At 34.9% G+C, this 72089-nt stretch overlaps 5 protein-coding genes, 3 long non-coding RNA genes and 2 other non-coding genes across 16 annotated transcripts; 5 read left to right on the forward strand and 5 right to left on the reverse strand.

Annotated features, from left to right (window-relative positions):
* Window positions 1-3389: 3389 nt before the first annotated feature.
* LOC122309232 (cytochrome P450 78A5-like) lies at window positions 3390-6955 on the reverse strand. Of its 2 annotated transcripts, XR_006242381.1 has the most exons (3): window positions 5888-6955; window positions 3528-4197; window positions 3390-3472 (listed from the first exon to the last, which is right to left on the reverse strand). XR_006242381.1 is itself a non-coding variant. In XM_043122628.1 (2 exons), exons 1-2 carry the CDS (start codon window positions 6842-6844, stop codon window positions 3586-3588), a joined length of 1569 nt encoding a protein of 522 aa, XP_042978562.1. In that variant the 5' UTR covers window positions 6845-6955; the 3' UTR covers window positions 3390-3585. The 2 variants fall into 2 exon arrangements, 1 of the variants encoding a protein (XP_042978562.1); XM_043122628.1 differs by having other exon boundaries at window positions 3390-4197.
* A 5182-nt stretch (window positions 6956-12137) lies between these two features.
* Window positions 12138-16127, reverse strand: LOC122311954 (mitochondrial import receptor subunit TOM20-like). Its single transcript, XM_043126745.1, has 6 exons — window positions 15945-16127; window positions 15537-15615; window positions 15275-15444; window positions 15135-15182; window positions 13992-14078; window positions 12138-12729 (listed from the first exon to the last, which is right to left on the reverse strand). Exons 1-6 carry the CDS (start codon window positions 16041-16043, stop codon window positions 12604-12606), a joined length of 609 nt encoding a protein of 202 aa, XP_042982679.1. The 5' UTR covers window positions 16044-16127; the 3' UTR covers window positions 12138-12603.
* Window positions 16128-30478: 14351 nt separating this feature from the next.
* Window positions 30479-31244, forward strand: LOC122309145 (DNA polymerase epsilon subunit 4). Its single transcript, XM_043122515.1, has one exon. It carries the CDS (start codon window positions 30620-30622, stop codon window positions 31046-31048), a length of 429 nt encoding a protein of 142 aa, XP_042978449.1. The 5' UTR covers window positions 30479-30619; the 3' UTR covers window positions 31049-31244.
* Window positions 31245-31461: 217 nt separating this feature from the next.
* LOC122309143 (65-kDa microtubule-associated protein 8-like) lies at window positions 31462-36297 on the reverse strand. 2 transcript variants are annotated; one of them, XM_043122513.1, is made up of 11 exons: window positions 35988-36297; window positions 35693-35896; window positions 35136-35393; window positions 34827-35039; window positions 34304-34459; window positions 34064-34223; window positions 33817-33968; window positions 33637-33724; window positions 33204-33277; window positions 32211-32285; window positions 31462-32004 (listed from the first exon to the last, which is right to left on the reverse strand). In XM_043122513.1, the coding sequence occupies exons 1-11, from the start codon at window positions 36081-36083 to the stop codon at window positions 31681-31683; spliced, it is 1800 nt and encodes a 599-aa protein (XP_042978447.1). In that variant the 5' UTR covers window positions 36084-36297; the 3' UTR covers window positions 31462-31680. The 2 variants fall into 2 exon arrangements, with proteins under 2 accessions (XP_042978447.1, XP_042978448.1); XM_043122514.1 differs by having other exon boundaries at window positions 31745-31945.
* Window positions 36298-38585: 2288 nt separating this feature from the next.
* On the forward strand, window positions 38586-41502 carry LOC122309148. Its single transcript, XR_006242364.1, has 2 exons — window positions 38586-40365; window positions 40473-41502. It is a non-coding gene; the product is annotated as an uncharacterized LOC122309148 (long non-coding RNA).
* Window positions 38970-39072, forward strand: LOC122312028. Its single transcript, XR_006242942.1, has one exon. It is a non-coding gene; the product is annotated as a U6 spliceosomal RNA (small nuclear RNA).
* Window positions 41503-41824: 322 nt separating the features above from the next.
* LOC122309147 lies at window positions 41825-44569 on the forward strand. 3 transcript variants are annotated; one of them, XR_006242363.1, is made up of 3 exons: window positions 41825-41991; window positions 42112-42160; window positions 42396-44569. It is a non-coding gene; the product is annotated as an uncharacterized LOC122309147 (long non-coding RNA). The 3 variants fall into 3 exon arrangements; XR_006242362.1 differs by having other exon boundaries at window positions 41825-42160; XR_006242361.1 differs by having other exon boundaries at window positions 41825-42160; window positions 42622-44569.
* LOC122312026 lies at window positions 41901-42003 on the forward strand. Its single transcript, XR_006242939.1, has one exon. It is a non-coding gene; the product is annotated as a U6 spliceosomal RNA (small nuclear RNA).
* On the reverse strand, window positions 44542-48542 carry LOC122309146 (ELMO domain-containing protein A). 3 transcript variants are annotated; one of them, XR_006242360.1, is made up of 10 exons: window positions 48278-48542; window positions 47052-47161; window positions 46562-46630; window positions 46226-46341; window positions 46067-46121; window positions 45829-45949; window positions 45551-45598; window positions 45324-45418; window positions 44885-45068; window positions 44542-44834 (listed from the first exon to the last, which is right to left on the reverse strand). XR_006242360.1 is itself a non-coding variant. In XM_043122516.1 (9 exons), exons 1-9 carry the CDS (start codon window positions 48432-48434, stop codon window positions 44970-44972), a joined length of 870 nt encoding a protein of 289 aa, XP_042978450.1. In that variant the 5' UTR covers window positions 48435-48542; the 3' UTR covers window positions 44542-44969. The 3 variants fall into 3 exon arrangements, 1 of the variants encoding a protein (XP_042978450.1); XR_006242359.1 differs by having other exon boundaries at window positions 44542-44842; XM_043122516.1 differs by having other exon boundaries at window positions 44542-45068.
* Window positions 48543-71297: 22755 nt separating this feature from the next.
* On the reverse strand, window positions 71298-72055 carry LOC122311876. The gene is made up of 2 exons (XR_006242897.1): window positions 71700-72055; window positions 71298-71476 (listed from the first exon to the last, which is right to left on the reverse strand). It is a non-coding gene; the product is annotated as an uncharacterized LOC122311876 (long non-coding RNA).
* Between the last annotated feature and the right edge of the window lie 34 nt (window positions 72056-72089).

The following is a 72089-nucleotide window of genomic DNA, read 5'->3' on the forward strand; positions in this document are numbered from 1 at the left end:
ATAATATTACTTGTAATGCAATATGCATATATGAAACGATAGAAAGAAAGATGCTTATCTTATACCACCTTTATGATTATGGACAGATGAGGACATCACTAAAGTTAGATTTGCATCTAAAAAAGCTAAAACGATGCAACTCTATAACTTTTAGTACATATATAGCCTTAAATATCTTCGCCGACGCCGTTAGGTATGAGTGTAAGCAATAAGATTTGTCCAAAAGATGCCACGGATTGAATATTGTAGAAAGAGGAAGAAATTTGTGAATGTAAATATCTAATTCTCGTAAGGGTCTTTTCACTCATGTACATGAAGAGACATATTTATAAAAAAATAATACAATCACGACAAAATTATATATATAATCAAGGCATAATTTCAAAATATTGTATCTAAAAAATATTACCATAATATTATTATAAAATAAGAATAATGCCAGATAAGATATGTAAATTTCTTACATTTCTTTTAAAAAATAAGACTTGTGACGGATTTTTCTTACGGGAATTTTAAATTTATCTATTTTTTTTAAATAATGTGTAGGGTATGCACACCTTATGATTATACAAAATTATTTTTCATGCAATGATACTATATATATAATTATCTACCGATCAATATAGAAACTCATATTGTTTGAGAGAAACAAATTCTTTTTGTTTATTATAACATTGTTCTCAAACGAATTCAATTATAAGGCCAACTAGTCATTTAATTAGAATAAAAGTCCATATATACATGATATAACTTAATTTGTCTTGAATCGTACGTTTCTCCTATATATTTAAACAATCTTACATCTTGGAATGTTGTCATACTTGGAATCTAATGATTTGCAATCAAATCTTCATGGGGCTCACAATCTTTCTTCGAAAATAAAACATAAAATCACGATGGGTGTATGTTGATTTGTTCGACTACATGAAATGGCTCCAAGATCTAATTGTCACTTTGATTAGCGAAAAATAAACAAGCTTTTTGGTCATAGGACTTAGCGATGGTGGACAATTAACTTTATGAAGAAAGATAGAAAAGACGTGAGGTTATATGTGTTTTGACAGGTCCCATATAAGTATGTAAAAATATAATTGCAAAAGCAGATTGACAACACAAATAATGAAATAGCTTTGGTGTTAAGCTAGGCTCAATCTTGCTTGGAGTTACTTTTAATACAATGACAAAGAAAAACAGTGTATCTTGCGATGCTATATGAAAGCATAAAAGTTGGCGAGTGGTGGGACTTTAGCGGCAAAACTTATTATTGGGTGCCACTTTTGTTTGCTCCTGGCTAAAAGCTCTACTTTGTAGAAACAGAGAAGAAAGAAACAAAAGAGGGAATCCAGGAATTGAAGGTAGGAAATTTGACGTGTATTACCTTCTTTCTTCTGTACAAAAAAACAACTGAACTACAGGACTAATATATATACTTGGTTTATTCACACGTGTCATATTACTAATGACAGTTAATTATAATTAAATTATATCATCTCTAACACTCGAGAGATGGGGAATGAATGTTCATAACACCCATCTTAAAAAGAAGATAGCAGAATTGTCGAGGTGGTGAAACTTTGGTGAAAATGTCAGCTATTTTATGATGAGAAGAAATGTGTAGTGTATGAATGAGGCCTGATTGTAGCTTTTTATAAGATGACAGTCAATCTTTATATGCTTGGTTCTCTTATGGAAAACTGGATTTGCTGCTCTATGCAAAGCTGCTTTACTGTCACAATACAACACAGCTGAAGAAGAATGTGTTACACTATGATCTTTGAGTAAAGAAATCAGCCATGTGACTTCACAAGCATTGAATGCAAGAGCTCGATACTTAGCCTCTGCAAATGATCATGATACAATAGTTTGCTTCTTAGACTTTTCAGTAAATAAGTGAGTCTCCAAGAAACATACAAAACCCAGTAACTGATCTTCTAGTATCTAGACATGTGGCCCAATCTGAATTTGAAAAAACGTTTCAGATGTAATGCAGAATTTGCAGAGATTAACACACTTTGCCCTGTTGTACTCTTCACATAGTGTAACACTTTATTTGCAGCATCTAAATGTACAGCAACAAGTTTGTCCATAAACAGCTCAAACTATTCATAGCAAAAGCTAGGTCCGGTTGAATGATGGTTAAATATAATAGTCTTCCAATGAATCTCCTATAACTTGTAGGATTTGATAGAACATTTCATGTGTCTTCGCTAATCTAAGATTAGGATCCATAGGAATTTGTATTGTTTACAAGCAAGCCTGCATCACTTAGAAGCTCCAAGGCAAAATGTCTTTGACATAAAAATATGCCTTTGTTTGTACGTTGCTACATCCAGACACAAGAAGTATAGGAGACTGCCCAAGTCTTTTATTTTAAACTGGCTGTGAAGATACACTTTGAAATCTTATACTGTTTGTACATCGTTGCTAGCCACAATGATATCATCAATATAAATCGATAATATGATGAAAGAAGAACCTGTTGACCTTGTAAACAACGAGTAATCTCACTTCAATTGAGTGAATCCATGATTGAGTAAAGATGCAGAAAATTTATAAAACCACTTACTAGAGGCCTGTTTAAGTCTATAGATAGACTTAACCAACCGACATACTCAAGTCTCACCCTTGCTTACCACCATGAAGAGCTGTCCTACGATTCTTAACTAGTCTTAGTGACTCTTTTGCTACTATTCGGGATCAGATCCTTCTAATGGATTCTTTGCCCCCTATTTCGCATGTCTTTTCTTTGGTCTTCCAAGTTGCATAGAGGCAACATGATATTTTGGAGGATAATGATTTGGAAAATGAGTTTGATGCGATCTATCCCCACCATACATCAATTTGGAAAATGATTTCGATGTGATCTATCTCCTTCAAAAGGTTCCTGTAGCCTGGATTTTTTAATTAATTTCAACAAAGAAAAAGGAAGAGAAAGCAAAGATTTTGGAGGATAATGATCATGGGCATTGATAATTTTATGTTGCAAACTGTGAAATTATCAGTTGTCTTAAAAGTTTAAACTGATAAAAATAGATAGATTTTATTATTTATATTATATTTTAACATGATAGATTTTGTTATTGATGTTATATTTTAACATGACTCACTCTGGCTAAACTTTCCATCTAATATCATATGAAATTACAATTTATCTCAAAAGTAATTTAAACGAATGAAAAGAGATAGATTTTAGATTTTATATCTTGATACAAACTATTATGTGTTTTGCTTCAAGTTAATTAGAAACTTAATATGGATTAAGTACACTTGTCTCTCTTCGATCCGATTAATCTTATGGAATTGGTTGTATGTAAAACAATATTATGAGACCTGCGTGTTTGGATCAGTTGAACCATAATAAGTACTCAAAGTCAACAAACTCTCATAAGTAATTTAAAAACACTAGTCTTCATAAACTCATGTTACACATACACTCAAAGTCAACGAGCAGTACTACTGGACTTACATCCTTAATCGATCACACCATTTTTTCCAGGAGCAGTACTACTGGACTTACATCCTTAATCGATCACACCATTTTTTCCATCACATATGTACAACATTCTAATTACACCAACTAGCTTTTCATAAGCTCATTATGCCACATCTACGGATCATGCAACATGACAGCGGCGTTTTCATTTCAAGCGAGAGCTTCAAGCATTCAGAAAGATCTACAGATTCTATTGGAAGCCATTTAAATTCATGGAGGAGCCGTCCCAGCCACAAATGCACTGTGGCTAAACCTAGTGCTCTGCCAGGACACACCCTACGACCTGATCCAAATGGTGCAAGTCTTAGATCAGAGCCCATGATGGATACCTCTTCTTCAATGAATCGCTCGGGTCTAAAGACCCATGGATCCTTCCAAATGGATGCGTCGTGGGTTATGGCCCACATGTTCACCATTGTTGTTGTGCCAGCTGGCACAAGAATCTTTCCAACGTGGACATCATGGACAGCAAGACGGGCCCACGAGAGTAATGGGCCTGGAGGGTGCATGCGGAGGACTTCTTTGACTATCGCCTGAAGGTAAGGGAGGTTTGGAATATCGGAGTCCTGAACTTGCCTGTGATTCCCAACGCACGTGTCGAGCTCATCTTGGACTTTCTTTTGAATGTCTTGGTGCATAACCATCCTGGCCATGATCCATTCGAGGAGTACGGCGATATTATCTGTTCCTCGAAATATCATTTCCTGCATGAGGTCATAGGAAAAGAGATATAAAATAATATTATAAATACAAACCAGCTAGCTAGCTTCAAAACTGCTTAGAAATATCGTAGCTTGTTAAAGTACTCCCAAACCCATTTGATATTCACTTTAATGTGGAATTTTCCATGAGGTGTACTTTGTGATCATGATTCCTTGAAGGTATAATTCAGCTAAAAGAACTTTTAAAACCAAGGCTTGTTAACGTACGGACGACTCATTATTATCAATTATTGCTAGATTTGAAGAATCTACTACGGGTGAGAGCACTAAGACTGATTTTTTTTTTTTTTTTTTTTTTTTTTATATAAACCTTTAAAATCACATTTTTTAAAGATTGATTTTATATATAAAAAAAAATTACAGTAAATTATGTATTTTTTAATTAAATAATAATAAAATATTTTTATTTTTTTTTTTAAATTATTATTTTTATATATTTTACAATTGGCACAATATACTCAAATATACAAATTCCATATATTTAGATATTACTAATTTTATATATCAAAACGATCACTTTTATTCATAAATATTAATATATACTAAAACAATACTTTATATAATCAACTTAATATAAATTTAATATATCAAAATCATCTTAATATAAATTTTATTAATGGGTAGGAGAGAGAAAAAATAATAAAATAATATTTAAAAAGTGAATTATGCTTCTTTAAACTTAAAGAAATATTATTTATAGCTATATAAAATTTAAAAATGTATAATTTAATGTAAATCAATTTAGAAAAATATTATGTAAATATAAAAATAAATATGAAGATATTTAAGTCATTACCAAAATGCTCACACATATTGGGGAAAAAAAACGTGCGTCGTGAGTTGATAATACAATTAATTCAAAATCTAACCCAACTTCATAATTAATAGGAACACTTTTGGTCAGCTACCGATCATGCACACAGTCCGTGCTATTGTTGGTGTCATGTCGGCGTAACGATTGTGCCTGAATCTCTCAATAATAGATAGATATATGAGTCGGCAGACAATGGTAATTGGTAGGAAGGATTTGAGGATGAAAACTGGAAAAATATCTGAAATCATGATGATCATGCATTGACCCCTCCGGGGGAAAATATCTGTGTACGTCACGCCAGCTGAAAAGAGATGCCGGACAATATTTACGGGATATATTTATTTATTCGATATCAGTGCGAAATTCTATCTCATATATTTTTGAAAAAGTCTAATTTCAAACATATTTATATATTAATATATATATTAATTTATTGTGATTGATGAAAAAGTAAATTTTATTAAAAATAGTACTAATTTAACTTTTAAATATGAAAGAATCAGTATTGATACGTATATTAATATGCGACTTTATTTATATGTAGCAAAATTCTATATTTTTTTCTTGCACATATATATAATCAGCACAAATTCTTTCTAAATTAATCTTCATGTAAAGTATTATAATCAACATGCAAGCTTAAGAATATTCATATGATAGGGATGATTCAGAAACAACTGATCATAGTATCTGTTGCCTGATATTTCTTTTATCATTTAACTCTTCAGCATGTTGATATTATATATATATATATATATATGTACGTATGTATAAACTATGGGAAATATTGCATGGCCTTGTTAGAGTGCGAGTATTATTGATTGTTATGCATGCATGCTATATCTATAGAGATCTTACCCACAAGACAGCTACCATGTCCGAGTCACTTAGTCGATCCTCCATGGGGAGGGATAGCAAAGCACTAAGAAAATCATTCCCAGTACTGAACTCCCCAGCTCTTTTTCTTTCTTTTACCATCTCACCCACCACGCTATTAACCTTAGCTGCCAATCTGTGGCACTTTCTCTTTACCCCCTGAAAGTCTAAAAACTTCAGAGGCAAATGGTCCTCCCAATTAAATTTTGCAATGAGATCGTACCCTTCTCTGACCATCTCGCCTAAGCACTCTTCTCTTTCTAATTCTAAGCCACTCCCAAACACACTCTCTAGTATGTTACTTAGAGATCCTCTTTGAAATATACCTCTCAATTCCACAAACCCTCTGCCCTCCATCTCCTTCAAAGCTCCCTCCAACATTTCATTAGCCACGCGTTGCCTTAGTGCCTCTAGCCCAGAAACTCTCCTAGGGGAGAACATATAATTTGCAGCACTCCTACGAAGATGACGCCAATAGTCACCGGCGGGAGCGAAGCCAATGGCGCGCTCAAACATGAGTAAACGAGCAGAGATTTTCATGGGCCGATCTGAAAAAGAAGACCCGCATAGGATTTCCTTTGCGGTCTCCGGATGGCTGCTGATGATTGCACGCGTGGTTCCTAGACTGAATGCCATGAGCCGAGTAGCACCATGCCAGGAAGCCATGGCAGCCAACTTACGATGAGCAAGAGGGCTCATTTGGCTGGGTAGGGTACCCAATATTGGCCAACCAGACGGACCTCGAAGTTTGGTAGAGTTTTGATTGTGGTTTCTCCATGCAAAGCCCCCCGGGACAAGCCAATAATTTAGGAGGATTGCTAAGATAAACAAACACGGTAAAAGGATTGTGATAAGAGGCCATGGATCAGTACTTAGGTGTGTGGCTACAATGCAAAGCAATAAAAGAGAGAGGTTGGCTAGCACGACGGAGTCCGCCATGTTTTGTCCAAAGAGCTGAAAGCTGCGAAGGACTAAATATATATTGAGAAAGCAAATGGAATTGTCAAGACGAGATCGATAGACGTGATCTGTTGTTGGAGGAGGATTGCATGTAAACGATTTGAATTTATAGAACGTGGAAAGTGATCCTGGTTGAAGTGGTCAGTCTACTAACCATGGTTAATTAGCACGTATGTGCATGCGAGCCCTCGTGTGGGGGCTCCTCCGAAAAGCTTCTTAACTTATTGAGAACAATTTAGCTTCATGGATTCAAATTATGTAGACTATATATTTTACAAGAGGTTTTGATATATCCTCTCTCTCTCTCTCTCTCTCTCTCTCTCTCTCTCTCTCTCTCTCTCTCTCTCTCTCTCTCTCTCTCTCTCTCTCTCTCTCTCTCTCTCTCTCTCTCTCCTTTTTTATTTTTTATATTATCAATAATTTCCTCGTATATCCTCGTATAATTTACTAGAGTCGGCATTCTTTTTGGTAGGAGAAATGATATTTGCAGTCGTGGTTGTGCAAGCGGCGTGCAGTCGCTTTGAAAAAAATGAATTAATATGGGACTTACATGAAAAAAAAATTAACTTTTTAATCGTAGACTCCACTCTTTTTTAAAGCTATTGCGCGGCGTTTGCAATTCCACAACTGTATGTAGCATTACTCTTTTGATAGTACCGTTTATTCGAATTTCAGTCTGAAAATTTGGATATATCCAAACTGAAACTTGGGTTTTGAAACCCAACCCGCGTTAGTCCAAGTCAAATTCAAACCGAAATTCGGATGAAACTAATTTTAAAAATCTGAAACCCAAATCTCCCAATTATATCCGGATTTTTTTCTTTTTAATCCATCAAAGCAAAAAAGTTCATATCTATAAATCTAAATCAATCAATTTACACCTGCACTCAACTGTAAATAGAAAATCTCCATTCCAAACAAAAGCCGAATTATAGCGAAGGAGCAAACAGAGCCTAACATATAATGTTTTCTTTCAATCCACTGACTTTCTATTCTTTTCCTTTCTTTTTGAGTGCATCCCAAACGTTTACTAAGAATTAAGGAAAAAATTAGATGACCAGTAGAAGGGAGAAAACGTAAAAAATAAATAAAACAGAATGAGTAAATTTCTTGACAGGCCTTCACGAGCGTCATTTCTTGGACCACATTTCCACGGATCACATAAACCAAACACGATAAAATACATTTTTTTGTACATGACAAACACTTGGAAGATCTGGTGGCTATGCCCTGCAATATCAAAACATAAATAAAAAAATTAAAAATTAAAAAAACCTGGTTCTGGATTTTTTAAAACTTGACACCTGGATTGGATATACTCGAATTTATCTATGTGGGAACCAGCTTCGGTTTATTCTATGCCGGAACCTGGTTATTCAAATTTCGGACAAGCTCGAGAGAAAAAAAAAAAAAAAAAAAAAAAAAAAAAAAAAGAAGGGCCTTGGATGAACAGGCCCACTTTTTGGGTACAAGTTTCTCAATGATACGTAGGATAATTGTTCTTTCGAACTAATTTTACCAAACATTTTCAAAATTTTACGTAAATAAATTTATAAAATAATATGATTTTATTGGTAGGTTAAATTAACTTTATAATGAAAAGTATTTAAATATGACATATTAGATCAAATTATGTTAATTTATATATTTATTTTAATGAGATCTCTATTTACACCAAATATTTCTATTTAATTTGGATATAAAAACAGTTTTATCTCATCTCATTTTATAATTACAATTTTCTTAAATTCATATATAATATAAAATAAATAATTTAATTTTTTTTCAAATTTTAAAATAATAATAATATTTTAATAATATTTTATTTAATTTTTAACTTTTATTTAAAATCATTTCATCTCATCTCATCCTCTAAAATATACTTAATTTAATATTCCCTCTAAAGTTGCGGTTCGGAGGATCGGGATCCTATGTCCATGCATTATTTTTCAGGTGAGGTTCATTGAATCATTAAGAAGCCAGTACACTTATCAGTTTCTCCAAAAGAAATGGACAAAATAAATAAATAAATAACTGTACGTGCAACAGTGCAAAGATCTTCCGAACCCTTGATCAGGCCCCTTTCTGTAGAGCTGAACCTCTATGTAGTCTAGCGTGCGAGGATCCACTATAGTTTGCACTAACTCAATAAGAACAAGTCCAATCATCCCCTCTATTTTGTGACACCTTTAGATCTGTTAATGGATCCTCTTCTGGCAACATCCCCATAAAGGTTGGCTCACTCCTAAATTACTATAATGTCCACACATATCATTGAATTACAACAGTTTTTTTTCTTTGTTTCATGCGGTTATATATTTTCACGTATACTAATATAATGACAATAATGTTATCTAGTTTTAGCTATAGAATTTAAAATTAATATGGTAATCATGTAACACCCCCAAAAGCTTAAGTAGAAAGTGAAAATTTTATTATTTAATTTACATCTTAACACTAACTTTTATGTGTGTCAAATTTTTCCTAATAAATTAATAAACCCAACACGTAAAATATTTAAATAAATAGAGTAGAGTGTAAAGACAATATTCAAAATTAACTTTGCTATGATACTACATAAAATCACAATTTATCTACAAAACTTAAGAAAAATTTAGTTACAAGTACAACTGCGCACTAATATATATATCGATCTAATGTGATTGATCAAAAAGTAAATTGTATTAAAAACAGTGCTAAATATTTTAAATATAAATGAATCATATTAGTATACAGATTAATATGCGACTTTACTTGTACGTAATAGAATTTATAAACTTAAACTAATAAGAAGAGATAAATTTTATTATTTATTTTATATTATAACGTCTATATCAGCAATAGAACAGTAATTGGAGTCTGCACTGGCGACTTTATTCTTTTTTATAATTAAAGGAATCCAATAACAAACAATGGTTTATGTACGGACTGTGTGAACTTCAATATAAAGATATATTTCTTGTGTGTTAAATGTTGGACTTGCCCGCACGACCAAGACCAATCCGAACACGCGGATTTGCATACAGCTACGTACCACCTATACCCCAACCGGAACAAAATTAGAGGATTTAAGCACCCAATAGTTCATTTCACGAGTTAAAAGGAGTCCAATATAGTCGGGGTCAATACAGGTCACAGGAAGAGGACCACTGGTCCAGAATGTATAAACTAATCTAAGAGGAATAAAAAAACAAAAGGAAGAGGCGTGGATGCATCTTTACCCACACAATCTCACCAACACAAAATTTAAATCTTGTTTTAGATCACAAAGGACTCAACTTTTTAGAAAAGTAAATATACCAGCTGTAGGGAAAATAATAAAGCATAGCACTAAGTTGCGCAGCCATTAACTATTGGAGGAAAGAAGAAGATAATGGCCTATAGGCGTGGCCAAAAACAAATACATCTACGACAGACCTTGAATAGCTATTCCACCAACAGGAATGAGACCAAAAGACTTTGAATATATATATTTATATGATGGCTCTACAGCCACCGCTTGGGACTCCCGTTAGTGCATTTCAATTGTTTTTTTTTTTTTTAACATGCATTTTTTAGTATTTTTAAATATTGATTTTTAAAAAAAATTCAAAACATAATTAAAAAAACAACTTCCTTAGCTACGAAATACGAAAATAAAAAAATAAAAATCTCAACAGAATGACTAGCATTTTCAATATACATGTTCGTGCGCAGAAAAGTAGGAAGCCTTTGCCAAAAGGAAAAATATAGTTGTAAGTATAATTGTGCACTAATTTGTACATCAATATGATGTGATTAATCAAAAAATAGATTTTATTGAAAACAGTGTTAATTTAAATTTTAAGTATGAATAAATCAGTATTGATACATAGATTAATGCGCAACTATGCTTGTATGTAGCAAAACTCATAAGAAAAATACATAGACCCTTCTAGGAGATTTCTCAAAAAGATAAAAACACCAAAAACAAAAAAAAAAAACTAACTAAAGTTGAATTCTTTTGCTAACTTTTGATACTTTTAACATTATCACAAGCACTTCAATGCAATATAATACCACTCTGCATATAAAAATTATTGGTGTTGGTGATTATATATATACTGGCTTCGGGAGATTTCTTCCCACTAATAACAGGATGGCCAGCACCACATTTGCCATCTTACCCACCACTGCAGCATGCCGAGAAGAGAAAGTGGTGGGGCCTGATACAGCAGGACAAAGCCTGCTTCAGGGGACGATTGAATTTTAAATTTTCAACAAGATTTGCTGGAGGTGTTGAATAAAGGAAGGAAAGTCTCAGTAATGGCAGGAAAAAATTGCGAGGAATATGATTTTCCCTATTCAACAGCTACTCGAGGGGGTATTTGACGCAGACGCAAACAGGGGGTGCTTTTCACAAGAATCCATATCTAGAAACCTTGACTCCATCACTGATACATTAGACACAAATGGAGGGAATTATACTCGAATTTGGATTGATTTACAACATATGAAATGCTTCTTTGGTATTATTCTATATATGTTGAGTATGGAGCCAGATTGGGAAGTCTTTTATTGACGGATAATTTGACTGCAAAACGATGGAGCCATCATCCTATCACAGATGAGCTGACTGAAACAAGCTTGTCCTGAAACGACGTGTCGGATCGATCTCCATGGTCTTTCAGGCTCGGTTTAACTTTTAAGGAGTTCAAGCTTGTCCTGTGCTGTTATTATATTTTTTCTGAAAAAATAATTGGATTCTCTACCTATAAAAAATGAATATAAGGCACTTGAAAATTTTGGGAGAGAGCTAAAAAATATGGGATGCAATATTCTGAAGATACTAGTGACTAAACACCATTGTTAGTTTTCATTGTTCTGTAATAACCCAGATAAAATCACCCGCTTGGTCACTTAAGTCAATCGCTAATTCCTTTCATTTTTACATTGTCAATGAATGGGAATTTCTTAAAAATTATAATGGCTCCAAGGAAATCTACTTGCAGTCTTAAATGGTCTAAAGCCAATTGTTGTATGAACCCTTGAGTCATTACATAAACACCACCACTTCAATTGTCAATCATCCAAAAAACTTCAGTGTCTTGTTCCTTGAAAAGTGTTTTTAAGCTGAATCTTTCCACAAAAATCTTGGTCAAGACAGAAAAAACGAAGAAAAGAACTAGTTTTATGCAAACAACGTTCTCAATGAGTATTTCGAAAATAGAACCAATTGGGCCCTAAATAATCACACCCGCACATGCAATGATCTGAAGATCTAAGATCCCGTGTACTTGAACTATGCCTACTGTTCTAGTCAAAAAAATTCTTCATTACTTTTAAAAAATGACAAAGATCCAAGGTTCCACACCAAGAAGATAAAAAAGATGTGCCTCTCGTATCCTAGAATTAGTTACATCACAACCCTTTGTTTGGTGAAGTACTAATATCATAACTCCAGAAATAGCCATCCAAAAATATGACTCACTAATTATCACACCCCTCCAGGAGCGTATAAAGGAAATAGATACAAATAGCTCAATTCAATATACTATCTACCAATGCAGAACCAACCAACAAAACGCTAAGATCACATGAGAGATAAATAATCAGCCTATCAAAGAAGGAAAGAGACACTAACAGTCAAAGTCAGCATGTGGATAGCATACCACATGTATGACTGAATTTCTATATCTCCAGACTGTTGAATCTATCTGCCCAAATTTGAAACTGCCAGCGAAGTATCAGCAAGGTTGCCTTGAATATGATCAAAAGGCTCATCTTGGAGGAGGGGGAGGTATGTGGGATTTTGCCATTCCCACCCATGCAACAATTCCAACTGCTAGTATAATCCATCCAAATATGTCATATTTGAGATCACTACTTTTCTGCTTCTTGGAACTCTGGAAAATAATCAGAATTTAATAGCAAGCTCCAATAGAAATGAATTGATGTGTATCTGCACCTATTAAGAACTTGCGGGAAAAAAAAAGCTAGATGTTCTCCCTATATTGGGAAAAATGCAGAAGCAACCTCTGAGTGTGTGCATGCATGTCTATGGCAATCTCAAAAATACGCTTAAGTTTAACTTAAATGACGTTCTGTGTACTTGAGCTACACCTATTTAACATTTTAATAAAATTTCTTCTACTTCGGTCTGCACGCACATGCATGCAGACACGCATTTCAGGCTTGTTTCTGCTTGTGTAAAAATGATAGAAGTAGATAAGTCCTGGACAAAGGCCATGATGCACTTGCTATTATGCCTTTTCAAATGTGGCATGCATCAATGACTGTAAATACAAGTAAAAGCTTCCAACCAGAGGAAATATGGGATTAGACTCTGTTCAAATCATAAAGATGCTCCACACTGATAACATGCCGAAGAGAATATGCTCATAGATCATAAGTAAGATCCAAATAAACAATGTAAACATGAGAGGACTTTCACTCTAAGACAATTTCTATGTTGTCTCAAGTTGGACCACAACTAAATTTAGCAATAATCCAGATGATATACAAACCAATTGACCTGGCAAGGATTTTGGATTTCAAACTTTTTCAGCAAGAAAATTCAGCAAAATCATTCATCCACAGGTTGGATCAAACAATAGCCTCATTACTAATGGATTACATAACTGCATGATCATGCTATAGATGAGAAGACCGACCAGACCCTACCCCAATCAGCTTAACAATCCAATTGAGATCAGTTACGAAATTCGATGCTACGTTATTGGAGTGATATACCAAGATATGGTCCAAACATGTAAAGTTAATCGTATTAATCTCACTAGTAACCTACATATATCACATCTCACATAGTCAACAGGTTCTATGCACTAGAGTTTATAGAAGCCTCTTACATAAAGTGCAAGACCCCTAGGGGTTTGCTCAAGTGGTAAAGGCCTTGGGCTTGGGGGTATGCTCCCCTTGGATGCAAACAATCTCTAGGGGCCACTGGACTAAAGGATTTACCCATTGAATTACTCGAGGTGCACTTAAGGAAAACTCCTTGCCAAGGGCTTGTGCACCCTCGAGATTAGTTGGGATGTCACTCCCGGACACCCGGTGCCAATAAAAAAAAAAAAACATAAAGTGCAACTCCTTTCAATATAGTTTAAACATAAAAATAAAAATCAAAGCAACACCTTTTCAATCTAACCTTTTCATTAGAAGCAGCAGAAGATGCGCCACCCATGGTTTGTTGACCAAACCCTTGCTTGTGGATCTCCATGTGCAATTCTGGTGCCTAATCAGATGAAGTAAACAATGGAATCAAATTAACAACATGAAAAACTATCAAGCCAATGGTATTGAAAAATTAAAAAAAAAAAAAAAAAAAAAAAAAAAAAAAAAAAAAAAAAATCAATTAGCCCAACAGTGAAATGATGCAAAGCTTAGATTTACATCATTTCACTATATGAAGCAAGGATATCACTAGGAGCAACAAATAAGAATCATAATCTTTGTAAAACTTATTTCATCATCAACTTGATTGTAAATGCTAGTTAGGTACTTCTCACGTATACATTCTATGTACTTGGGCTTTGCCTTCTCTTATGAACAAATGATTACCTATAAAAAAAAATTATTTCACCATCAACAATTGCCCATAAATCATAAATGTAACACCTCATAAAATCATCTGAAGTCCAATTTTGTGAGGCAAGATCCCACTTCATCCACCTATGTCCAACCAAATCAATCCTATGGCCCAAGACTATCCCAACTCACCACATTTCAGGCTGCTTTAACCTGCTTGCTTAAATTCCGACACCACTACCTATATAATCAATTCCGTTGCCAGTAAAACAGAGAACGCTATCTGCTTTCTTGTGCAGCATGGTATTTGCCTTGCTTGTATTCATCTAATAAGAGCTACACACACTACGTATGATGACAATGTAAGATGACACTGGCATATACTTGTAGCACCTTTACCACCACAATGCTACTTGGTCTGAATATCTCATCACAATCCAAGGCCCACCAACCCAGAACAAACCTTTTAGAACCATTTATGGCCATAGCTGGATTGGAAAACAATATAAAGGAAACTAACTTTACTGCATAGAGAAAAGTTCTTCACGCTTCAAACTTCCAACGAACTAGTAAGCCCTATATTCTCAGATCAATAACTATTAATCTCAGATGGATAACTATTACTACCACACAAGCTCAAAAAAAAATTAACAAAAAAAAAAATTAGATATCCTCTCTTTCAGGCAGTGCAAGTCATCATATTAAAATGCAGTGTAATAGGTAGTATGGTCCAAATGAAATAACAGTTAACACTTAAAATCACCTTAGCAGTGACTTCTAAAGACTTGCGATAGAGCTCATTAGCTGGATCCTACAAAAACAAACTCCACTGTCAAGCTTCTATGAGCTTTTAGGACGTCAAAGTACAGTATAATTTGAAGTGTTGGGAACTAGAAAAATTACCTCATCAACTGCCTTTTGGTAACAGTCATGCGCCTTATCAAAAGAACCCTTTGCCTCATCAGGGTCAGGAGTGAGAAATGCTTGGGAGGTGTAGGCGTTTCCCAGGCACCATAGAGCATCATGCTTTACCGGATTGATAACCAAAGCCTCCTCCAACTTCGAAACGGCATCTATAAAATTCAAATTTCAAGTCCATAAATACGAAATTAAAAAATATTCTTTGCAACAGAGGTTCCAGTTCAATTATTAATGCTTAGAATACCACTAATCATTAGCTTCGAGTCCGAAACATTTTGAAATTGCGACAATTCAAGCAACGCTCCTCCCCACTTGGTTAGATTCTGCAGTCACACGGAGCCAAAAAATCATTTCACAACCCCGACATACTAAAACTTAAAATAACAAAAACGAAAACAAGAAAAACGACCAATCAGCTAATATCTGCGAACCCCATATGGTTAAAACAAATAAAATGGGAATTAACTCCAACGGAAATAAACAGTTTAACCAATAGAAAGAAAATACCTACAAACTTAGATCCATAAACACCCACACACGCAAACATACACATAACAGGTATTTAAATGCTTTTGTAAAGAATGTTGAAAATGATCAATAACAAATTGAGATTAACAGACAGAAAGAGAGAGAGTGAGAAGGAGATGCGAACATCGGCATCGAGAGGGTTTTTGGTGTGGTTAGCTTCGGCAGTTTGGCGAGTGTGCTCGAACAGGAGAAGCCGATCGAGGTCATCCTGAGAGAATTCCATGATGGACTGATTTAGAATAGCCTGTGTGAGGTCGCAGCAGGTTTCTAGGGTTTAAAAGGAGAACCGGGGGTCCGTGACGGCCTTCAACTGAAATGTGTTCCCTAAAATTAGGGGTAGGAGAAAAAAACCCGGTCAATCGGTATATTGGACCGGACTAGACTAAATATTTAGGATCGGTCCGATTTTCAGTTTAGTTTCATCCGGTACCTATTTTATTTTTTTAAAAACTGGTCAAAATTGATTCGATTCTAATTTTTCTTTTTTTAGATCAGACTGAATTGGTTTATATATAGTTTAATTTTTTTTATTATATATAATTTTTATATATAATATATAATTATATATAAAATAATTTTGTATTATATAATAAATTACTAATTAATATGATATTAAATTTTAAAATTTTATATCATTTTGTTTATTGTATTAATAGTTATACTAATACTATATTACTATATATTATAATATACTATAATATATTACTATAATATTATATATTATAATATATCAGTATAGTCTATAATACAATTATAATATATTTTATAATATATTATCACTATAATATTATATACTATAATATACTATATTATATAATATATAATATAGTACATTAAAATCGGACCTAATTGGACCAGAAATCGATAACACTGAAATACTGGTTTAGGAGGATAACCAGTGTGTAATCGGTTTAAAAAAATGCAAAATCGGTACATACAAATTCGATTCTAAATTTTATCTAAAATCAGACCAGACTGGTTACACCCCGACTTAAAATGGTGACGCATGTCTTTAAGGTTTCCTCTGCACGCACGTGGGAAGCAACGTGGACTGCAGTGATCCACAATAAAACAAAAACCATGACTTTGGAAGTTCAGTCTGGGGGTGGGCAGCGGGGGACAGGTGCCCTTACCTGTATGGGAGTTCCCCAGTGAAGGTGGGGGACAGAGGGGTTTAGCCCCCACTCCGCATTTCCCCCGCCCCGCCCCGCTATATAATATATATATATATATAAAAAATAATATATATCATTTTAGAGATGAAATTGTACCGTTTTATACATGAAAAAAGGACGTCGTTTCAATAAGTGAGTTAATCACTTGTTGAATTAAGTCACTTAATAAAACAACATCATTTTGTACATGACAAAACTGCGCTGTTTCAATAAGTGAGTTAATCACTTATTAAATTAAGTCACTTAATGAAATGGTACCGTTTGTACATAGAAAAACGGCGTCGTTTCATTAAGTGTTTAATTCCCTTTCATTAAATGTTTTGCTCACTTCCCATTAGCTTCCTAGTTTTGCAAACCCTACAAAGAATTCAAAATGTGGATTGTTGATCCAGAATCAATTTACCATGTGTTAATATTAACATTAATTATATTAGATTCATAACAAACAAATGAGGTTGGATTATCTTTGTCCGCAAGCCGTTTCTGAAATTTGGTGCATTCCTTCTTCATGTGTCCCTTTTTTTTACGTAAGAAACACTCGGAATCTTTCTTAATACTAGCTTTGTGAGGTATTTTACATTTTCCTTTCTGATTGGCTTGAGATTTGCCCTTTTCACGCGTTGCCAGCATTGCACTTTCTCCCTATTCCATCACCAGTCTCCCTTCCTCTTGAACACACATGGTCATGAGTTCATTAATTGACCATTTATCGTTATGTGTGTTGTATGAGATTTTAAAGAGTCCATATTGATGCAGAAGGGTGTTCAGAATGTAGTGCACCAGAAAGGACTCCGACATTTCAACTTCGAGTTTCTTCAATTAAGCCACGTTGTCCCTCATTTGTATGATGTGCTCGCACACACCTTTCACACTGGTGAGCCTTAGGGATGATTCATGATTAAGGTGTTTGCTAGTGCCTTGTCTGAAGTAATAAATTGATCATCAATGGCTTTCAGTAAGTCTCGGACCTTTTCATGCTGATCATCAGAACCACGAATACCAGCATAAAATTTAGTCTTAATAAACATCATGTTGAGACGATTAGATTGCTCCCATTGTTCATAAAGTGTGATGTTCGTTGCAGTGCTAGTATGAGTGAGTGTTGATAGTTCGTCTTTCCAAATAACATAGTCTATGTCCATCCATCTTAAATGAAGAAGAACTCTCTTCTTTCAGACCTTATAGTTATCTCTCTTAAGTTTAGTAATATCATAACGAATATAAGAGAAATTTACAGGTTGTACAACTGCATAAAATTATAGATTACTTGTTTACGTTAAAACTGAGACTTAAATAAAATATCATGCTTTTTCAATGTAAATCATGCTTAAAAATTGAATCTAATGACATAAAAATGCATGTGGGCTAAATTTTTAATTCAAGTAGATTCAATTGTTTTTTATAAAAGAATTTTATAAAATTTTTTACTTAATACATAATTCTAAAGGATATATTATAATTATAATTTGATATATATTCTATCTTAGATTAAACTTTATGATAAAATTATCAAATTATTTAATTAATTCATAATTCCTGTGGATAAGTTATGAATAACTTGATATTTTATCCTAATTAATAATATAAATATAATAAAAATTCATGTAGGATAAAATTTATTATATTAAGTATAGTTAATTACAATTAATGTCTAATATTCTTTATATCATCCTAATCAATCAGAATATATAATTTTATTGAATTAAAGATGATGTGGCTATTCTTTAATTAATTAAAATTATACGGATAGACATTAAATCGCATAAAGACTAACTTAATATGAGAATAGTTATGAATTACATAATTTTAACTAATACTAACATGTTATTATTATGCACAAAATATTCTCATAATATAAGCATAAATATTGCATAATTAAAACTATAATATTATGCACAACATTTAATTTCATGCATTTAACTATATATATACTCATCCAAAAATTGCATGTATAAATATAGAGCAGAGATAATCAATTCATGCACACTAAATATGAGCATAATAAATAAATTTGCACAACAATTATCCAAATTACATATAATTAAATCAAATAAAAACCATCTAGATAGAGACAAAAGTTTTTTTTTTTTTAATTTTAAATTTTCAACAAAAAATAGAGACAAAATAGAGCGTCACTAAAACAAGGTAGAGAATAAAACCTGACTTTGATACCAAATGTAAGCTTAATAACAATTCTATAATGCGAAATAAACACTTAAAAGGAATAAAAAAACTGTAGTGCTCAAGAAACGATACCTCCAGCCATTGGTGCTGCTCAAGTTAGGATGTTGTTTTCACTCCCGTTTGGCATTTCTAAACTCTACTAACTCTAATTAGATGGTGTAAGACTAAAGAAGATTGAGAGATTGAGTTTAGGGACCAAACCATAATATTTATAGCCAAGCTTTCATCAATCTTTCAATGGCTACGTGTCAAGTATTCCATTACTTCAGATTATCATGGGGAACATTCTAATTGCTCCATGAACGTGATGAAGATTTTGAGGGAAGTTGTGGACCATTTCAAAAGCTCCTAAAATGAAGAAAAACTTGAGACTTGTTCCTACAAACGGTCTCCATGAGAAACAGTCAACAAAGACTAGTTTTTCTTTCCCTTTAGAAGTCGTATACCTTATGCCAGTTCTATCACTACTTATCTTATGAAAACTCAACATTTTTTCTAATTTATGTGTTGCTGTTTTTTCTTGAAACATTTCCAATTCTTTTTCTAATGTAGCCATTTTGATACTTCAACACCAGAAATTTTTAATGTCTCAAAAAGATTATTTTTCTCATTTTCTATAACAGTAAATCTATTATACAGTTTCTTGTTGAATTTATTTAATTTGACCACTTTTTCATACACATCATTATATACTTCCTGTAGACTTAGTTCTTAGTCAACATTAACAAGTGATACATCCGAATCACAACCACTAAGATTTTGTTAGTGCAATTTCAGGAAAACCATTTACAATAGTAGAAAAAGTCATAAAAGATTTTTCATTATGAGATGGTGAGCTCTTTCAAAATCTGAATTGTCACTAAATGTGACATTCAACGTTTTTTCTTTATTTTTCTTAAAATTTGAACATTTAATTCTTATATGACCATACCCAGAACATTCATGACACTTTACCTTGTCATTTTTCTCAACTTTTTCTTTATTCCAATTTTCAGATTCATTTTACTTAAAAAAAGACATTTTCATCGTTTTTGTTTACCACTAGTCTTTTTATTAAACATAGATTTTATGAATTTATTTGCAATTAAAGCAATCTCCTCATCATTTAGACTTTCTTCATCAAAAGAATCATCATAGTTTTCTTTTATAGTTTTTAAAATAATGGACTTACATTTTCTTTCTTGAGGAAGTGAAGATTCATATGTTTGTAAAGAACTTACCACCTCTTTGATTTTTATTGCATCCAGATCTTTATATTTTTCAATAGCAGTAATTTTGGATTGAAATCTTTTAGGTAAAGACTTTAGAATCTTCCTCACAACTCTTGAATCTTCAATCTTTTCTCCAAGATTAAACTTGGAATTAACAATATCATTAATCTTAGCATAAAAGTCATTAAAACTTTCATCTTCTAGTATTTTAATCTCTTCAAACTTAGCGGTTAACAATTGTAATTTTGAGTTTTTCACAATTTTTGTTCCCTCGTGCGTAACCTCCAGGATATCCCATGCCTTTTTAGCAATCTCACATATGGAGATTTTCTTAAATTCTTCTGGAAATATAGCCATAAATATAGCATCAAGTCCATTACTATTCCAATTATAATTGCTAATCTCATTTTTCGTCCAAGTATCAATATTTATTTCAAGTTTGGTCCATCATTGTACAATGGAGTATCACACTCGTTCATCCAACAATTTGAGGAAACCTTTCATACGTACTTTCCAATATGCATAATTTTCACTATTGAAGTGCGGCAGGACAGTCGATGATGACATATTGCAGGGGCACGGATCACACTCGAATGAGTGAATCACGCTTTGATGCCAATTGAAATTCCCAATGTACCTATGTAAAACCACGAAAATGTCTACTAATTTATGTGAATAAATTGGTTAGATCTCAATATTATGATTATTAAACAAATCAAATACTTAAAGAAAATAAACAAATTTGCATAACACAACGATTGGTTATGAAAGGAAACCTTTTAAAAAAAATTTTAAAAGTAAAACCCTACAAGACTGTTAAAATCAGAAAAATCAATTTTATTATTTAAAGATCAATTATAAGTATTTATCAATTACAAAACCTTTATAAATTGACTCTCTTATTTGCTTAGACAAACGATTCGTTTATCTTCTATCGTAGTAGCAGCCAAAATCTTTTGTGATTTTCAAATATTGCATTTTCTCATAGAATTCCAGTGACTGAAATCCAATCAACGATCCTCCAAACTTGAAGCACTACCACACTCAATGAGATATGAAAAACAAAATGAAAATTTTCAAGTGAATTTTCACTCACAAGCACTTGGAATATACTCTCTAAAATTCTTGGCACAAACTCCTTAATGAGTTACAAAACCGAATCCCTCTAAATGAAAAGTCTGGAAAGAGTTCAGTCAAAGTAGGATTCTGCTCACAACTAACAACAGTCGAGAAGACGTGTCCTGGCGGATTGCTGACATTTCACGATAACTTTTTTTTACAGTGACTAATCTCTGTTAAGTTTTTGTTCTGGATAAATGTAGATCCTCATAGACTTGATTTTTAGCTAAACGACTTATCTAAACAACCTCTAAGATTTCTAGATAAACTTAATATTGTTTAGAGATAAATCGATAATTATTTTACATTCATCCAACAATTACAAATATAATGATAAGATAAGTCTTATCATATAGTCATCTAATCCTAGTCAATTTTTACCTTTACACACTCCAAAGTGCAACACATTCTGCAAGGAAAGGATCCCAATAAAAGATCTAACACAACAAATAGAGAATAAAACCTACCCTCTTTTAGAAGAGTATTTCATTTTTGTTTTTTCTCGGATTAGTAAAAATGTTTAAAGAGTTGAGTAATGACGTACAATTATTTTATAATTATTTTAGAACTCATCTGTAAACAATTAATGAAATTGATTATTCTACTAAAAATAAATTTAATATTACAAACCTACCCTCCATTTTATGTAAAGCTATAAAATAGTTGTATGGTGGAGTAAAATAATTATAAATTGAAGTCACTAAAAACAATGCTTTTTTATTTGGAAAATGCTAGCATTTTTCATAAATTTGTCCCATCATTTTGACCAAAGTTTTGAAATCCGTTCCGGAGACCATTCCGGTTGAGGCACTGGAACGGAATATTTCGGTACCGGTACGTTTGGGTATACCGTTTAGGGATTAATTATATATTATATATAAATATTTATATGTATATATAAACTAACAATTAATAAAATAAATACATATATATATAAGTGTGTGTGATATGTATATGTGTATATATATAGAAGAATTAAAGATTTATAAAATGAATATATATTGAAAAAAATCACAAACTTGAGTTAAGACACAAAAATAAAGGAAAAAAATTAAAGAATAGACAGATTATTAAAAGTAACAATACTTCTAGTACACGGAAAGGGATATTTGAATTCTAAAAATACAATTTTATCTATTATTTTTCAACTTATTTACAAAAGAGCTATTTTTTATTTTTTTTTAATTTTAATTTTAATTTCGGACCGGAATTACTATTCCGGTCGGAATACCGGAATTCCGGCCGGAATTGACCGGAACGGAATAGATACATATCCCATTCCGGTCACTGTTCCGGCACGAAAAATTCCGGCTGGAACGGAACGATTTTTAAAACATTGATTTTGACTACTTATATATTTATATTTTATTTTTTTACTTTATGGTTAAGAAAGTGAATGTTAATATATTAATGTATTTTTTATTTTTTAAAAATATTGAAATATGTTTAAAAAATATGGAAAAGAAAAAAGAAAAAAAAATGACATTTAGCCTGTGTGGCATGCCCAACTGTTACTATTGGGCGGCAGAGTAGCATTATCCTTTTTATTTATCCCTCAATATGTATAAATATAGATGGGAAGTGCTGCTCCTGCCAACATTCTTTATCAAAATGGATATTGAATAGTATATTATGTTTTTTGTAATGCATATGATGTGTATGTAATTTTTTTAGAAAAATACTTAAAAACACAAACACACACAAATGCCTAAAAAGGAATAAATTTCTACAGATATATTCGGTAGATCTTACATTTTCCAATACACATAGGCTCGTGATTATCGCAAGCATATGGGATTGTTGTGCATCTCTTCCAAATCAGTAGAAAAACAAGGTGGGTTGGAATCAACAGTCTTTTTAACAAAAATAGTATACTCATCAATTTTTCACCATATATGTGTGGTATATAACTTATGAGTAGAAGAACTCAATCAGTTTAAGATAAATAAAAAAAAAAAAAAAATATGATGTGTAAAGATGATGAATAACAAAACTCTTTTTTAACTCTGTTTTAAATAGATTAATATTGCATGAAATTAATTAAAAAAATATTTTTGTTAAAATAATATTATCGCATTAATAAATTGTAGGTTCTATGAAAGTATCATTAGTCTTCACATAAATATTCGTATGGGGTCTAACTTTTATCGCAGGACCCATTATGTCATATCAACGTGGGGTTATAGGATCATGCTACTCTGCCACCTAGCATGTATCGTTGGATATGCCGCTAATACAATTGCACTGTTTTTCTTTTCTTTTTCTTTTTCTCAAACATTTTTTTAAATATCTTTAAACTTTAAAAAAAATATACAAATTTACTAGCAGACACTTTCTTAACTACTAAGAAAAAAAATTAAAATACATGAGCAGTCAAACCCAGTAGGCAAAAGCCGCAAAACTAGAGGAGCATCCTAGCATTTTCCATGGTTATATAGTAATGCTAGATATACTGGTCTAAAATAAGGCTAAGGTCCTGTTTGAAAGTTGGATTACTTTTAAACTGAATCTAACATCCAAGCACTCAATTTCAAATCACTAAACTCATCTCAACTTAAAATCTATTTATATATGGAATCCACATTTTTTTTTTAACTCAACACCTCTTTACACATGGGACCCACACCATTTTTCAACTTTTCATAAATACATCTAAATTCATCTTAATATCCAAACACATCTAAACTCATCGTATGTGGACTCCACAAAACTAACTCCACCATCTCAACTCATTACTTTTCATAAAGAATTCAATTCAGCTTAACATCCAAATGGGGCCTAAGGATGTATAGATCCAAGAAGAAGAAGAAGAAAAAGAAGATAAGGGCTTGTTTGGAAATAGATCTTGTTTCAAAATTCTTATTTCATCTCTTTTCCAAACATAATTGAAATATAAAATTTTCAAACTAATCATTACAATTTTCACAAACTTTCAAACAAAAAATAAAAAATAATTCAACATTTTCAAATCATCAAACAAAAATAATATTATAAAACTATATTCTAATAATATTTTAACTTTATAATATTTTTTATTCAATTTTTTCTCTCTCACTTCTCAAGACTCAAAAAATACACAACTCAAAATATCTCACTACCATTCACAAACTATCTTACTACTATTATCCATATAAGCCCAAAAAGTGGATGTCTCAACTAAGGACTATGACAGTATGACTTGCTAGCTCTCAACTTCGGCAGCTACGCCCCATATCCAAAGGAAATAATCGTATCTGTTCTTAGATGCAACTTGTGATTCTAAAGGAAATCATAGCCTCTTCTTCATAATAAAGTTATTGGATAAGATTTCATCCTAACAAACTTGGGATAATAAAGCAGAGAAACTCCATTTGTAAAGGAAAGCAAGGCTTTAGGACAGCTCCTATCATGTAACAACGTCAAATAGAAGCTGATATAAGAAAAGTCCTGATTCGTTGCAACAGCTCAGCCTTCACCGAATTAGGAACAGGAGCTGCATAAACACAACCAATGCAGACAATAATTTTGCAAGGCGGATAAGTGTAAAAATACAGAGAGTTTGAGTGACAGCAATAAAATAATACGTGTCAATGTATGATTTAGTGTACATAAAAGCGTCAATCTAAAGCAGTGACTGAAAAGTGAACCATAACACACGGTTATAAAACCAAATGAGGTTTCAGAATTTTTTTTTTGGTTCTTTATGATTAAAGTTGAAGATAGCTCATTCAAGCAGAAATGGAGTTAATTAAAGTTCAGCATTCAAACATTGACAGAAAATATGGAAAATACTCGAATAGTTAAATCCTAGATAACAATTAACATTACAACTATGGTAAAATTATTTCCGTGTGAGTAACATGACATTTAAGATACCAAGCAATTTGGCAGTCCCTGAATGAACTTAGACCCAAAGCATGAAGTCATTTGACATCCAATTTACATGTTTTAGTTGTAACTAATAATCCATATATCATTCAACTTAGGTTACTCTAATTACCATCATCATGACTGGAATGAATATTAGTTTGAAAGCTGGAAGAATTAAAGAAAGACTTCTAAACTAATGATCATAGACAAAGAAGTGGTAGAGCTTGTTTATAAGTGAAAAGTTAAAAGAGTGTATGAGTATCTATGGAAGAATAGAAAAGGAAATAAACCCACCTCTTCCCTTAGGAGTAATAACTTGCACAAGGTCATCCACGGTTACATTATTTCTTCCCTTCTTCCTTGCAAATGCCCTGAGCAAATAAATTGTAAACAGGTCTTTCTTATTGAAATTCGCGGAGTATATGCAGTTCATGGTATTGCACAACAACATAAGTTATGCTAGGAGACCAATAAGAAATTATAAGTAAATTGAAGCATTCAAAACTCGAAATGGGCTTCTAACGCAGACTCAAGATCCAAAACCAAGAAAGTGTCGTGCTATATAATCAGGTCCACCGATTTTGTACAAGACTGCTCTCAAATATATACTAGAATGAATGAATTGGCTTTGTCTGGTTTAGTATCAAAAGAGAATGCCCCGGCTTGTAACAATAACCCTTTCTTACTTAATGGGAAAGATGATTGGAATTTCTACCGCTGAACCAGCTGACTATTTTTATTTATATATTTTTTAAAAATATACTTATTTAAAACGGCGTCGTTTCACTCATTTAAGTGAAACGGCGCCATTCCATTTGAGAGTTTTATATTAAAAACATAACTTAAAGCCAAACGACACCGTTTCATTCCAGGGTTATACACCCTGTGGCTTCCCCTTCAGCTTTCAGGTCTCTTAACACCACAATTTTCTTCTTCCTTCCAGCCACCACATCCCGTTCGAGTCTTGGACCCATTTCACCCTCATGGTCTCACAGAGTGACAGACTCACTCCCACGGTCTCACTCCAACGTCGCACCTCACCGTCGATTAGATTCCCTCATGGAGTGCACCACCGCACCTCACCGGCTTGCCGCTCACCCCCACGGCAATATTTCTTTTCTTTTTTTTTTTTTACAAATTTTAATTATAGTTTTTCTATTTTATAGTTTGTAGTCCAATTTCTATTTTATATGATCTGTAGAAGTATATTTGTAGAAACTTTGAACGGTTGAAGTGTAAACTGGCCGTTTTTTGATGTCTCAGTTTTAACTTTTCACGGCAAGATGATTCAGTTTGGGGTTTTTAATTTATTGTCATATTATTCTTCACATTTGTTGTCTAAATAATTAATTGTGTATTGTGTATGGACACTGGACAGGGATACTCAAAGTTTGAATCAAATTGTTGCACTGTGAAGCGGCTGAAGCCAAATCCGAGACTAACCCATTTGAATTCAATGTGAGTATTCATTTAGATTAAAATCAAATGATTTGGTTGTGAATTAAATTATTAATATTGTGGAATGTGGCATTTGCTGAATTAATATAATGTGGAATGTAGAATCACTGGAATGTGGTATTTGTTGTTTTAAATTTGTGAAAGTGAGGTTGTGACTGATGAGTGATCCAAAATATAGATTAGAGTCTTAGACTTGTCATGTTTGTCACGTTGCAAACTAGCTGCTGTGTAATCGACAAATTGTGTTGAATTTTTTTTTTAATTGTTGTGTAATTATGTGATATATATAATTTTTCACATGGTAGATGGATTCTTCGTCAAGTCCAATTGATCTTGATTCAAACTTCCAAATATTTAATTTGGAAGAGACCCAAACACCAAGACCCCAAAGTGGCCCTAATAGTAGTAATTGTCCACTTCCTAAGAAACGGAAGGGAAATGATCCGTCAATTGTTTGGGACCATTTTACAAAAGTTTAGGGTTGTGCGGTAGATGATCCTAAGACTAAGTGTAATTATTGTGGCAAAATATATGCTTGCCACTCTAAGAGAAACGGAACTTCAACCATGCAAAACCATCTACCTTCATGTTCCAAAAATCCTCATAAACGTAGGCCATTGGATAAATACCAAAAAACATTGGTAGGTGATGCAACTTCGGAGGGGGTTGGAGAGAGTGAGAGTGTATTAAGGAATCTTGTTACTCACAAATATAATGAAGAGGCTGTGAGGTTGGCACTTGCGGAGACGATAATTATTGATGAATTGTCATTTAGAATTGTTAAAGGGAAATGATTTAAGAAGATGATTTGGTTACTTGAACCTAGATTTAAAGTGTTATGTCGAGTCACGGTTGTAAGAGATTGTATGAAACTATTTTCTTCTGAAAATGCCAAACTTAAGAAATTGTTTAAGATTGGGGGAATGAGGATTTCATTAACTACCGATACGTGGATATCGGTACAAAATCTTAATTATATGTGTTTGACTGCTCATTTCATTGATAGTGATTGGAAATTGCAAAAGAAAATCATTAATTTTTGTTTAATCCCTAATTTTCGAGGGGATATTATAGAAAATATATTGAATAGTGCCTTCTTCATTGGGACATTGATAAGATATTTATTGTTATTGTTGATAATGCTAGTTCAAATGACACTGCAATTTCATATTTGAGGCATTTTTTGACTGGAAATGTGTTGGGGGGAAAGTATATGTACATGAGATGTTATGCTCATATTCTGAACCTTGTTGTAAATGAGGGTCTTAAGAAGTGTAATGACGCCATTACAATGGTTAGAAATGCGGTTAGATATGTGCGCTCCTCCCCTGCAAGGTTATAGAAGTTTAAAAGATATGCAGAAAAAAGAGAAAATAGATTGTAAACAAATATTATCCCTTGATGTGCAAACCCGATGGAATTCAACTTATATAATGTTGGAGGCGGCTAAAAAATTTGACAAGGCTTTCAGGCGGATGGAGAGTGAGGATCACAATTTTCTCTCTTATTTTAAGGATGGAAACATTGAGCCTCCTAGAGTTGAGGAGTGGGAGACAGTGCGGGTATTTGTAAAATTTTTGAAAATGTTTTATGATGCCACTTGTAGATTTTCTGGGTCTTTATATGTCACAGCAAATGCCAGTTTTTTGGATATTTGTATGCTTCAAAAAGAGTTGGTTAGGCTGAGTAAAAGTGACAATAATTGTTTGATGAATATGACCATAAACATGAGAATTAAATATGATAAGTATTGGGGTTCATTGGATAGGATGAACTTGATGTTGTTGATTGCAATTGTGCTTGATCCACGTAGTAAGTTAGGGCTTCTTACTTTCCACCTGAAAAAAATTCATGATGAGTGTAGGGCTCAAGAGTTGGTATCGAATGTGAGGCAATTATTATCAGATTTGTATGCGGAGTATAATGATGCGTTCGGTTCTAACTCGAGAGTGTCGACTGAACATGTTCCCCCTCTGCCATCTACATCCACAAAAGTTGGGGAAGACAATCATGAGTCACAATTTTCTTATGAGTGGTTGATAGAATCGAGTGCTCCTGGATCTACATCTGCCAAAACAGAGATTGACCGGTATTTTTTAGATGATTATGAGGCATTCAACCAATCTTTTGACTTGTTGAACTGGTAGAAAGTTAATGAGCCTAACTATCATATACTTGTGAGGGTTGCACGAGACTTATTGCCCATGTCTGTTTCCACGGTTGCATCAGAATCAGCATTTAGTACGGGAGGTCATGTACTTGATCCTTTTCGGAGTTCATTGGTTCCAAGAACTGTTGAGACACTTATTTGTACTCAGAATTGGTTGCGACATCCATCAACCCCAATTGATATTCGAGAGGCCATGGATAATGTTGAAAGTTTGTGGTAGAATCTGGTAATATTTTTCTCATTCAATTTACATATTCATTTACTTTTATAATTTAATTTAAATTCTTTTTCATTATCCTAATTTATTAATATTGATTATTTGATGTTTTTCTATATAGAGTTAGGAGCATCATGCATCACAACTATTGATGACTGAAGAGTCGAATGCTGTATTGGACATCTCTTTTGAATCTTGAAGACTTGAAGAATGAAGATTTGTGAAATTTTAAGACAATTTGGTTTTATTTGGAATCTATATTTGGAACAATTGTTGCTTATTTGCTTAAGATCTATTTGCTTATTTGTTTGTAATGTGTATTAAACATTTAGTGGAGTTTTTTATTTATTTGTTTTTAGTTAAGTAGTAATTAGCATATAAGATTATAAGTAGTTATTAGTTACTAGTAGTATGAATGACATTAAAATTAAAATGAAATTGAATATTTAAATTTGATTTTAAAATTTTACCAAATAAAAGCCCACAAATGTTGGTTATTTGAACTAATGAATTGAGTCCAAAAAAGAGGATGAATTGGGCTTTAAAAAGGCCCAAAATGAATGGCCCAAATTGGAGCCAACCGACCAATAGATCGTGAACCGGCCGGCAAGCGGTCTGGCCGGTTTCACCCCCCTTACATGGTCGGTTTCGGCCGGTTTTCATGCTTGGAAATGGTTAGCTGGTCAGTGTCGGTTTCCCAGCAGTACCGAACCGTAAGGTCGGCTTTTCACCCCTAACTAGACGTTGAAAGAAAGATTAAAAAAAAAAAAAAGAAAAAGAAAAGAAAAGAATAATGATCAAAATACCACATGCCTATTTTTTTAGAACAGATTGGACATGGTAAGAATGTGATCCAAAGCAATTAAAGAGTGCAAGACTGATTGGACATAGACAGGGTAACCATTAGCAGATATAAAACATATCATTTATTTGAGAACAGATTGGCAAATTGATTTCATCTATCGAGAACGAAGTGGAGCTGCACATGTATTAGTGCTATTGTATGGAGAGCAAATATGGACGGAAGATGACCAAATGAAATTAGTGCTATTGTATTGTATTGAGTGAAATGGAATGTGTTGAGTGACATGGAATGTTTATATTGTCTTTGGTGCAAATGAATGAAAAAGAAGTATGTTTTGATTAAAAAAAAAGGCTCTCCTTTACGCGGGAAAAGGATCAAGTTTTGGCGGGTAAACCTCAATATGACTGAAGCACCCTCGCATACGTTTCAGAAACTTTGTTAAACAATTGGGGTAATGCAAGGGTAATGTTGACCGAAAATTCTTAAACATTGGATGAGAGAGAGACAGTAAATTAGATTCCCGCCAATTCGAGATCCTTAGATCGTTTATCTTCCCCAATCAATAACCGAACTTGCATCTGGCATCTCAATCGACGTTTGCGTTCCATCGAATGGAGGAAGAAGATAACAACGAGACGATCCTACCCGAATTCCCCACTGGCCGGGTCAAGAAGATAATGAAGCTAGACAAGGACATCAACAAGGTGAACTCGGAAGCCCTCTTCCTCGTCTCATGCTCCGCCGAGCTCTTCATCCGATTCCTTGCTGAGAAATCCGCAGAGGTCACAAAAGGGAAGAAGCGGAGGATAGTGAAGCTCGAACACATCAGAATCGCCGTCCAGAGGCACCGGCCGACGAGCGATTTTCTCCTAGACTCGCTTCCTTTGCCTTCTCAGCCCTTGGATCGTCCAATAACTGACCAGATTCATCCTCGTCCTGTCACTGAGAAACCGGTTCCAGCTGGCACTCGGCGGATTGATGACTTCTTCAACAAGTCAGCAAACAAAAGTCCAATTCAGATCGACAACGAGGAGTCGTAGATTATTTTTCTTTGGTAACAATGGAAAAGTTTGGGGCCTACTTATTAATTGTACCAAAAGCCACTCCGATTTGGTGATCTTGATTATCTGGCCCTAATATAGAATGATTTCAATTGTGACTGTGACAGTCTTTTGGCCAAATGCGTAGGCGAATTTGATGATTATATTAACGGAGGTGTTACGCATTACCAGCAAAGTACAATGATCTGGCTAAACTATTGATTCAAAAGTAATATTCTGCCGTGCTTCGAACTGAATGTCCACGAAAGTCATTCCATTAAGTTGGTCTCTCCATCACTCGAACTCAAGGAATAAAGTCGTCTCTAATGCTAATTGTTGCCGGTTTAGTAAATGAAATAGGTGGATATGCATCTAAAACTGCAAAAATGTACATATGTGGCAGTAAGAAAATGTGGGTTCAAAAGTTATTTTATTTGCCCTTGGAATCACAAATCTGATGAGGTCAGATTTATTATCACTAGAAACGATTTTATTTTATGTAGCTTTTTCAATCTGTAATAAAAGCCTGAATATATCCATCTACAGGATTTATTATATTATTTTCCAGACTGAATTTGCACAGATATCATCTGCGTCCTCATGCATGAAGATCAATGAGTCCGAATCAAATTTTAAGGAGATATTGGGCCTGAAAATGTTGACACTACTGAAGCTGTTTCATCTCTGAGACGAGAAGGAAGGCTCGGTCGATCAAACATGCCTTCAACTTGTGCTATTTTTCCTTCCTTCATCAAGGACATGCCCTGTGTTGCTGAATAAATGTTATTTGATCCCACGCGTTGAATTCCCTGAGAAAGCCTTCTGTTTGAAGGGATACCATTGCTAAATCCTCCATTCAAGCTCCTGTTTGAAAGCCGCCGGTTGCTGGTACCTGGCCTGGACACAAACAAATTTTCTTTCTCAACTACTACTTGGCTTTGTACCTTCTTCTTTTCCTGTGTGAAAAAGAAGGGTAAGGATGTTCTGGTTACTGTGAAATGTTGATGTCGTGCATATCTTTAGTATGTTTAACAGGAGAGATTCACTTGAGAAGGATGATCAATTAACAGAAGCTTGTAAGAGTACGAGAAATTGACTAGCAAAAAGAACCCAAAAAAAAAAAAAGGAACTTGCTACTGCATTGTCATCATATTCTTCATACCCTTTGTCTTTGCTTCTCCTCCTCCTTTTCCTGTATTAACATGTTATACTCTTCCAAAATTGCCAGGAGAGGTACCTAGACAGCAGAAGAAGTAATTTTCAATCTACTAGTTTACATGGTTTACAAAATAAGTCTGTCGTGATGCATAATACCAACTGGAGACATAGAATTGTAACCTTTTAGTAGTTTCAAAATGTCAGGAATTAAAAGAACCTAGGAGTTGGAGCGCCACTTATTTGATTAGTTCTCCTCAATACTATATTTCAGGTTTTTGATATTGGTTCTCCTCAATACTACTAGTTTTCATATGCTTATTATAAGTATTCATTTAGTTTACAATACCAAACCCGTTCATACAAAACGGTTTGCATTTTGAAATTGGTGGGTGAATAGAGAAATTTATGACAAGCTGGGACATTTGCAGCCTCAAGATTGAAGCTTTTCCTTTATTGCAAAAGCCCTATATTTTTATTGGTAACTTCAACTTATGCCAAACACTCTTCAAGGTTGAATGTGATCAACATCAGGGATAATACAAGAAAAAAAGTTGGTTTATTGTTTTTTTCTTTTAGATAAATCAACATAAACTTTGATTTTGTGTTTTTTGTTTGCCTCTAGGCACGATAACCGGACAATGACTTACAGGATTGACTTCTAGATATTAAAGCTAACATGGGACTGCTAATTTCGTATATACTTTGAATGAAAAAAATTGAGCATGTGAGCCCGTTGTTTGAGCATGTTGTACTGGGATAGAGACTAATGGGGCCTTTGACTGGAATGGTAATGTCTGTCTCTATTTTGTTTGTAAACATTACTGTTTCTGAACTTCTAGTTGTCAATTCTTTCTTACTATCTCTTAACATCAAGTTTCACAAAAGTTGAATGATGTTTCTTATTCATGTTATTAGCGGGTACTTCATGCAGATTATTGTCACGCAATCATCGGAAATCATATTTAGCCAAACATAGCACAAGCAAGAGAATACCTACCTCATCATACAAGAAAACTTTCTTTCTTTCTTCTTCCCAGCTCTTAGTCTTTGCTATTAGTAAATATACCAAAGCTGCAGTTGAACCACCGCCGAAGGCACATACTGTCAGATAAATTATCAGAACTGCCATGACTTGAGTGCCATGCAGTAGCCTATAATCTTTCGGATTCAAGGTAAAGTGTCACGTGCTGTCCAAAATCAGTAGGTTTCTATTTTTAATTCATTGATATGTTCTATTGTACAATCTACTTGGTTGGTATTTGTGTAGGAAAAATGTTTTAGCATCTGCATGGTCTGTTTATGCACCTCGAGAAGTTTTCTATTTTTATATTTTTTACATGGTTAGGTCATTGCACTTGGGCCTTCAAAAAACTCCCGTTTCCCATTGGGTATGCAAAAATGTGGCATAAAGAAACTCTTCTTAATATAACCTGGGATTTTGTTGGCTGTTATTCTGGCACGTTCTGCACGTCTCAGGTTCTTGTGAGCACCTCTGCTGACTGAGTATCGATTCTCATCCTGAAAGCATTGTTGGATAAAGAACATGTAATTGAAATGGTAAAGGGCTGAAGGCAACTTATCATATATAACAATTTAAAGAGAAAAATAACCCTGTTATATTCTTCCAACCAGAGCTCCTCATCACGTGCCAATATCCACTTTTCCACCTTTTCCATTATAGCCTTCCTGCTAGAAGCTTCTTCTTTTGCTCGTGAAATCTGTTCATCCATGCTCATGAGGAGATTGGCGTGGTCAATCTCCCCTTTTGTACATTTAGGTCAGTGCGTGGGATTCTTCAATTTTAAACAAGGACAACACAACACATCTAGACAACAAATACATATTATTCAATCGTACCAGAATTTAAGAGGTTTATTATGTTATCCATCTCTGACTGTGAAGGAATCTCCATGTGTGATTTATTGCATATCTCCTCCAGCTCATTATGTTTCTTGAGGAATAGCTCTTTCATCTTGCTTGCTTTTAAATGGTCCAGTCTCTTGACTTCGGCTTCAGCCTTGGAACAATTTAATTCACTAAATTATTATGCCTTGTTTCCAATACTTTTTATGAGTATCATAAACATTATATACATACCTGCTGAATTATGACTAGAGTAAGGCTTCCGGGATCTGATACGTCTTTGGATGAGACTGATAATAAATCAGTAACATGAGAAAACAATTGACGGTCACTGAAGGGTGCGTCCATTAGATTCCACAAATTTGTCAATGCTCTACCAAGTTGGCATAGCTGCAAAGATAGATGAGGCACATACTAACTTTATCTATCAGTATATTTCCACTTAAAAGCAAAACATACATGAGAAAGGAAACTAGAAAATCAAATGGCTGAAGCAGGAGGTGATTTTTACCTTTTTCCATCAGGTCTGTTCATCATCGTGTTCAAGTTACACGTCATTGTGTACATATATTACCAGTATTGAATTTATTTTATTTTACCTTGCATGAGGTCTGTTCTTCATTTTGTTCAAGTTACATCTTATTGTGTACATATATTACTAGATTTGGTCAGCAAATAACTAGTTTTGCCGCAGGGCAGGTGCCAGCTCCTGCAAATAATATATCAAATGAATAGCTCACAGCAGCACAAGTCTTACCTTCTCAAGCCTCTTTTGCTTTTCTTCCTCCAAAGACTCTACCGTGTTGTTGAGTTTTGCCAAAATACTTTCGCTTATATTTTTTGACATTCCAGACAATTCATTCAGACTTGGATGAACTTTGGTGATGATCATTGAGGAATCCGTCCCCAGTATAGCAGATAGGTTGTGGATTTTGTCTATGTACTTTTCCACTCTTTGGAGACTTTCATTCTTCAAGGTAAATAAAAGTAAAAAGAATAAGAACTAACTAATATGAATAATGTGATTATTGTCCACAAAAGAATTTCTCAACTATTCTTATGGTACCTTTTCATTGTGGAGTCTTTGTAGCTCAACCTGATACTCCTCCAGTTTCTTTAATGAAAGATCATTCTCGTTCACCATGACAATTGATGATAAATCATGGTACTCTGATTGACCTGCTATTTCTGCAGAAGTTTTCTGAATCTGTCCTTGCACTGCTCGAAATTGGTTCACCCTCTCTTCTTTCCTCAACCGCATCTCTCTCAAAGCTGGGGTGATTGAGTCTAGCTGCTCTTTCAGTGTTCCTGTCATTTTTTCTGGCTGTTCAGAAGAGACTTAGTATCAGTCCAAGTGAGTATAATTGGATTGAGAGTTCTGTGTATCAAGAGTAGATTCTTAGCTCAGGAATATACACTCATCATAATTCAGAATTTCATTGTTCCCTGGCTGACTTCCAGCCATGAATATGCTTTCACGTCCATTGTGACTAATTTCTGATTTAAATGAGACTTCTTAATTAGAAGCTTTAGATGTATAATTGTATTCCATGTTTTATGCATGCTCTTATTTGTGGTTGTTACTCTAGTTTAGAACCGGACGGGGGTTGATAAGTAGGGTACCCTTCCAGGAAGAGATCGTTCACCAAGGGACAAAAGAAGATGAGTGAATTCAGCCTCAGCTTCTGCCAACTCCTGGTGCAGGCGAGCTCTAGATATATTTGCACGATCAACTTTTCTCCTGTAAACTTCTAGACACTCTTGTTCTAAATCTAGCAGAACCTTCTCTCTTTCAAACTGATCTTCTCCGACTTCATCCCAGATAATCTGTTTCAATATCGTGGTAAAAGAAGACAGAATGAGAATTGTAATCATTACTTTTGTGTATAAATACAAGAGAATACAAGAAAGCTAGTGCCTTCAATTCCTGAAGTAAATATCCGCATGAAGTTTCTAACACTGCAGAGCTTCCCATTCTACCCGGTGCCTGGAATGAACCTATCTGATTGTCCATTTGATTTGTGAGGAGCTCACAGATACTCAAGCTGCTGTTGTGTGAAGTTCATTAGGATTGAGGGAAAGTGGAGAAAGTAAGTATGGTGGGGGTGGGAGCTTTGGATGTGGGTTATTGCTTAAAAGACAAGGTGACAATGGTACATTGGTAGGTAATGTTGAAGCTTTCGGTTTAAGGATCAATCAGTTTCTTTTGGTTCTTCAGGTTGTCTTTCCCTCTCCTAATATTAGAGTTCTGAATATATAATTTGGAAAAATAATGTCTCTGTCCTTAGTCTCTTAGTTTGACATAAATAGTATTTCAACCCTTTAACAGAACTTGGCTCTCAAGCAATCTTATGCCTAAAATGTAGACAGGCTGCTCAAGTCATGCTTTCTGCAACCAATATCGATTGCAGCCTCAGCGATGGGTCACTTTGCAAGTGGGCGAATCTGGACCGTATGATGTTATGTGCCCAGTAATGATCATTGATTGTAAGATTTTTTTTCACTTCAATATATTTTGATCGGATTGGATTTTCTGATTGAGGATCACTGATTGGGATTAGAAATATATTTAAGTTACTCAATATAAGCCCACAAAATTGAAAGGTGACATGCTTCTTTCTTATAGGTAGAAAAAAAAGTGTTCCTGCTTTATTAATTCTAGTTTTGAGATGAGTTCCATAAATTTTACTGCTTTATAGTGTTACCATATTTCAGCGGGTCTTGTTTGTTTTCGTAGATAAAATAAGATTAATTGAAATAAAAGATAAAAATTGAATAAAATATTATTTAAATATTTTAATAATATTATTTTTATTTTAAAAAAATTAAATTATTTATTTTATTTTGCATGAGAATTTAAAAAAATTGTAATGATCAGATGAGATGAGATAAAAATGATTATGAGGACAAAAGAAGTTAATATTCCTTGTTGGATTAAGAACATATGTAAGTTATTGATCGATAGGTGACATACTTCTTTCTCTATAGGTAGATAAAAAAATAAAAAAAAAGTTTAAAGTTTTTAGATCAGTTTCGATACTCTCTCGTTTTCAACAAATCACTACACCTTCTTCACCTTCTTACCAACAACTATTTTCCAAAAAAGTGACAGATTGATCTTGTGATTGAAGACACGATTTGGATGTAATTACCTTCCAAACATACTCATAGGAAGAGAGAGAGAGAGAGCGAGAGAATATGATACCAAGAGTGTTAAGAGGACATATCGGTGCATGAAGATAGAGCTCAAACTGACTTTTGTACTTTAAAGAACTTTTGTCCATAATAAATGGAAGTGAGATCTAGAGATGGTGGATTAGAAAAGAGATCTAGAAATAGTGACAACGGTTCTACAGTATTCGGACGAGGTTTGTCCTCTACCAAACGAGTCCAGGAATTAATGGGATAGAACGGTTGTCCGCTATCTCTTTGATATAAATAATTATATTTTCTTTAATCCTAGATACAAGCCTAGTGTAATAGTTTGTGCAAGTTTCCCTAATCTTTTTTTTAAAAGTAAAGTTTATTATTAAAAAAATATTTTTTATGTAAATTTTAAATTAATTTATTTTTAAAATATAGGGCACGTTATTACACCTTCTAAGCATGCAAATATCATTTCTCATTTTTTAAATATTCCATTTCTTTATAATAACTTTTAAATCATTACAACTTTTTCAAACGTTTAAATAAAATATAAAAAATAATTTATTTTTTTTAAATCTTAAAAATAAATATAAAATTTGAAATCATTAAAACATATCAAATGAAGTTATTTAATCATGATAATTTTCTCAAATTTTTAAACAAAATACGAAAAATAATTCAATTTTTTAAATTTAAAATAAAAATAACATTAAAAAAATTATATTATAATAATATTTTAATTTTATAATATTTTAATTTAATTTTTTCTTTCGATTTTGTAAAATCTTATCAAACATATTAATTCAATCCATTTAATTATTATTTACAAATTACCTCAATATTATTTACAAACTTCTTATTTTATTTCATATGCATAACCTAGCGATATGTTAATATACTCACGTCAAGATAAGGAGCACTTGACTTGCTAATATATTATATAATTCTCTTTTATGAATGCTTTGGAATCGTTCTATCACATAAGAGTATTGTTCTTATTGAAACAAAATCTCCATTTGAATATATGAAGTGTTTCATCTTCTTTCATCTTATTATTATATTTTTTTAAATTTTTATATAAAATATATTAACAAATCAAATTTTGAAATAATAATATTAAAAAATAATATTTTATTCAACTTTTAACTTTCATCTTAACTCATTATCTAAACTGCAACTAATAATACTCATGGTCCTTTTTATTAATTACAGACTATTTATTATGTCTAACTAGTGAATTAATTATTTAATATTATATTGATATAAAAAATATTTAATATTATATTATGAGATGTTGAAATGATGCTAATAAAATAGATGATAAATAAGATTTTTAATAACAAAATATCGTATAGTTAAAATCACTCACATATATATATATTAGTTTTTAATAATATAATATGTGATTGGATGGAAATATAAAATATATATCGATTTGAGAAAAAATCGGAGAAAAAAAAAAAAAAAAAAAAAACTAAAGAAAAGTCCTAGTTCCCTGAGCACTTTCCTTCAAAACCTCCTTCAAATATCAAAAGGAAAAGTCAGCCCGAGTCCACAACCAGGATGCGTAGGCGTGCAGTCTCATTGGTGAAGACGAAAAGCAAAAATCATCCTTTCTAGTTGGAAGCCAATGAGGCTCACATCGTCTACCTATTTTGAATTGTTATATGTAGCTGGCTTCCAATTTCTCCCACATCGACTAGTTACAAAATGAATTACATGTTTATGAGGCGAAGCGTGGCAGAAGAAGAGCGTCCCCTTGGGGACATCCGATAAAATTGGAACGATACAGAGAAGATTAGCATGGCCCCTGCGCAAGGATGACACGCACAAATCGAGAAATGGTCCAAATTTTTTTCGTTAAATTTCGCTCTGCGATTTTGCGGCTATGCCTCTCAGTATCTCACTCTCTTTGATCAAGTTCTCTTTCAATCGTACTGGTGCTCAATGGGTAAAGCTGAGATCTTTCATGTCTTATTTGGGATTCCGCGCGAGTCATTGTGAAACTAGGGTTTCTTTTCTGCTTCTCCAAATTATAATTTTAATTTAGTACATATTGAAGTTAGGGCAGTTTGGCAATTACGAGTGTTGATGTTGTTATTTTGAATATCGAAGCTCGAGATGTTTCTCTACAGTTGAAGCTTTTGAGGTTTTTGTGTCACGAGGTGTTGTTTTAGAACATTAGGACTGGCTAGTTATTCTTTCAGAGGGAGGAGAACATAGAAATGATTTTTGTAGGTGTGGAAATCTTCTTTACTGGCTCGGAGATTCGAGGGATGTTCCAGAATATTTATTTTCCGGTATTAAATTACTCTTTCTGACTATAGCTTCTTATCATCATTAGGAGTGTTCATTCATAATGAAGGAGTACGCACACGCACAGGTCCGCAGAACACGTGATCACTTTTTCTGCTCTCATTGAAGCTCACCAAACCAACTGATAGGAGTTGGACTTGAGTCTGTCTTGAATGTCATAAGAGTGATTATAGGCAGAACCATTGCCTTGGCTTGTCATTGTCAAATTCTGAATGATCATCCCTGCGTTGGCCCAACTCATGAAATTTCCAAAACATGAGTCATTAGCATCCCCTGAGTTGGCCCCAACTGTGGTTAGGATTCCAGAGGGACCGCCTGAGATGATCTCGACAGCTGCCCTGCCTTTAGGGACCAAATAGTGCTTAGAGTCTATGTATTTCACTGTTCCTATGACGGACCATTGCGGGAGTGAAGATTGCATTTCATTTGGTTAATCATTTAGTAAAGGGGATGCTAAGTGCACCCACGGTCTGCACCGACTGTGCATTTTGTGTGTGTTTCCAATACACGAAGCATTAGCATCCCCCATTGTGAACTCCAGAGTACAGGTAGAATCCTTGGTGAGCAGTGCTGTGGTTAGGATTCCAGAGGGACCGCCTGAGATGATTTCGACAGCTGCCCTGCCTTCGGGGACCAAGTAGTGCTTAGAGTCTATGTATTTCACTGTTCCTATGACAGACCATTGCGGGAGTGAAGATTGCATTTCATTTGGTTCTTCATTTAGAAAAATCCTCTTTCCGGAGCTTTTGAGAAATGCTGGACCCACCTCAAATCCACTGTTCACTAGCAGGTTGCCTGCAATTGAACTGGCAAAATTTATTGCTAAACGACCAGTTAAGCTATTAGACTAGTGTAATTGACATATTCATTGATTTATTTGTTTTTCTGTTCATCTAAACACCTTATGATTGGGTTCTCGTTTGATGTTCTTTTCCTCCAGCAAGTCTTGGTGCCCCTTATGGTACAAGTAGTTGTAGTATGTGTGCTTCATCTGTGCAAAGATTTAAGGCGTAAACTGACTCTATAAGCAAGCAGTTTTTGTAGGTACAGGTGCTTGTTCTGACTAATGCTTAAAAATTGCTTTAGTCAATTGATTTTGTGGATGGGGTATCGTATCAGAAAAAAAAACGTGGATTGGGAGCATTGTTAAGATTTTAAGAAGCTGCTGAGAATAATATTGCAACAACTAGTGAATAGATAGCTAGAATCAAAGATTTAGCTATGCAACACTCGGGTTTGGTTTAGTTAGAACTTGGAACTTGGAAGTGGTTCTAATGATTTATTTATTTATTTTAATATTATTCTTACAATATGGATTATTAGCTGATTTTGTTTAAGCGTGGCTCTCATATTTCCTTTACATATTGTCATTGGGAACAGTTTTCAACTTTTCACTCTCCGGAACGAGGATGAATGTGGGAGAACATAGTCCATGTAGTTCCTGTCGGATTTGAAAGCCTGGTAGATTTTGCTACCCTGACCCAACATGGTCAAATTCCCGGCAATGAGGTGTCGGGACCTGAAGTTACATACCAAACTGTTCCACTAAATGACCAACTGGGGATGCTGTTGTATTTTTTTTCTAGACCAAATATGGAGCGGTGGCGTTTGCAGCCATTATTTTTTCTGTGAAGAAAATTTTGCCACTAGTGGTAATCTTTTCTCAGCTCTAATTGAATTTTCTTGTGGAGTTTGGAAAAATGCCAACTTTCCGATGACAATGCTCTGCAACGACATGAAAAGCACCGCAAGAGCCATGGAATGAAACTATGAGAGAGGAAAGGAGCGAAATACCTTGATTTGAAAATCTTCAACGCAGTGGCAATTGCTATAATTTAGTACAATTTTGATTGCATCCTTGTTTTGCCCACGTTTCTGTACATGTGAACATTGTTAATTTAACGTGAAAGAGCGAAATGCCTTGATATGATTTCCTACTGCCATAATGCCAAGAATAAATCTCAAATGCATAATTTTTGTGCAAGTCTTTTGTGAAAAAACTTCCAAAAAATAAAAAAATAAATTTTCCCACTTCTTTATAATGAGATGTAAATTTTTTTTATAAAAATCTTGTGTGAATTTGGTACATTTTTTTAGACTTACCATTCTTCTTTGAAAAATAATTAGTTGCGATTAGAATGGAAAATCAGTAAAGAAATTAGTGCTGGTCCTCGCATGGTAGACAGCGAGATTGGTACGTACACAAGATGCCCCGGAAAGTTTTTTTTCACTTCTGACGCTGATGCTGACGCGTGTAGGATAAAAGCTAACCAAACCGGAGCTTCTGTTGGAATCCAACTAAGTCCCACATTGTTCAATTACATAAATCTCGAACAGTTTATGAGCGTAAACAAGCGAGAGTCAGATCGTCCCTTCGGGGACATCCGATAAAATTGGAACGATACAGAGAAGATTAGCATGGCCCCTGCGCAAGGATGACACGCACAAATCGAGAAATGGTCCAAATTTTTTTTTCATCACTTGATTCACAGAATCAATGGGTTTTCTTCTGTTTCCCTTTTTCCTGTTGGTTACTCTCTTATTTGTAGGTTTTTTTTTTTTCATTCGTTGGTCTCAAGGAGGATGAGGACTCATACAACCAGGACTTCCTGGAGGTGCAATCGCAAGGTATTCTTGCCTCTTGGTCCTAAGCTAGGATCTACTGATTGATTCTTCTTCTTCTTCTTTTTATTTTTTATTTATTTATATATTTATATAAATTGACGAGTTTTGAGACAAGTTTACATGTAGATAGGGAATAATTTGGGCCCAGCCACCATCTATTGGAACTAGACCTTTTTCCTTTTTAAATTACGGTGAAGACGTGCAAATTACTAAGGTTATGGTGTTTGAAATGTATCAGAATTATATGAAGATTTTCTCGGTTTGTATCCTGCTGTGGAGGGAGGTTGCTAAGTCGTTGAAAAGTCGCAGCATAGACTCCTAGTAATCTGATTTGGAAAGAAAATCTGTGTAGTGATGATATGGATGCTGTTGAGTGCTTAGTTTTGCTGAGATTCTGTGATAGCTTTCTTATTTTCTTGATGTTGCATCGCTGTGAATTAACGTGCAAATCTTCCTTGTGATAGTTGTCAAGTGAAGTCCCAACAGGATTGAAACTTTACAAGAGCAAGTCGATTGGTGTCCCAACTTAGTTACAAGGAACATGTCTGCCACGAGCCGATGGTTACAGTGGGGTCGATATCCTATGCATTGAATCTCAAACTTGATGTGTCCCCTCTAATTGTTTTAGCCTCCCATACTTATAAAAAAAAAAAATGGTTGTCTTAGCCTCCCACGGGCCATGTTTTTACTAAGTGCGCCTCGCCCATATTTCCCTTCTCCAAGTACCAATTTTTAGTTGACCTTGCAAACCAAATTGAACTGTATTTCATGGCCATGCTCTCGAAAGGAACTCTTGGCGCCTTAAATTTTATACCAACTTCTGCTCAATGAGGGCATTTGGATTCAGGTGGGGGTTTGTTTGCAGATTTTGGTAGGGATATATCTTTCGTTTGGACTCCCAGGTAAAGACTGGTAACAGGTTTGTTTGACGAGTGACTTGTGAGAGCTTGGCCGGTAAGATGTGCTTTATCAGAACATGATGTTGCTATAAAGGGGTGATAGGACCTTCGCCGGAGCTATGAGGAGGTATGTTTACTTGATTTATGAGCGTAAGATTACTTAAGACTGATGGATATTACTGGTAAAATTCAAACTCTTTATCATTATCTTGTTTGAGTGATGAATTCAAGCCCCATAGCGTGGTCATGAGATCAACAGAATAGGGAAAAAAAAAAAAAAACTGAGGTGTGTATTTACTTTTAAAACATAAAATGACAGTAGGCACTAAATTTACTAAGCATGCTAAAATCAGGTGCTTGTTGAGATAATGGTACAAGCTAGAACAACTGGATGTGCAACTTAATGATTTGAATTGGGATTGCTCTTATTTTCTTTCAATAAACTTGTAGAACTTCGCTGGAATACTCTTTCCTTTCATCCAACCTTGTAGCCATCCTATGCTATACTATCCTGTATGCTGTCTTGCTTAAAAATGTTAATACAGACCCAACACGTTGGTGGTCAATTTCAAGTTTCCCTTCCGAGTTCCTCGTCCTTGAGGTGGTCATCATCAGAAACAGCAACAGCCCACTCAGATTCAAATGTGACATCCAGGACATAGCATGGAAAGCAAGACAAAGCAGGAAAGCAACATGGGGGTAGATCCAAAGATCTCAACAACAAATAGGGAAGGAAAAGTAGAAGGCTTGCAAGACTAAAGACCAGAAATAGCTGGCTCCTATTCATGGTACTGGCTACGTAATCAGTTGTGAGAGAGATAGTGCTGATCGGATAACATGTTCTTGAAGGGCAGTTTGCTGAGGTTGCTTGCAGGCCTGCAGTACCTTATTGACTGCACTTTGAATAGGAAAGCCACGAAGAAGCAGACCAATATGGAGAAGCCAAGCTCGCTTTCATCTCCAAACACAAGAAATTCCCATTTGTCCGAGCAGTGGAAGCCAATAGGGTGGATGCCATTACGTTGTTTTGCAGTTGCTGCACAGCAAGAACGCCATTATTGGACAAGTTCTCCGTTATAGCGTGGGAGAAGCAGGCAATTGACGACATGGATGCCAATAAAAGTCTTGTTGGGGTGCTTCAGAATTCGATAGAGGAGCCGTATGCGATGGTATCATAATGCCTACATTAAAGTAAGGTCTGAAGGATAATGCGTAATCAACAACTTTTCCCTTCATTGCCATAAATGTGTGGGGATCGTTTTCCCTTTGCTGTACAACCGACCATTTTGTTTGTTCTTGAAGGACGGAGACGAAAGATAGAGAGAAGGGGAGTCCAGTGTAATACCAATTACTGAGATGATTTGAGTGATACCAATTTAAGCGAAACAATTGATGATATGTAATGATTAACTTTCTAGTAAGTCTCACACGTACGTGGGGACGTAAACCAATCCATCACATGAAATCAAAGAATCAAGCAACCAATTGAATAGAATTTAGACATGTTTTGATATATACGAGTGGCTTGGGTATGAATTAGATGTTCACATAACATATTTCATCAGCAGTCAAAGCTGGGTTACCTGAGTATCCAACTTGTATTCTGATCAGTAGTCGCTAATTACATCATAACAAACAGTGGCAGCTCACTCAAAATCATAAAGTACAATATCGCTAATCATGGTGGTGAAAACTATTGCAGTTACAATGTTACATACGAAAGTCTCGGTAACTGCCTTTGTACGTATGATGTATTGAGAGAGAGAGAGAGAGAGAGAGAGAGAGAGAGAGAGAGAGAGAGAGAGAGAGAGAGAGAGAGAGAGAGAGATTTTACAACTTTAAGGTCATCCGTGGATAGAAAGGACTCAACTGGTCTCAGAATTCCTGCACTCTTGCTTTCGGGTAGACTACCATTAACAGAGAAGACTATAAGAAGGCATGTCTTCTATCCGTAGGACATCATCCATAAGAAGTTCCCTTTCCAATTGAGTCCGAGTGGACTTTAGAACATCCTATACAATTACACACTCTAGTCAGAATCATTCAGCATAAAAGTCCCATAAAATTATTTTCATATATATTAAATAATCATACGTGAAATTCAGAAGAATTGTTTTGTTTGCTTTCCTCTCTCCTTTTTTTCTTTACACGTTTGTAAATTGAAGAAACATGTTTCTTCATATGGTCAGTAAGCTTAGATTTATGCCTTAATAAAGCAGGTATGAATGTTGTGAGCATAAATAAAAACGATAGCATGGTTTCCTCACATTGAACTCCATGTATGTAGCATTTCTATCGAGCCATTGTTTGTCCATTACCACGAAAGCCACACAATACAGCAAGTCAAAGGCCCACTCATTTTCTGGAAACACAAATGAGAAGAACATCAAGGACATCATGGAAAAGGCTACATTTAGCAAGACATAGTGCTTGCTTAAGCCCATAAACTACCCTCAAGCTGCCTTTCCTACTAATTACTGGCGCAACCTCTTACCCGACAACATCTGCAAGAACACGGCTCTGATAAAAGTCCTGGGTTTTGCTGCCAACAATGAAACTACGAGTATTACCATTATACCTCAAAAGGAAAAAAGAAAAAGAAAAAAACATACAAATTTCCTGTCATATGGTTTATCTAGGTCTTTTACGAGAGAATGAAGTCATCACTCATTAGAACTCCCGTTTTGACAGGCCAGAGAATGAGGAATGGCCTACTCGTATGCAAGATGCAAGTATTAAAATCTGGAAGAAATGAATTCTGTGTGCTCTTACAGGCATCGAGATCAAGCATTTGCATGATCATGAAAGTGATATTTACACCAGCAACGGCAAATGGATATTCCCAATCAGCTCGCTTTCCTCCTTGCTTTTTCAATAGACGTTGAAAAGATGCCTGCGATGGCAAAAGAAAAACCTATATAATGTCTTGCTGACAGGACTTGTTTCCAAAATTAATCATTAGCCCTGACTGTTCTGAACTTTACATTGAAGAGCCAGGTTAGGATCTTACCGAAAAGGTCTTTGCAAAGAACAACAGATTCTCCAAAGAAATGAATCCAGCTCCTCTGTACAAGTAAAATTTTCAAGAGCAACTGAATACGTGGACCCCCAAAATGATCAGGGAGAGCAAAATGCAGAGGCACAGTGATAGCAAGACTTGGAAATGAACCTGAAATCAGTTGATGGATCTCTACCCTGCCACCCCATTTCTTTCCATTGATCAGATATCAGACCATGGAGCTCCTCACCAGGGTATGTAGCAGACCATAGAGCTTTCAAAGCATCCTATACCAGTAAAACTTTCTTAATGAGTATCCTGAAAGAAATATTTACTTGAACAACAAAGTGAAATATAACCAAAACCAAAATTATGCCATAGCAGAGAATTAGCAGTGAGAGAAGACCATTCCATTTCTGATGCTTCAATATGGGTTGTCATCATTGGACAAGTCTACAAATAAAAAGTGCGAATGCTGCATTAAATTTAAGAAGATAAACATTACACCTGGTGATCTGGCCTAGAAGCATCAAAGTAAACCTTCATTCGGTGTTTCAATCTTCTCAGTCTTTCTTCCTGCAAGATGGCGAGCAAATCTTTTCAAGATGGTATAACAGCCCCAATGGAGACAAATATATGCCAGAACAGCACTAACTGAAAAACCAGAAAGAGTCACAAAACCTGAGAATATTACCAGTCCCACGAAATTAATCTATATGATAAATGGTAAGGCCAAAACAAGATTGCTTACAAACTCACATGATTCAATATAGTACATTAGATCTATCTTATAATAAAAAAAATGTCTCAATTTAACATATCATATCAAAAAACAGTTTTTTTGTAATTCTCTTCATCGACCAATCATTTTTCAGTAAGCAGCAACAAAAACTACACATGTATGATATTTCCTTTTTCTTTTTTCCCCTTTGTCGTTCTAACTTATTTCGCTCCTAATGTTTATTTTACAGTCTTGATCATCTCTATACATACTTGCCTGTTTAGGTGTCATGTTAATGCAGATCCGCTCATAATTGCCCTTTCGCTTGAAGCAAACACATGTAAGGCCTTTACCAATCCATGTAGGCGTCCCATAAGTTGCATCATCTGCATGCAAGAGTCCCTAACTTAAGCTTGAATTTCCAATAAATCGCCTTGTGAAAATTACAGTTAGACACATCTTATCATATTAATGGCGTCGTGAAGTAACTCAAATAACTGCTACCAACAATAGACTGCATGATGCATCCCTTGGCCATCTAGTTTATGAATTCATTACAGTCGACTGGTATTCTCATTCGAGGTGAGTATGATAACGTGCGTACTCGCGCCCCCTCTGAGCCCGTGCGTGGCATAATCCGACCAGATTGGATCAAGTGCTCACGTGGACACACCATGTGGTCGGACCGGGTCCCGGTCCCAGGTTCCAGCTCAGCCCATGTCTAACCCATCTTACTTTATTTTGTCGGACTCGAGCGACAGACGACAGTAATGAGCATACTCGCATTAAATAAAGTCTCATGCCCCACTACTTTACAACGTAAATTAATAAAAAAATAAATAAATTATAAGAAGAAGTATAAATGACAAATAACGTAGGCCTGTTCCTTCAGAACAAAATAGATAAATTTTCTACAAAACTAAATACTAAAACTAGCCTCTAGATGTCCCCAGTGAGAAACCGTAAGCATGATTTGGGGCCCGCGTTGAGACGGGACACGAGATGGTATGGATGGTCAATGATTGCATGCATTGGACTGTCCGGTCCACTAATCTTACCACAATATCCTGACAGCCGCGTAATCCGGCACCGAAACTGACCCAAATCTCTCTCTCTCTCTCTCTCTCTCCACCAGATATATTTAAAGCTTTCGTTCCCAAGCAAAAACCCAAAACTATCACAAAGGTCTAAGATTATGAATCGGAAAGTATGGTGCAAGCAATCAAAACTACATTAAAAGAAGAACACACGCGCACGCGTAAAAAAGGTTTGTCGCCGGTACTCTCTCAGACTGTAAATATCAAAGAAACTAGGCAAAAAATGGATCCAAATATATCTGTTACAGTGTGTTACTCAACTAGAAAACAATCCAGAGAAAACCGAGCCAACGTTACCGTTTTTTTGCTTATAGATCCATATAGAGGACGTTTCAGAAAAAGAATATCAGATTAGACAGAGATATTGATTGTCAGAAGTCGCAAAGAATGGGGCCGGTGTGTTACCTGAAGAAGCAGAACCGTGAGAGCATCGGGGCATCGACGATGAAGGGGATAGAGTACGGATAGCGAGGAAGCTTCCCTGAGTCCTAACCATGCTCATCTTTACGCCCAAATCGCTCCTACTCCTACCAATAAATCTATCTTCGCCTTTACTTAGCATTTAGTTTTTTCACCCTCAGAAAGCTGCGAGAGACAGACACAGACAGAGACTGAGAAAGAGAGCCACTTCCCAACATTTTTTTAGCGAGTATACGTGACTCACGACTCTGTGTATGGGTGAGCTAGATGAGAAATTACGTAAAAGCCGCGCTCCTTATTTCATTTTACACATTACTTCACTAACCCTTAAGTATTTGGCCTATTTAAGAAAATAAAAATTAAATATTTAATCATTTTTACGTATTTTTATTTTATTTTATTAATATAATTGATTTCATATTAAAAAAATTAATATAGTCAATCATATTAAATTTTAATGAAATTCATAAAGAATGAATAATTTTACATATAATCATAAAATACATGAATATTATGTAATCGTTTTAAAAAATAGTAGAATCTATTATTAAAAATTAATTTTTTTATATAAATCTTAAATTTTATTATTTATTTTAAAGTGATAATATAATGATTACATAATTTACAGTTATAACTATCTTTTTTAATAATTATTTTTAGTAGAATTTAATTATTTAAAATTATATTAATTTATAAATTTATTTTTATATAATCCTATAATGATTTTTCTAACTTTGAAAAGAAAAATTGACTTTCGGCCAAACTTGCAACGGACTCAGGGTAGTTAAGTATGGTCAAAGCCTTTTAACAGATTAAAAAAAGCTATTATTTTGATCAATTTTTTAAGAAAAAGAAACTGCCGACGCTATTTGGAATTTTGTGTCACCCACTTTCTTAATGGTGAGCCTGCAATTTGTTTAGTTAGGTCAGACGGACGTGGAAAGACACCTGTGTTATTTTGGAGGAATGAGAAGGGCAATTTTGGTCAAATGTAGAGATCACGAATCTCTCCGTGGTGGCATAAAGCCCAGCACAACCTTTAGGTTCCATGTGGCAAACTGTCGTAAAACTAAAAGTCCGGACCGCCGACTAATAAAAAGGGCGACTCTTTGTGCAAAAAGCTTTGTGAAAGTTCTACAAGGCCTAAGATTAACGTAAGATAAGTTCTACAATCATAAAGTCATATAAAAATAAATATATAAATTGATGTGATTTTATATAATATATTAAATTTATTTTATAATAAAAATAAATTTATAACTTAAAGTATTATATCAAATTGTGTTAATTTATAAATTTATTTTATTGAATCTTTTTATGACTAAAATATTTTTATTAATATAATAGTATCACTTTATTAACTTATTAATTTTTTAAAATTTTGAACAATTCTATATGTCATTAAAGTTTTTAAAAGTAAAATCTGATTTTGTTATGTACAGTACTCATACTAAATGGTAAAAAAATAAAAAGAAAATCTTGTTCACTCTTATAAAACATCTCATTTTATTTTATCTTATTTTATTTAATTATTATAATTATTTTAAATTTTAAAATAATATATTTTAATAATATTTTATTTAATTTTTAATTTTAATATTAATTTATTTTATCTTATTTTATCTCATATTTTAAAATAATATATTTTAATAATATTTTATTTAATTTTTAATTTTAATATTAATTTATTTTATCTTATTTTATCTCATATTACAAAAGGAACGAGAACTTAATATCATCCAATTAATCCATGAACATTGTGTTTTTCATCGATCTTTGAGCCTTTTTTTATTTTTTTTGGAAGGCAATCTTTGAGCCTTAAAAGCACGGCAAGGAGCCAACAATAATGATTCGAAGAAAACGAACCAAAAAAAGCAAGTCAACAAGAATCATGAATGTCACCCACGCTGTGCTTTTACCAGCAGCCACGTGGCTTTTTAATGAATTTTTTAATAAAATAATAATATTTACAATATATAAATATCGTTTAACTATTGATAAAAAATAAATTAATATCAAATTTATATAAAAAAATTAATTTTTTAATAAAAATTTTTATTCTTTTTCAAAATAACTATATTATATTTACACATTCTATAACTGTATATAATATTAAAATAATACTAGAGAGAGTCATAAAATCATGCCTTCGCGCGAAAGCCTTTGATGTGGCATTTTGCCACATCATCAATTATATTTAAAAAAAATGAAAAGCAGAAGAAAAATGAAAAGCAAAATAGCGGGAAACAATGTTAATTCCTTCTCTCATACCTCTTCATCTCATAGGCTTGGAAATCGTAGATCTCATCTTTTTCATCCTTTTAAGCCGACCTCTTCATCTCTCAGGTTTGGAAATCGTAAATATTTGTGTATATATATATACATATATATATATATATTTTTTTTTAAAGTTTGGCTTTCTGGGCTACAGATCTCATCTTTTCGTTTATGGGTTTTTTTTTTTTTTTTGGTTGTTTTCAAGTGGGTCGCTTTTGTGGTGAGTCTGTGTATACTCACATGTGTGCTGATGCACCCTTTTGGGTGAACCATAAGTAGAACAATGATAAGATTATCAACTTCGGCTGCATATCTCATCCTTTTTGGGTTCTTTTTTTTTGTTCTTTTTCAAGTTCGCCTTTCTATGGCTACACCTCCAGAGAGAGGCCAGTTTTGGGGAACGGGGAGGGAAGGGTTCGTGTTCTCTAGCGAATGGAGAAGAAGAGTCTCAAAAACATTCAGAATGGGGCATTTTAGTCCACGCCGGATACCGTCCTCGGGGAGGCCCCAAGTGATCATGCACAAAAATCAGATTTGGAAAGATTGACACCTTCAATTGCGTGATCTCCAGCTGTAGTGATTAAATGCTTGATTTCTTGTAACTGTTGTACAGCTTTACAATTCCTAAAATCTTGTATTTTCTGTTATAATATATAGCCACACTTGTATGTATATATACAGATATCGAATACAAGGAATAAATAACTTTCCAAATAAATCCTGTTTATGGTATCAGAGATTGCAAAGCTCCAACGAGCAGATCCTACTCACTACTATGGCTGAAAATAATATATTTGTTTCCTCTAATCCTCAAAGCTCTACGCCTCTTGTTGCTATTAGCGCTGCTGCCCAGCTTCCTCACAAGCTGACACCGACCAATTTTCTTGCTTGGTGGTGTCAGTTTGAATCTCTCCTCATTGGTTATGACCTTATGGGGTATCTTGATGGTACCCTACCATGCCCTTCTCTCAGTGGTGTCTCCACTGCTGAACAAGCCTCTGTCAAGGCTTCATACTCACATTGAATCCGACAGGACAAGCTCCTGCTCAACGCCATTCTTGCTGGTGTTTCTGAGGGTATTATCTCTCATATTGCTACTGCTGAATAGGGGTGACAATATGTTACACGACCCGTTAACCCAAAACCAACACGACACGATAATAATGGGTTAGGGTTTAGTTTTAACGGATTTGGGTCAAAACGGGTTGACCTGTTAAGACACGATTGCTTAATGGGTCAACCCGTTATGACACGTTAAGAAAGTTAAAATTATAATTATACACTTATACCTAAAAATAAAATTGTTAGAATTTTAATTTCGATATTTTTATTGTTTGGATTATAATTTTGGACTTGTAGTTAGTTTTATAGTTTTTATAAATATTGTGATTTTAAAATTTATATAAAATTATGTTAAATTTAATCAGGTCAAACTGGTTAATTTCGGACTTATTTAACTCATTTACATAAATAGTTTAAAACGAGTTGTATTATATCGTATTAACCTATTTTATAATATTCACTAATGGGTCAAAACGGGTTGACACAACCTGTTATGTTAATGGGTCATGTTAGGATTTGAGATTTTGACATGTAAGCTTAACGGGTCGGGTTAGGGTTGAGCTATATAGTATAATATACATACTTTGACACGACACGAATACGACCTGTTAACATAATTTGACACCCCTACTGCTGAGACGTCCATGGATGCATGGAAGACCCTCACACGACTCTATGCTAGTCGTTCTTGCACTCGAGTTATGCAACTCAAGGAGGATCTCACTCTCCTTCAACGTGGGTCTCGGTCCATCACAAAATACCTTCACTCTATAAAGAGCATCGCAGATGAGTTAGCACTCATCGATACACCTGTGACAAATGACGACCTTACGCTATACATTCTTAATGGTCTTGGTTTGGAGTACCGTGAGATTATTGCACCAATTCGCACCCGTGCAACCTCTCTTACATTTGAAGAACTCTATGACCTGCTCCTTGGCCATGAGTGATACTTGCAATGTCTGGAACATGCTTCCAATTCTATTGTTATTACAGCTAACGTCTCTCAACACAGGTACAATAATCGCTCCTTTCAAAAGAATGACAAGAAACAGACATACTCTAGACCTGGAAATTCTGGTGGTCCTTCTCAGTCCAAGCCCAACAACAACTCCTCTACTGATTCTGCTCAAAGACGCCGCCAATTAGGAAAGACTTGTCACTTTTGTGGATTCCATGGCCACGCTGTAATAGAATGCCGCAAGCTTCGTCGCGTCTTGGCACAAGCAAATTGCACAATCATGCCTCAACCCAAACCCAACTATTGGATGCTTGACTCAGGCGCATCTCATAATATCACATCTGAATTCCAAAACATGACTATGCACTCTGAGTATGAAGGACCCGACGAGGTTGTCATTGGGGACAGCACAGATTTGAATGTCACACACGTTGGTTCAACCAATCTCACCACACCTTGTAAAACATTTGCTCTTACAGACCTTCTTTGTGTTCCTTCCATTCATCGCAATCTTATCTCTGTTCATAAATTCACCTCTTCTAACAATTGTTCTGTTGAATTTAATCCTTTTTCTTTCTCTGTAAAGGATTTGAGCATGGGGGTGCCTCTACTTCAAGGTAAATGTGAGGATGGAATCTACTATATGCCTTAATCAACTCATGTCCTGCATAAACCACCTACGACATTTGTTAGTGTCTGCATGTCTCTTGATGGTTGGCATTCACGATTGGGTCATCCTTCCACCAAAATTGTCACTCAAGTTGTTCGTTCATTTGATTTACCTATACAAAAATCTTCGACTTCCCATAAAAGTCTCTGTGTTTCTTGTCAATGTAATAAAGCCACCTGCAACCTTTTTCCATCTCGTCCATGACTAGTTTTAAGCCATTTGAATTACTTTATTCGGATGTATGGGTCCATCTTCAATTACTTCAATCAATAGTTATCGTTTCTACGTTATATTCATTGATCATTTCACAAAATTCACTTGGTTCTATCCAATCAAACAAAAATCTGATGTTGAGAGTATTTTCATTAACCTTCAAAATTACATCAAAAATCAATTCAACACTACCATCAAGCATCTCTACATTGATAATGGTGGCAAGTATCTTAAACTTCATCCCTTCCTCGCCAAACACGGTATCACTAGTCTTATAACCCCCCTCACACACCTCAACACAATGGTGTCTCCGAACGCCGCCACTGTCACCTAGTCGAAATTGGACTTACCCTTCTCCATCACTCTAAACTTCCATTATCCTATTGGTCCTTCGCCTTTGAGATAGCATGCTATCTAATAAACCGAATGCCCACTCCTCTCTTACATGACAAAACTCCCTTTGAATCTCTCACTCATCCCCCACCAAATTATCTCAAGCTCCGCACGTTTGGTTGTCTATGTTATCCATGGCTTAAACCATATAACAAAAGCAAACTTGATCCCAAATCCACTTGCTGCATCTTTCTCGGCTACTCTCTAACTCAAAGTGCTTACAAGTGTCTCGATATCAAGACCCATCGTCTCTACATCTCTCGTCATGTCGTGTTTGATGAAAACACATTTCCCTCTCTCTCAAACTCAGGACATAAACAGCTTCAACTCACTTCAGACAGCAACAAACAAACACCAACTGCAGTAGATTTCTTTGGCCCTATCCCAAATGTTCTACCAGTTAAGCACGTGCCTCCATCTCTCACATTTCTTGAAGAACATCGCTCTCCTGCACTACCTATTTCGCCATAGCCATCCTCAGGTATGCTATCTACTTCACCTTCACAACCTTTACAATCAACCTCTACAACATGCACCAATCACTCCATTATAGTTGCTGCACCTGCACCTTCACCTCCTTATAAGATGACCACTAGATCCATGAACAATATTCACAAGCCTAAACACATGTACCTTGTCACCAAACATTCTCTTCCTGAATCACTTGAACCAACTTGTGTCACTCAAGCACTAAAGCATCCTCAATGGCGCCAAGCCATGTCACAAGAGTTCATAGCTTTGGTTAAGTATGGTACATGGGACTTAGTTCCCCCTCAAGCTTCTCAAAATTTAATTAGGTGTAAGTGGGTCTTCTGGATCAAGAGAAAATTTGATGGAAGTATCGATAGATACAAAGCTCGCCTTGTTGCAAAAGGCTTCCATCAAAGACCGGGTATTGATTACAACGAAACTTTCAGTCCCATTGTCAAGCCCACTACTATTCGAACAATTCTGTCAATTGCTCTTATGCATCGCTGGCCTATTCATCAACTTGACGTTAACAACGCTTTCCTACATGGAATACTTGAGGAAAATGTATTCATGGCGCAGCCCCGTGGATTTGTTGATACCAATTTTCCTAATTATGTTTGTAGGTTGAAGAGATTCATCTATGGCTTAAAACAAGCCCCACGTGCATGGTACAATGAGCTCAAAGGTGCTCTGCTTGAGTTGAATTTCACCCAGTCCAAATCGGACTCCTCTCTATTTATTTATCATGCAGGTGGCCATACCCTCTCTATTTATTTATCATGCAGGTGGCCATACTCTATACTTCTTGGTCTATGTTGATGACCTTCTCATCCCTGGCAGCAACACTTCTCTTGTCCATGAGATCATTACAAAGCTCAGCAAAATTTTTTCTCTTAAAGACTTGGGACAGGTTCATTTTTTTATTGGTATTGAAATAATTCCAACGTCAACTGGCATGTTCCTCAGCCAGCAACAGTATATACGTAGCCTCCTTGATCGGGTTAAGATGGATGGTGCCAAAGAAGTTCACACACCTCAAAGCACAAGTATTAATCTCAAACTTCAAGATGGAACCGATCCTACTAATGCTACCGAATACTGAAAAGTCATTGGTGCACTCCAATATCTATTATTCACTCGACCGGACATCGCCTTCTCAGTCAACAAATTAGCTCAGTTCATGCACCAACCAACAGCTATCCACTGGACTGCAGCCAAACGCATTCTTCGCTACCTCAAACACACCATTCATCATGGCCTCCAACTTAATCACACTAGTGCATCCACACTCCAAGCTTACTCCAACGCTGATTGGGCGGGAAATTCTGATGACAGATCAAGCACCACAGCTTATCTCATTTTCCTTGGTGGTAACTTAATCTCAAGGGGCACTCGCAAGCAATGAGCCATTGCACGATCATCAATAGAAGCTGAGTATCGATCACTTGCAGCCACCACATCAAAAATTGCGTGGCTCAAATCCTTGTTATCTAAGCTTCACTTCCCTCTTTCCAAAACTCCACTCATACTATGTGACAATATTGGGGCAACTCAACTCAACCTAAATCTAGTAATGCATTCTAGGATGAAGCACATTGCCATTGACCTTTATTTTGTCCGAGATTATGTCAACAAAGGTCTACTTGATGTTAGTTACGTTTCCACCCATGAACAACTTGCTGACCTTCTAACAAAAATGATTCCAAAAGCCAGATTTACTTCACTTAGTGTATGTTTGGGATTGTAGTGAGAAATATAACTTATAACTTTAGGGCTTATAGCTTTTAAATTATATAACAAGCTCTACTATTAAAAAATCATTTACTGTTTAGTAACCATGTCTCTAAAGCACTTTTAAAATTAGTTATATTAATTTTTTTTTAAAATATACAGTTATCTGCAGGAGCTTTTCGATAAAAGCTTCAATTTGATACTTTTTTAAAAAGTAGATTTTCAGCTTTTTTAAGTGATTAAAACACTTTTTATAAATTTACCAAATATATCATTTTTTCTTTAAAAGAGCTTTTAAACAATTAAAAATATTTTTTAAGCTTTCAAACTCAATTCCAAACAGACTCTTAGGTCCAAGATTGGAGTCCTCGACAGCACGTCCATCTTGTGGGGGTGTATAAGTGATCATGCACAAAAATCAGATTTGAAATGATTGACACCTTCAATTGTGTGATCTCCCGCTGTAGTGATTAAATGCTTGATTTCTTGTAACTGTTGTACAACTTTACAATTCCTAAAATCTTATATTTTCCGTTATAATGTATAGCCACACTTGTATGTATATATACAAATATCGAATACAAGGAATATATAACTTTCCAAATAAATTCTGTTTACCCCATGGCTGCGTTTAGACTTTTCGATAATATTATTCTTCCTAATATGTTGTAAGAGTACAAAAACTAGTGATTTTTATTAGACTCGATTTCCTTAAATCTTGACCACCCAAGCCTTCTTATCAATTCGTCAATCCTCTCAATCTACCAATTAAAAATAATTATTACTATAAAAAGATAAAAAGTTTTCACAACACAGACAAAAATAAACAAAAAGGATGGTCAACCATTCCGTCGAGATCATCTTAATGCTTACACGGATGAGTCATCTTTTGCTTTTTTTTTTTTTTTTTTAAGAAAATGTTTAGTACGAATATATGTGCATGTTTATTTTTTAATATTATTTTTTAAAATATATACACAAATAATTTTTTTTAAAAATAATATTGATCGGTACACTTTTCCATACCGATCATTGGTCTATGAAGCATCGTTTTTTTTTTTCGTTTTGTTTTAAAGGATGTCTTTATTTTTGTCTAAAATTATGGGTAGGACTTGACAGCTAATTAAACGTGTGACAGCTAGCCACCCTTGTTGGAGAATTGATTTGGATTATAGTGGGGAAATAATTTGATATCTTTATGATATCATTTTGATTTGTCAAAAGATGAGTTGGGAAATGAGTGGTGAAATAAGAGCTGCAATAAGAATTTTTTTTTTTGGACTTAGATTGGACAATTGATAACTATAGGAACGTGAGATTTGACGTTGCGTTATAAAAGGTAGTTTGGTGGTACTCGCTCGGTCGTAAAGACAATCAAGAGTTTATAATTATATTCCAACTGCCGGGTAATTCTTATTTCAAAGGATTAGATGATAAAACAAAAAAGGTCACGTGAGGTTGGGAAAAGTCTCTGTCCTTATACCCAACAGCCAACAATGTTGTCGTCCATTAATTACAGTTCTTAATTTTCCGTCTCTCGAATATTGTTTTGAGATTTTTTTTTTCCATTCTCCGAGGTTTTGATTGCTTTTTTTAGTTGGAGTCTAATATATTACACGACTCGTTAATCTAATATAAACACGACATAATAATAACAGATTAGGATTTAGTCTTAACGAATTCAGATTAAAATAAATTGACTCGTTAAGACACGATTACTTAACAGATTGATAACGAGTCAACCCGTTTTGACCCGTTATTACACGTTAAGAAAGTTAAAGTTATAATTATATCTTTATACCTAAAAGTAAAATTGTTAGAATTTTAATTTTAATATTTTTAATGTATAGATTGTAATTTTGGACTTATAGTTAGATTTATAATTTTTATAAATATTGTGATTTTAAAATTTATATAAAATTACGCTAAATTTAATCAAGTTAAATTGGTTAATTTCGTGCTTATTCAACCTATTTACATCAATAGTTTAAAACGGGCCGTATTGTGTCATGTTAACCTATTTCTTAATGTTTATTAATGGGTCAAAATTGGTTGATACGACATGACCCGTTATGTTAATGTGTCGTGTTAGCGTTTGAAATTTTGACATGATAAGTTTATCGGGTCGAGTTAAGGTTGAGTTATATAGTATAATATATATACTTTGACACGACACGAATATGACCCGTTAACATGATTTGATACTCCTACTTTTTAGTAGCTTTGATTAATGAATGGAAAACTAAACAGAGATTTGGTTTCAAAATTCATATTAAGTCATTTCATTTTATCTGAATTATTATAATTTTTATAAACTTTCATAGAAGATATAATAAATAATTTAATTTTTTTAAATTTTAAAATAAAAAGAATATTAATAAATAATATTCTAATAATATTTTATTTAACTTTCAAAGTTTATTTCATTTTATCTCAACTCACGAGCTGGTTTGTTTATATAAAGAGAAATGATACTTGCAGTCGTGAGTGTGCAAGTATTGCTCAATCATTTTGAAAAAAAGTGAATAAATACGGGACTCACATAAAAAAATTAATTTCTTAATAATGAATCCTAGTTTTTTAAAATAATTATACGATACTTGTACATTTCACGACTATATATAATATTACTCTAACTTATGACTTGAAGTGGGGTGCAAAATGACAAGTTTAAAAGTTTGAAGATCACATTACAACACTACAACAATTTGAGGTTTTTGCCACCAATTCTTTCTCCATGACACAAGAGGGTGGCAAACATCCACTAATTCTCTCCAAAACTAGTCGTGGAAAGGAAACATACTTTTTACCATGAGTTTAGTTCGGTGAGAATAATTTAGTGGGAAAAGGAATTTTTATCACTAACAAATATATTTTTTGCCACCACTGGAATTAGTAGGAAAAAAAGTGAAAATAAAAACTTGGTCCTCATGGGTTATATCCTTTAACGTAGAATTTTTTTCTTTTGCCATGATAAGGACTTAATCGCAAAAGGTTATGAGGTCTCACATTATTGTATCCGTCGGTAGTTGTTTATTTGCCACGATGATGTATGCTTTTTGCGACGACTGAAAGTGGCCGGTATTGATAGAAAAATAATAGAAACCAGGCATAATCCCCGCGTTACCCCGCGAGACCCATCTTCCCTTTCCCCTTTCTTTGTTTTCCCTGCACGCCCTTTCCTTTCTTCCCCAACCATCCCCCTATGCCCTACCTCGCGATAATCACCATGGCCCTCTCCCTATAGACGGCGGCGAATTCGCAGGGAGCATAGGATCCGCCCCACCAACGCAACCTCACCGATTGGTGCCTATTAATTGTGATGATGCCCTAGACTCCAGAACCCTCTCTTCAGCCGGAAATCAGTGGGTGCGTCCCCTCTCTCTCTCAATTGATATACACAGTAAGCCTCTCTCTCTTCTCCCTCCGTGTTCTCTATCTATCGGTTGTATGATTGTGTACCATTATAGAAACTTTTGTATGATTGTATACGATTTGAGGGAAAATATTATGATATGGTTGTCACAACAGATTTGAGTGGTAATTGCTTGACTGAATCTAGATTTCTGGAGTTATATTATCTGCATATGCCCGCTATTTAGACAGGAAAAAAAGCTGAAGGATAACAATCAGATTTTGGTTGTTTTTTAGTTTTAACGAAATGGTAGACCAGCCCTCTGTTCTGAAAATACCCCTGTATTAGATTTAGCATTTAGATTTATAATAAATGAAATTAGTTGCTTAAAATGCCATTAATTCAACACTCTAATTAGTTTGTATGGAATTTGTAAACAGTATTGCACAAATGATAACCCATCATCATTTTCTCCTTCAATGAATAACCGAAAGTTTTTATGTTTTTTTGGACATTCTTTGTAATGAAAAAGCATACGAACAGAGGACATGATTGTTGTGGAGAATATTATTAGGTAAGATGTTGACGTTTCGTGAGCAGCCCCAAACCTTTATATTTCCCTTGAGATCTTTATTGCTCTTGTTTCTCAATTATACACAATCTCCTTGGGTAAATTTTTTGGCAATAAGTACCTATGGTCTGAAAACATAAAGGTTTGTTAGGGTGTCACATACTCACTTGTGATTGTATCTAACCAGCTGGCTCATGATAAGCTAGTACTATTTGGTTCTTCGCACACTTATTGTCTGAATCCACACATGATTTTTTTGTCTATCAGACATGCATGCATACATGCCCAGCTACTCACAATAGCTTAGTGTACGTGGGAATGCAAATTATAGGTATTCTGGCTAGGGGCCTATATTGTGTATGGTTGCATCATACCCTTAACAGAAATGTTGTCCATGCTGTTATAATGGTAATTAGGGTTGTCCAGACTCGTGGTTAAATTTCCTTTAACCCATACTCTATTGATTGGAAGGTGGAATTGTTTTTTAGTGTTTGTTCTCATGATGTAGTAAAGCTGAAATCAGTTCAAATGATATCCCAACTAGTATTCCCAATGCACCAGATTGTTGTCATGAAGGTCCACTGCTAATGGTCAATTTTCACTTTACCATTATTATGGTTGGCTTCTTTAACTCCTAAATTCTATGAATCATTAGCTGAGATCTTAGAATTTAGGAGATGGGCAATCTTCCAAGGCTGGTTCTTTGGAGCAAAGATAGCCCTTATTGTAAGTAGCTCAATGTGCCGTAATTCACATTGAGCTGATGTGCTTTGCTTTTCTAGACTCACATCTCCACTATAATCACAATTATAGTGGGATTTGCTCCAATGATCCACTTTAACATCTTGTAGTGGGGTTTGCTTTAAATGGTATTTTCATGTTTTTCTCAACTTGGTATGAGACAATTTTTCTGATACTAGCAGTCCCTCACAAGTTCTGATTATTGTTGGTCACTATAATTGGTTAGCTTAATAGTGCAGGGTTGATTCGTGTTTAGGTGAAACAACAAATGGATTCTTTTGTATGTTGGTATGTTAAGTCAGCTAAGAATATATATTCTAATGGGGCTGCTCATACACTAGGGTATGAACTCTTCAATAAGGGATTAGTAAAGCATGTGGTTGATATGGAAGATTACCCTTCTTGTTTTCATTCCTTCATTCTGCTACCGACTTCTCAACCCTGTATTGGAAGGTACTCCCTTTATGAAAATTTACATTAACCATACTTTCATACACAACTTTCTTCTTCAAAAGGTTAGGGTTATTAGGACTGGCCCAGATTAACATAGCTCTTATAATAGAATAAGAGCTTTTTCTCCCCTCATATCTCATGTATGTGGGGAGATTCATTACTCTACATAACCCCTAATACATGTTTAGCATGGTTGCATTAACGTGCTGGATCATTTCTGCATTACCCTAAACCATTTTGATTTTTACACTCTATGCTTAGCATAATTTGAACCTGCTACCTAATCTATAATTGGGGAATGGTAATCCAACCAACACACACACACACATAAACCCACTCCTCTACCTATATAGTTAATTATATACGGAAAAACAGAGGGCAAAAACATTGGTCTCGGTTTCACCCCTTTAGGTTGATTCCCCCCAAGGTCAACGGGCTGTCCACACTAGATATCCTCTCCTTTTTAGTGTCTCATGTCATGTCCTAATATAGTAATGTTGGTTATCTTGATCAAGTCTGATCTTCTTGGGTCTATTATCCCCACCTGACCAATACATGAATTCAGATTTTCCTATCAAATTTATGCAGAGGCTGTGTGTCACAAACAATTTAATTCAGATTTCTGATTCTCTTGACTTCAAATGATTTTAATTCTCAACATAGACGTAAGGATGTAAATGTAGTGTGTTTAAATTTCAATACCAATGATTTTGCCGGACGGTGAATTCAATCCCTTATTTCACCGTTTATTGTGTGGTTCATCACTCATATTGATATTCACTCTGCGGATAAACTGGTTAATCTTTAATGGATTCATGATTGGTGCGGGCCATTTTCAGTTTCTCTATCCTATCCTGTTTTTATACATCACCCGAAGCCGAAGGAATTAGTTTTTTTTTCGTATTTATTTTTTCATTTTTTTTTCCCACATACTGAATTTTACCCTTGAGTTATACATCATCTTATTAATTCATGCGACTATATTGTTTTGTAATATTATGACTTTGTAACATTTCTTATTCATCATATACTATTTTCCCATATGTAAACCTTCCATATGTAAACCTTCCAGTATGTAAAACTTTCACAATGATCCCAACAACTATATCCGGGGAAAAAAAACTGCAGCACAGATAATCCATATACATGTTCAGCTAAAAAAATATATTTGCCGTTATCCATATGTAAACCTTCCATATGGATCCACCTAGTTTGCGTCTAATCACCTTAAATTTAATTTAAGGTGTAACCAAAATCATTACTAAGTTAGAGGGCAGGACACTCCAATTCTGATGCTAGCTTCTAATCCTTTGGGAAAGATACCCAACTCAGATTAACAGCATGTGGACTACACATTGGTTAACCATATGCATTTGGTCCCAAGCATATAGTTAATCTGTTTGGATTTTTTTAAATAACTATCTCTGTATCTGCAACCTCGCCCTAAACAACAATCTTGTGGGACCAGCTTGTAATTGGCATGATCATTACATTGTCAATCTCTTCATGATGGCCACACACCACACTAATGTGCAGCTATTAACCGCCTTTCGACTGATGGACCACGTGATGTGGCTCGGGTTTTCGATTGAAAACCTTTCTTCTTTCCGGGATACCTTGACTGGGGTCTCCTTCTTGCTGTTAGCGCTTCACTTGATGTATCTAGTTATACCTGCTTATCTTTTCTACGGTACTCATTGCTAATTAAAGAACTAGATACATCGTCAAAACTAATACTTTCCTTCCCATACAGTAGAGTAGTAATTAAATGCTCATATGTATCAGGCAAGGAATTTAACAAAAGTAAAGCTTTATCTTCATCTTCGATTTCAACATCCAAGTTTAACAAATCAGCAAGAATTTGGTTATAACTATTCAGATGTTCAGACATAGAATTACCTTCACGAAATTAGAATCTGAAGAGCTTTTTCTTCAAGTGCAAACGGCTCTCAATGCTCTTCTTCATGAACTTATCCTCCAATTTCTGGCAAAGTATCTTAGCATTTGTCTCTCTCATGACAAAATACTTCTATTCTTTGGTAAGGCATAATCGGATTGTACTACAAGCTTGAGTATTAAGCTTTTTCCAATCCTGATCAGTCATATCATCTGGCTTTCCTTCTAACGCAATATCCAACTTTTTTTGGATCAAAACGTCCATGACTTCACACTACCACATGCCAAAGTTGTTTGTTCCATCGAATTTCTTTATTTCAAACTTGGCATTTGACACTGTGGACCGACGTCCAGAGCTACTGGCATTTTCAGAGCTCCTATCTCTTCCAGATCTTTCTATTTGAATTTAGAAAATTTAGACACAAAATTTCAAAATTCTAACTGTACGGATGAGTCTGGAATGATCCAAATAGTTAGAAAGCACTATTTGATCGTTGAAATCGGACTCCAAATGGTTTAGATCAAGCCCAAAATGGATCTGGAAAACAGACGGTTCTGATCTGTTTGCGCGTGGGATACAGCAGATGCACGCGCCTATCTTCTAGGGGCGCGTGTGGGCTCCTCCGATGTTTGTTTTCGATTCCGTTTGCGGCAACGGATCCGCCTTGACGAGAGGAACGTTGTGGTGTGATCAAAAGTTGATTTCGATCAACTGCAATTTTCTGGGTAGCACGAACCGAAACTCTGATACTAATTGTTGTGCCTTGAGCTGCCCTGAAAATAAACACAAAATAGATAGAGACAATATTTAACTGGTTCGGCAACTTGCCTACGTCCACTGAGCGGAAACACTATATTCAAAACAACTCTATCTCAAATGGCATTACACACACTTCTCACTTCACTCTCTTAATGGGATGGTTTATGTTTCAGACATCCTCTCCTATAAAAATAGGAGAGGATGAGCTCCTCTCCCTCCACATATGCGCTGGAATGCAATGCTGAACTCTCAATGAAAGCACATGTGAGGAACATCACCACATGGGTAAAGTATGAGCACCACATGGAGTGGACGACACACTTGGGTGGAGGGGGTGATTGTTGAGGGACCACCCCATGTGTGCTGTCCACTCCATGTGGTGCCCATACTTTGCCCATGTGCTCATGTGCCCATGTGGTGATGTTCCTCACATGTGCTTTCATTGAGAGTTCAGTATTGTATTCCAGTGCATATGTGGAGGTAGAGGAGCTCATCCTCTCCTATAAATAGGCCAGAGGATGTCTGAAGCATAAACCATCCCATTGAGAGAGTGAAGTGAGAAGTGTGTGTAGTGCCATTTGAGATAGAATTGTTTTGAATATAGTGTTTCCGCTCAGTGGACGTAGGCAAGTTGCCGAACCACTTAAATATTGTCTCTATCTATTTTGTATTTATTTTCAGGGCAGCTCAAGGCACAACACAATTCAACCGCTTCTAAATTAACCTTATGGTGTGTGGGAGAAATATAATATATATATATATATATATACTTTTTGAGTAATGATAGGGATAAGCGTCTCATTTAATTATTACAATTTTTCTAAATTTCTATATAAAATAAAATAAACAATTCAACATTTTCAAATCTTAAAATAATAATTATATTAAAAATATATATTTTAACAATATTTTATTTTATTTTTAATTTTTATCTCAATTAATCTCATATGTGAAAGTAAACAAATATATAAGTTTTGTGCAAACATTTTGTAAAAAATTGAATCTATAAAAAAATAAAGAGAAGTTTTTCATACTTTTTCACGATAGAATCTACTTTTTTTTCTTTTTTTTTTTTTTATAAAAAGTTCACTCAAAATTTATACATTTGGAACTAATTGTATATATCATTATTCATATAAACTTTTTAACCTACCAATATGGATATTTCTCGAGTGTGGCCTCTCTGAGTTGCTTCAAATGCTCGGACTCCCTGGGGTAGGCACTTGATTCGAGAATGTACTGTCACAAATTAAAGGCATATATTATCATTTTTCTGTTGAAGTCTAGCCATTCTGAGATACACACGAATGAAGGTCAAGAATCCTTCTTTCAAGAACCGATCTAATTATATTTTTAACGTCGTGTATTCTATACACGTACGGTACTATTAGTATCAACTTACACATGCATGATCAATCCTCCTCTAAGGAATGTCCTCATGATCTGTCTCTATTTTTGGAAACAAACATATGCCCTCTGATCTCTTTTTTTGGCCTAAGACATTTGTTCATATAACTTTCTAAATTTTTCGAAGATATAGAAGACAGGGATCGATGTTAAGGAATATGAGCCCGGACAATATTCTTAGAACCATGGTAAATATTTAGATTATGTTTTGATGCAAGATATTTGCTGTAAAGGGTTATTAATTGTAGGAATCTCTCACCCCCGGGCCCTGATCTTTTTATATTTCACCTTTCCATTCAATGAAATGTTGCTCATATAAGAAAAGATGGTTTAGTCCGGAAAGTAACTGTTTTCTCCCCGGACTTAAGTATAGTTATCGGAGATCTAAGTGAAGCCAAAGACAGGAAATTCTCCTTTATCGTGTAGGCAAATGACGTACGTAGTAGTTCGGCCGGAACGCTTTTTACCAGGTAGTGCATACCTTAACTCGTATACTGCGCGCGTTCTGCATTTTTATATATTCGACACAATGTACGTGGAAAGACAAGACAATAAGGAGAAAATAAAATAAAATCGAATTGTTCGGTTTTGAGGACGTTACTCTTAATGTACTATAATATAAGAAAATTGCACCAAGGAAACTAATTACCTTCAAAAGAGCTTGACTTTGGAGGATGCTTCTCTGATTCTCTCTTCCAGTTGCCATGTCTGGGAAAGTTTTTTAAACGTACGCTTGCGGCTTCGTTCTATAAGTATTTTTTATATATATATAACAACTACCGAGTCCCCTCTGATGACTCTCATGTGTCACTGATCTCCAACCTCCATCGAACCTGACAGTCCTCTAGTTTCCACCTCCCTTTCAACTCTTCAGGCTTCAACCCCCGCACTCCACTCAACTGCCCTAATAATTATTTAACCTCCATCGAACCTGACAGTCCTCTCGTTTCCACCTCCCTTTCAACTCTTCAGGCTTCAACCCCCGCACTCCACTCAACTTCCCTAATAATTATTTAACCATAACCTAATACTTTGGTCTTATGATGAATATTGTAACTCCAAGTATATAAGTTACAACTACAGTATTCCTTCACCATGGGTGAGGGTCTTTTAATAAACTTGAGACAGTGGGCACTATTAGTGTGGCTACCGGCTCTTTTTTAGAAAAAAAAATAATAATAATAAATAAATAAATAAATAAACACTCTCGGTAAGCTTTAGAAAATTTTGAAGACTCGCCCAATTGTATTTATTTTTGTTTCTTTTTGCACGTGACTACTTTCCCCCTCACGTCTATCCTTTGCGACTGTCTTTTTATCCCTCTTGGTTCTTGCTCTCATCACTCTTATCTGATCTACCAGCACACAACCATCGGTGTTGCATACCCCCACCTCATGAATCGTGATCCTTTCCCATATGTCACGTCTCTGCCCATCACAATATTTATCGCCATGAGAGGTGCAGTCCTGCATAAACATCTTAAAGGAATTGGAAAAAAAAAAAATGCTATGGACAACCGCGTTATAACCCCACCGCGGCCTTGTGTCCTACGTGGCCTTAAATTAATACGACGTTGTTTTCTCTTTTGTTCAAATTCCCTCTATTCTATTCTCATGACTTCGTGCTTCCCTTAGACCTCTTTCTCCCCTTCGATTTCCCCTTTCTCAGACCTCAAGAAGCAGGAATCCTAACCCTCTTCGATTTCCCTTAGACCTCTCTCTTTGATTCTTGTGACTTCGATTTCCCTTAGAGCTCTCTCTCTCTTTCGAATGCTAACTTGGGATGTGGAGTGTTTCATGGATATGTTTGGTTTTGATTTGATAGATTATTTTTGTAAACAGTTTTCATTTGGTGGATACATTTTGCTTTCATGTGGTTGCAGTGAGGAGAGTTGGGAATTGTCTCGTGTAATGATATTGGATGGTGTTGTTATTTAACTTGTGGTTATCTCACATTTTATCCTTTCCTTGGTTTGATGTCTAAATAAATCTTCGCGCACGCAGGCTACTAATTGGTTGTTAGATTAACCTAACCGTAGCAAAAGGGGATTTTAGCCAAGTGTTGGAGGTGACGGTGATTTAGTTGATTTATATTGGCATAAACTAGTGCATCAACTTATACAAAAAAAATTTCATTGATATGATTTTTTTCCCTTTTCCCATTTCTTTCGAGGCAGAAGGGGCCTTAGTGGCAAAACAGATTTGGGTTTTGACGTACGTCCTAGGTTATTCGAGGTTGCCTTGGGACATCACCTTATCTTGTCATTATTTGGTTTTTTTTTTTTTTTTTTCTTTTTGCATGAAGAAAGGGTCATGTAGTCGATACCTCAAGTGAATGACTTTTTCACAATATCTTTTGCATATCCATTATGCTATGATAATTTGGATTTTCTGCTGCTTCTTGCATTCCATATCCAATATTAGCAATAACAATTGATTGTTGTTGTTACTATGGGGAAAGGGTAGTGTTGGTGTTCTCATTGTGTGGTTGGGCTTAAAAATTAAACTGATGATTATGTCCATTATTCTATGTCTCTCACCATCGAAGGGTTTGGGTATATTCAATTTGTATTCATTTGATCTATTTTCTTGATTCATTGATGTTCAGTTTTATTTTTTATTTTAGTTAATATCTTTTGATGACTGTAGCTTTATTGAATTCTTTTCCAATAAAAGCTAAATGCTTGTAATTAGTGTAATCCTTTATAAATTATTTTAGTTTTGTTGGCTGACAATGGAAGGCTAAGATTTATAGACAGCATCGCTAAGAGATTTGTAGAGTTGACCATGGCACATAGGGGGGAAGTGAAAGCTGTAATGACGACTGTTATTGTAAGTTCCTCCCCTTGATTGTAAAATTGCTATTGCTAGGAGATTAACATACTATTTTATTACTTGCACAATTCTCGCACATCTGGTTTACTAATTATAAGATTTATGTGGGTTGTACACAACCTAAATGGGTATGTCTGTGTGATAGTCCCATACAACCTTTTGTTATGAGAATTGGGAATTGATTTTGTGTGTTATGAATGTTATTATTTTTCCTACCAGCCCCTTCCACCGGAAGAGGAGAAAGAACTGAAGGAAACACTTAAAGATATTATTGGACGTGGGAAGAAGGTTAGTCGATCTCGAGCAGAAGGTATGTGGCATATCATCCATGACTCTTATTTTCTTGCACTAGTTCATTTAATGTTGAACAAAAAGGAATTCCTCTATTTTTTATTTTATTTATTTATTTATTTATTTTATGTATGTCAGACTGATTCGAGTATTCTTGGTGGCCTGGTGGTTGAATTCGATCGGACAAAATGTCTATCTTGATATGTCCATCAAGACCAGGGTTCGATCGACAGATGGAAATATTGCAGCACTCTACTCACTCTGCTCATGCTGCTACTACAAGTCTTGAAGACCTACAATATGCCTCTGCTTCTACATGTCTTTTGTTTGCTCTGGATGATCTGCATGGAGGCGCACCAGAATAGTCATTGCATGCCTTTCCACTTTCTATTTTTGTCCCATTTGTTGGAATTGTATGAATACCTTTTGTTCTGCCTTTTATTGTTAGTAGTGGAATAGGTGGTACTTTTGTGTGCTGTCTATAGGCAGCTGGCCATGTAGCCATGTGTATATATATATGGTTGCCTTTGTACAAAACATTCATCAATTTATTATTGATCAATATACAATACAGAGCACTTTTTCCTCTTCTATTGTTTTTCCCTTTCCTTTTCTTACAGGAAAGGTTCTTGAGGAAGTCCATAAACTTTGGCAGCCTGTGAAAAGTTATTTTCCTGTTTGATTTTGGTTCTTGTAAACTCATAATATATGCATGCATGGTGGCATGCCCATCCATTTGCAAATAAAAAGCTATTAACTTTTTTCTTTATGTTTGTAAGAGCAATAATTGATGTGAGATCTCTTTATTCCATGGGCTTGTAATTATTCATTTGTAAGGTCGCACAAAGATGAAACTTACGATCATTTAAGTACTACCGTTCAAACTTTTAATGACGGGCACATTTTTACAAGATGCTACCTAGCTATTAATTGGCTAGTGTTTCCAAACATAAAATTCACAGCAGATGTGTGCTTCCAAACATAAAATTCACAGCAGATTTGTTGCAAAATTCAAAGCAGATGTGTCTCCAACTGAACACCAAAGGTTTTAGATGGCACATCTCTTACAAAATATTCTAGGAAGCTCTTTTTCTCAAGACAAAAATAGACTCTTTTTGGACACCTAAATGAACTGAAACCAGGTCTTAATACAACCTGAGAACCAAAAACAATAGATCTAATTTTTGAAGCTGAGGCTCGCATAGACTTCCTAACATGTTCTGATCCAGGAATTGATGCAAGTTCTCAAAGGAAAAGCATGTACTTTGAAGCTGCACCCAATTTTCGTGTCTCTGCCCAAGGAGTTCCTGATGCTGCTCTTGTTAATTTCAACCAATACAAAAAAATTACTAGTTTACATGCAAGCCACTAAATAATGTCAAGACTACATTCAAGCCACTAAAAATACATTAAATCAACCAAAATTAGCGAGGGTGATCATTCAAGTTGTATATCAAATGCAACAGTATTTGCATTTTAGTCTTGTGGTGATGCTTTTCAAGATCACCCTCAAAGGAAATTTTGGATACCCTTTTGCATTGTTATTATATAGGTGAAGGTGTTATTTTGTAACAGGTTTAAAGTTTAGTACTTGGCGAAGTGGGTTGGTTCAACATCGATCAGCTTGTCACCTACCTATTGATTAGTGGGGGTATAAGATCATTATAAGGACATCCTAGCTGGGAGTAATGGCATGATGGATTCAATTTAATGGGTTTAAAGAAAACATGCGCTGGCCTTTGAGTTTGACTTCTATTAGCCTGAGTTTCTATGTCAAAATATGGTAGAATAAAAAAAAATATTAGAATGGAATTTCTCATAAAGGGTTAAAAAATATAGTTCATAAGGCTTCGAAATCTGGAAGGTGCCTTTGTTAAGCTGAAGGACATGAAAAGGCCGTTATAAATTAAAAAGAGATGTACACATGATACACATGATAATCATGGAGAAATAACTCACTGCATAAAATGGAAGTTTCTAAAAAGAGAATCTCAAGCAGAGAGATAAGTCCTATATAATGTGTTCTTCTGTAGCTTACTGTAATGTACCATTGTGTATTCAACATCATTGTATTCTCCCCATTAATATAGTGTGGCCAACTTATATATCTTATGCATTCTGACACTCATGACATAGTCAAAGCAATTGAGAAAATACCCTTGGGATTATTGGTTGAGAATTGCTACGTCTACACAGGTTTTTTTTACAAAAGTCAAGTTACATGCTAACTTCGCAATGACAATGCCAATCTTGGCTCAACAAAAAGTGAACTCAAAAATTCAATTCAGAACAAAACAGGCGGACGCATCTGCATGTAAAATCACTTCTATAGGATCCCTGTGTAGACCAAGCAATTCTCTTTGTTGTTATGTTCAAGTGTCCATGAAGCCAATAAACATCCCTGTAGTTCAAGTGCTAAATGGTAAGAGGTATTTTCAGGGTATTTTTTTTAATTCCCTACTTAGATGTAGACAAACTTAAGTTTAGGCAATCTACAGCTAAGCTTTAAGCGCCTTACTAGTTAACCTATCTGGTACCTAGCACAGTCCAAGCCCTCAATCCTGCAAATCAACATAAGACTTGAATCGGCTCAACGCATAAGTTCTTTCATCGTTGAACAAGAGGCCTAAGATCAGAGTCTGCCCACCTCAACAAAGAAAGAAATTTAAGGTAAGGAAAAAGACTAGGACCTTGTTTTTTAGTAATCGATTCAATAAACCTTCACTAGGCCCACCCAGAAAACAAACAGAATAGGTATTCGTATACTGGATGGTAAAAGAAAATCAAAAGGCCAAAAAGGTGCAAAACGCGAAGGGTGTTTTCACATAAACTGGGGAATCCACATAACCCAAAACGTGAAGGGGATGAGCAAAACCAAACGAAGTCACTGCAAAGACAGATGTCGAAAGCCCACGAGTATTGCAACAAAAAATAAGGCAGATATAAGATAGAGATAAAAAGAGATTTTTTACAACTTTAGAAATCGACAATAGCGCACGGAGCATAAAAGCTTAATAGATCAACAATGGCGACCGAAGAAATAACAGAACTTGAAGAAATAACAACAAAGTTATTACCTTTCATGTAATTTTCTTTCTCTGGCAAAGCAAAAAAGAAAAGAAAAGCATCAATGCGTTGACAATAAAGACAAAACCATTCATCTTTGTTTATTTGCTTGTATTTTGGGGCGTGGAATTTATTTATCTACTTGTATTCATCTCTGTTTATCTGCTTGTATTTTGGTGTGTGAAAATTTCATTTCAATGCAGTCATTTGTGAGATTTTAGCAGATCTTGCTACTGGATTCAGAGGATAATATACCTTCAATAGCCAAGGACCAGATGAACCAGTCGCTCTCTCCCTTGCAACAATGACCGTGACCAATAGCTCTCTCACCCACGACGATGGCCGCGACTCAGAGATGTGGACTATCCCATGACGGCGACCGCAACAACCTGACGAGGAGAAGAAGAAGTTCAACAGTGGCTCAAAGAAAATGGAAACCCACGCAAAAATGAAAACAATACCCATTTCATTTCATTTTAGTTCCCGCTTTCGTCTTCTTCTTTTTTTTTTAAAAAAAAAAGTTAGATGACATGGCATATGCCACATCAGCCGGAGACGCGGCAGGGGCGCAACCCCAGTGGTATATTGAAGAACTGATTGGAAAAACCTAATCCACAATCGCAAGCTCACTAACAGGGTTGAAAT

Source organism: Carya illinoinensis, chromosome 5 (genome assembly GCF_018687715.1).
Source record: "Carya illinoinensis cultivar Pawnee chromosome 5, C.illinoinensisPawnee_v1, whole genome shotgun sequence".
NCBI classification, from domain to species: Eukaryota; Viridiplantae; Streptophyta; class Magnoliopsida; order Fagales; family Juglandaceae; genus Carya; species Carya illinoinensis.

Coding starts and splice junctions, on each gene's coding strand:
- LOC122309145 (XM_043122515.1), top strand. CDS start 30,620: ATGGAGGAAGAAGATAACAACGAGACGATCCTACCCGAATTCCCCACT.
- LOC122311954 (XM_043126745.1), bottom strand. CDS start 16,043: ATGGAATTCTCTCAGGATGACCTCGATCGGCTTCTCCTGTTCGAGCAC. Junction 14,079..15,134: donor CTTTAGAAGTCACTGCTAAG/GTGATTTTAAGT, acceptor TCATCTGATTAG/GCACCAGAATTGCACATGGA. Junction 12,730..13,991: donor CTGCTGCTTCTAATGAAAAG/GTTAGATTGAAA, acceptor ATTATTTTCCAG/AGTTCCAAGAAGCAGAAAAG.
- LOC122309146 (XM_043122516.1), bottom strand. CDS start 48,434: ATGCTAAGTAAAGGCGAAGATAGATTTATTGGTAGGAGTAGGAGCGAT. Junction 46,122..46,225: donor GATCCATCAACTGATTTCAG/GTTCATTTCCAA, acceptor TTACTTGTACAG/AGGAGCTGGATTCATTTCTT. Junction 45,950..46,066: donor TCTTTGCAAAGACCTTTTCG/GTAAGATCCTAA, acceptor TTGCCATCGCAG/GCATCTTTTCAACGTCTATT.
- LOC122309232 (XM_043122628.1), bottom strand. CDS start 6,844: ATGGCGGACTCCGTCGTGCTAGCCAACCTCTCTCTTTTATTGCTTTGC. Junction 4,198..5,887: donor ACATGGTAGCTGTCTTGTGG/GTAAGATCTCTA, acceptor GACCTCATGCAG/GAAATGATATTTCGAGGAAC.
- LOC122309143 (XM_043122513.1), bottom strand. CDS start 36,083: ATGGACAATCAGATAGGTTCATTCCAGGCACCGGGTAGAATGGGAAGC. Junction 34,460..34,826: donor AGCAAAAGAGGCTTGAGAAG/GTAAGACTTGTG, acceptor CTATCTTTGCAG/CTATGCCAACTTGGTAGAGC. Junction 33,725..33,816: donor GGTTGGAAGAATATAACAGG/GTTATTTTTCTC, acceptor CAATGCTTTCAG/GATGAGAATCGATACTCAGT.